This window comes from Bombina bombina, chromosome 11 (assembly GCF_027579735.1).
Source record: "Bombina bombina isolate aBomBom1 chromosome 11, aBomBom1.pri, whole genome shotgun sequence".
NCBI lineage: Eukaryota > Metazoa > Chordata > Amphibia > Anura > Bombinatoridae > Bombina > Bombina bombina.
This window is the reverse complement of record NC_069509.1, coordinates 65,946,589-66,018,677: the sequence shown is the minus strand read 5'-3', so window position 1 is coordinate 66,018,677 and position 72,089 is coordinate 65,946,589. Positions and strand designations below refer to the sequence as shown.

Genomic DNA, 72,089 nt, shown 5'->3' with positions numbered 1-72,089 from the left:
ATTCAGACCAGTTCTGGATCTGAAGTTTTTGAATTGTTTTGTAAGGGTCCCAACTTTCAAGATGGTGACTATAAGGACTATTCTGCCTTTTGTTCTGCAAGGTCATTACATGTCCACAATAGACTTACAGGACACATCTTCACTTTCCGATTTATCCAGATCACTATCGGTTTCTGAGATTCTCTTTTCTAGACAAGCATTACCAATTTGTCACTCTTCCGTTTGGCCTAGCGACAGCTCCAAGAATCTTTTCGAAGGTTCTCAGTGCCCTTCTATCTGTAATCAGAGAGCAGGGTATTGCGGTGTTTCCTTATTTGGACGATATCTTGGTACTGGCTCAATCTTTTCATTTAGCAGAATCTCACACAAATCAGCTAGTGTTGTTTCTTCAAAGACATGGTTGGAGGATCAATTTACCAAAGAGTTTCTTGATTCCTCAGATAAGGGTCACCTTTTTAGGTTTCCAGATAGATTCAGTGTCCATGACTCTGTCTTTAATAGACAAGGGATGAATGAAATTGGTTTCCGTCTGTCAAAACTTTCAGTCTCAATCGTTCTTTTCAGTGGCTATGTGCATGGAAGTTTTAGGTCTCATGACTGCAGCATCGGACGCGATCCCCTTTGCTCGTTTTCATGTGAGACCTCTGCAGCTTTGCATGCTGAATCAATGGCGCAGGGATTATACTCGGATATCACAAATGATATACTTAAATCCCAACATTCAACTCTCTCTATCCTGGTGGTTGGACCATCATTGGATTATTCAAGGGGCCTCTTTTTTTTCATCCTTCCTGGACTTTGATCAAAACAGATGCAAGTCTCACAGGTTGGGGAGCTGTCTGGGGGTCTCTGACAGCACAAGGGGTTTGGAAACCTCAAGAGGCGAGGTTACCAATCAATATTTTAGAACTCCATGCTATCTTCAGAGCTCTTGAGGCTTGGCCTCTATTAAAGAGAGAACTTTTCATTTGTTTTCAGAGAGACAACATCACAACTGTGGCATATGTCAATCATCAGGGAGGGACTCGCAGTCCTTTAGCAATGAAAGAAATATCATGGATACTTTCTTGGGCGGAATCCAACTCTTGTCTAATTTCTGCTATTCATATCCCAGGTGTAGACAATTGGGAAGCGGATTATCTCAGCCGACAGTCTTTGCATCCGGGGGAGTGGTCTCACCATCCAGATGTGTTTTTTCAGATTGTACAGATGTTGGGTCTGCCAGAAATAGATCTGATGGCTTCCCATCTAAACAGGAAACTTCCCAGATACTTTTCAAGGTCCAGGGATCCTCAGGCGGAGGTGGTGGATGCGTTAGCAGTTCCTTGGTCTTACCAACTTGCTTATATTTTCCATCTCTAGTTCTTCTTCCAAGGGTGATCTCTAAGATCATAGTGGAATAATCGCATGTGTTTCTGATAGCACCAGCATGGCCTCACAGGTTTTGGTATGCGGATCTTGTCCAGATGTCCAGTTGCCAACCTTGGTCACTTCCTTTAAGGCCAGACCTTCTTTCTCAACGGCCGTTTTTCCATCAGGATCTCAAATCGCTAAATTTGAAGGTATGGAAATTGAACATTTAGTGCTTACTCATAGAGATTTCTCTGACTCAGTGATTAATACTATGTTACAGGCTCGTAAGTCTGTTTCTAGGAAGATTTATTATCGGGTTTGGAAAATCTATATCTCATGGTGTTCTTTTCATAAATTCTCTTGGCATTCTTTTAGAATTCCTAGTTTCTTCAGGATGGTTTGGATTAAGGTTTGTCTGCAAGTACTTTGAAGGGACAAATCTCTGCTCTTTCTGTTTTATTTCATAGAAAGATTGCTAAACTTCCTGATATTCACTGTTTTGTTAAGGCTTTGGTCCGTATCAAGCCTGTTATTAAGTCTATTTCTCCTCCATGGAGTCTTAATTTGTTTTTAAAGGTTTTGCAGGCTCCTCCTTTTGAGCCTATGCATTCTTTGGATATTAAATTACTTTCTTGGAAAGTATTGTTCCTTTTGGCTATCTCTTCTGCTAGAAGAGTTTCTGAATTAACTCCTCTCTCTTGTGAATCTCCTTTTCTGATTTTCCATCAGGATAAAGCTGTTTTGCGGACTTTGTTTAAATTTCTTCCTAAGGTTGTGAATTCTAACAACATTAGTAGGGAAATTGTTGTTCCTTCCTTGTGTCCGAATCCTAAGAATTTGCTTGAAAGATCGTTACACTCTTTGGATGTGGTAAGGGCTTTAAAATACTATGTTGAGGCTACTAAGGATTTCAGGAAGACTTCTAGTCTATTTGTTGTCTTTTCTGGTTCTAGGAAAGGTCAGAAAGCTTCTGCCATTTCTTTGGCATCTTGGTTAAAGCTTTTGATTCGCAGGGCTTATTTGGAGGTGGGGCAGTCTCCGCCTCAGAGAATTACAGCTCATTCTACTAGATCAGTTGCCACTTCTTGGGCTTTTAAGAATGAAGCTTCAGTTGATCAGATTTGCAAAGCAGCAACCTGGTCTTTTTTGCATACATTTAGTAAATGTATGCAAAGAAGACCAAGAAAAGTTCTTCAAGCAGCTGTCTCAGTTTGATTCTTCTGTTTATAAGAACTTATTTTGTGGATTTAATTTCTCAGCGGAAATAGCTGTTTTTATTTTATCCCTCCCTCTCTAGTGATTCTTCTGTGGACTTCCACATCTTGGGTATTTTATCCCATACGTCACTAGTTCATGGACTCTTGCCATTTACATGAAAGAAAACATAATGTATGTAAGAACTTACCTGATAAATGAATTTCTTTCATAATGGCAAGAGTCCATGAGGCCCACCCTGTTTTTGGTGGTTATATTTTTTTGTATAAAAGCACAATATTTTTTTACAGTTCCTCTTTTTTGTAAGCTTTTTTACTCCTTTTTACACCTCACTACTTGGCTATATGTTAAACTAAAGTATGTGTGTGGTAGGAGGTGTATTTATAGGCATTTTGAGGTTTGGGAAACTTTTCCCCCTCCTGGTAGGAATGTATATCCCATACGTCACTAGCTCATGGACTCTTGCCATTATGAAAGAAATTAATTTATCAGGTAAGTTCTTACATAAATTATGTTTTTTATTTTTTACATACCCTTTAAAAAGTACAGAATTTAAAAATATAATGTACCTGACAAGCAGCCTGATAAGAGTTAACTTTATTTAAATGGACATTAAACCATAAATAAGTTTCAGGCATCTTCCCCTAATTATGGGTGCCGCCATTTTGGAACCTATGGTTCACTGCAATTATCTGAAGGAAAATTGTACATATGCAAGTACCTTAGCACTAGAATGCATTGAAAGCAGTATTTCAACATGGCAGCACCCACAACCAAAGGGAGATGGGGAATAGCCTGATTTGTCTAGCATTGTTTGTTTGCTTAAACATGCTAATAATTTTATCTGTGATGCTGTTTTTGATATCATCAAGATTAATGTTAAATCTATGTCTTTAGCTATTCTGGCTAGAAGAGTTTTATAGCTTAAATCATGGAATGCTGACATAGTGTCTAACTCTAGATTACTATCTCTATCTTGCCAGGGTAATAATTTATTTGGTTCTCAGTTGGACTCTATTATTTCCACTATCACTGGGGGGAAGGGAGTTTTTTTGCCCCAATATAAAAATCTAAGGGTAAATCTAAAGCTTCTAATCGGTTTCGTTGCTTTCGTCAGAATAGAGAACAGAAAACCACTCCTTCCCCTAAGGACTCTGGCTCCAATTGGAAGCCATCTTCAAGTTGGAATAAATCCAAGCATTATAAAAAACCAAAGCCAGCCACCAAGACTGCATGAAGGTGTGACCCTCAATCCAGTTCAACTGGTGGGGGGCAGATTGAAATTATTTCAAAACATTTGGGCAGATTCTGTTCAGAATCAGAGCATTGTTTCTCAAGGGTATCAAATAGGTTTCAGAGTAAGACCTCCTGTGAGGAGATTCTTTCTCTCTCACATTCCAGAAAATCCTGTGAAAGCTCAGGCTTTTCTGAAGTGTGTTTCAGATCTGGAGCTTTCAGGGGTGATTATACCAGTTCCACTTCAGGAACAGGGTCTGGGTTTTTATTCAAATCTATTCATTGTCCCAAAGAAAGAAAATTCATTCAGACCAGTTCTGGATCTGAAGTTTTTGAATTGTTTTGTAAGGGTCCCAACTTTCAAGATGGTGACTATAAGGACTATTCTGCCTTTTGTTCTGCAAGGTCATTACATGTCCACAATAGACTTACAGGACACATCTTCACTTTCCGATTTATCCAGATCACTATCGGTTTCTGAGATTCTCTTTTCTAGACAAGCATTACCAATTTGTCACTCTTCCGTTTGGCCTAGCGACAGCTCCAAGAATCTTTTCGAAGGTTCTCAGTGCCCTTCTATCTGTAATCAGAGAGCAGGGTATTGCGGTGTTTCCTTATTTGGACGATATCTTGGTACTGGCTCAATCTTTTCATTTAGCAGAATCTCACACAAATCAGCTAGTGTTGTTTCTTCAAAGACATGGTTGGAGGATCAATTTACCAAAGAGTTTCTTGATTCCTCAGATAAGGGTCACCTTTTTAGGTTTCCAGATAGATTCAGTGTCCATGACTCTGTCTTTAATAGACAAGGGATGAATGAAATTGGTTTCCGTCTGTCAAAACTTTCAGTCTCAATCGTTCTTTTCAGTGGCTATGTGCATGGAAGTTTTAGGTCTCATGACTGCAGCATCGGACGCGATCCCCTTTGCTCGTTTTCATGTGAGACCTCTGCAGCTTTGCATGCTGAATCAATGGCGCAGGGATTATACTCGGATATCACAAATGATATACTTAAATCCCAACATTCAACTCTCTCTATCCTGGTGGTTGGACCATCATTGGATTATTCAAGGGGCCTCTTTTTTTTCATCCTTCCTGGACTTTGATCAAAACAGATGCAAGTCTCACAGGTTGGGGAGCTGTCTGGGGGTCTCTGACAGCACAAGGGGTTTGGAAACCTCAAGAGGCGAGGTTACCAATCAATATTTTAGAACTCCATGCTATCTTCAGAGCTCTTGAGGCTTGGCCTCTATTAAAGAGAGAACTTTTCATTTGTTTTCAGAGAGACAACATCACAACTATGGCATATGTCAATCATCAGGGAGGGACTCGCAGTCCTTTAGCAATGAAAGAAATATCATGGATACTTTCTTGGGCGGAATCCAACTCTTGTCTAATTTCTGCTATTCATATCCCAGGTGTAGACAATTGGGAAGCGGATTATCTCAGCCGACAGTCTTTGCATCCGGGGGAGTGGTCTCACCATCCAGATGTGTTTTTTCAGATTGTACAGATGTTGGGTCTGCCAGAAATAGATCTGATGGCTTCCCATCTAAACAGGAAACTTCCCAGATACTTTTCAAGGTCCAGGGATCCTCAGGCGGAGGTGGTGGATGCGTTAGCAGTTCCTTGGTCTTACCAACTTGCTTATATTTTCCATCTCTAGTTCTTCTTCCAAGGGTGATCTCTAAGATCATAGTGGAATAATCGCATGTGTTTCTGATAGCACCAGCATGGCCTCACAGGTTTTGGTATGCGGATCTTGTCCAGATGTCCAGTTGCCAACCTTGGTCACTTCCTTTAAGGCCAGACCTTCTTTCTCAACGGCCGTTTTTCCATCAGGATCTCAAATCGCTAAATTTGAAGGTATGGAAATTGAACGTTTAGTGCTTACTCATAGAGATTTCTCTGACTCAGTGATTAATACTATGTTACAGGCTCGTAAGTCTGTTTCTAGGAAGATTTATTATCGGGTTTGGAAAATCTATATCTCATGGTGTTCTTTTCATAAATTCTCTTGGCATTCTTTTAGAATTCCTAGTTTCTTCAGGATGGTTTGGATTAAGGTTTGTCTGCAAGTACTTTGAAGGGACAAATCTCTGCTCTTTCTGTTTTATTTCATAGAAAGATTGCTAAACTTCCTGATATTCACTGTTTTGTTAAGGCTTTGGTCCGTATCAAGCCTGTTATTAAGTCTATTTCTCCTCCATGGAGTCTTAATTTGTTTTTAAAGGTTTTGCAGGCTCCTCCTTTTGAGCCTATGCATTCTTTGGATATTAAATTACTTTCTTGGAAAGTATTGTTCCTTTTGGCTATCTCTTCTGCTAGAAGAGTTTCTGAATTAACTGCTCTCTCTTGTGAATCTCCTTTTCTGATTTTCCATCAGGATAAAGCTGTTTTGCGGACTTTGTTTAAATTTCTTCCTAAGGTTGTGAATTCTAACAACATTAGTAGGGAAATTGTTGTTCCTTCCTTGTGTCCGAATCCTAAGAATTTGCTTGAAAGATCGTTACACTCTTTGGATGTGGTAAGGGCTTTAAAATACTATGTTGAGGCTACTAAGGATTTCAGGAAGACTTCTAGTCTATTTGTTGTCTTTTCTGGTTCTAGGAAAGGTCAGAAAGCTTCTGCCATTTCTTTGGCATCTTGGTTAAAGCTTTTGATTCGCAGGGCTTATTTGGAGGTGGGGCAGTCTCCGCCTCAGAGAATTACAGCTCATTCTACTAGATCAGTTGCCACTTCTTGGGCTTTTAAGAATGAAGCTTCAGTTGATCAGATTTGCAAAGCAGCAACCTGGTCTTTTTTGCATACATTGAGTAAATGTATGCAAAGAAGACCAAGAAAAGTTCTTCAAGCAGCTGTCTCAGTTTGATTCTTCTGTTTATAAGAACTTATTTTGTGGATTTAATTTCTCAGCGGAAATAGCTGTTTTTATTTTATCCCTCCCTCTCTAGTGATTCTTCTGTGGACTTCCACATCTTGGGTATTTTATCCCATACGTCACTAGTTCATGGACTCTTGCCATTTACATGAAAGAAAACATAATGTATGTAAGAACTTACCTGATAAATGAATTTCTTTCATAATGGCAAGAGTCCATGAGGCCCACCCTGTTTTTGGTGGTTATATTTTTTTGTATAAAAGCACAATATTTTTTTACAGTTCCTCTTTTTTGTAAGCTTTTTTACTCCTTTTTACACCTCACTACTTGGCTATATGTTAAACTAAAGTATGTGTGTGGTAGGAGGTGTATTTATAGGCATTTTGAGGTTTGGGAAACTTTTCCCCCTCCTGGTAGGAATGTATATCCCATACGTCACTAGCTCATGGACTCTTGCCATTATGAAAGAAATTAATTTATCAGGTAAGTTCTTACATAAATTATGTTTTTTATTTTTTACATACCCTTTAAAAAGTACAGAATTTAAAAATATAATGTACCTGACAAGCAGCCTGATAAGAGTTAACTTTATTTAAATGGACATTAAACCATAAATAAGTTTCAGGCATCTTCCCCTAATTATGGGTGCCGCCATTTTGGAACCTATGGTTCACTGCAATTATCTGAAGGAAAATTGTACATATGCAAGTACCTTAGCACTAGAATGCATTGAAAGCAGTATTTCAACATGGCAGCACCCCCAACCAAAGGGAGATGGGGAATAGCCTAAATATTATGCTTATGCAATGCTGCTTGGTAATGCAAGGCCTGTGGGGTTGGTTGATTGGTAATAACACATCTGCACACCTGTAATTTATTGTACCACATAAGGGATATGTTTTGTGAGGATGACCATTTTCACACTAATAATATAGGTGGTAAGCTTGGCCTCTATCTATTTTGGTTTAGACATTTATGTTAATGTTTACATTTAAATATGAGGACATACACTGCACTACTACCTAACAGTTTGATGCCATTTAGTATTTACTGTTTTAAATAAATACTGTTGTTGTCTACTGTGTTCAGACTTTGCTACATGCAGGAAGTGTCCTTTTTTTATAATAGCAGGTAAAATAAAAAAAAGGGAGTTCTTCTGATTGCTTGAATTTGTTGATGAAAACCATGGGCAGTAATCGTGATGCATCGTGGAATCGAATTCAATCGTTGACAGGATAATTATAATCTAATCATGAGACCAGTGAAGATGTGCACCCCTAATATATACACATATAAATACATTAATATATATGTACAGTACACATATATATAAACATATATATCCATACATACAAATACATTTTTAGCTATGTATCTGTATGTATCTCAATGTTAAAGCTCTTTGTAGCCTTTTTTTTTTCTAACAACCGAGCTCTCAAATCTTTGAGCCGTTATAATTTTTTTTGTGCAATATTTTTATAAAACATTTTTATCAAACAGTGTTATTATGAGTGTAACTGTACTTTGTGATGTATTTTTTAGGTGTTTTGTGCAATTTTTTTGTTTTGGAAAACAGTTAACCACAGCTCTGAGATCTCTGTAAGGATTGAAGCGTAAATGGCGATTGCGCAATAAAAATGGCTCGCAAAAACATGATTGCACTAGCACAAAACCGTTTGTGCCTCACTTGTAATCTAGCCCTTAGCCAGGAGGTGATTTGTTTATAGACAATCACTAATATAAAAATCAATATTTTAATAAAAGCATAGAGAAAGCAAAAAAAATAATTCTTACCATAAAGACAGAGAGTAAAGCACTCTTTTTAATAGTTTCAAAAATATTTATTGCAAAATAATAAATATATTAAAAAAAATATATCAGTATCCAATCCACAATAAGTCCAAATGTGCCCCCCCCCCCCCCCCCCACGAAAAGTGCAAAAAATTTTTTTGATTAGGAACCTATTAATATTGAGACATTTCAAATCCTAAAAAGCAGCAGCTATCAATTAAATATATTAACCCCACCAGATTACAAGTGGGTTAAGAGGCGTAACTAGAAACCACAGGGCCCAAAAGGTGAATTTGATACATATAATTTTATTTATTTATTTTGTAACATTTAACACAGAAAAAAAAATGTGAATCAGATTACATCTGCAAAAGGAGGTACCCTGTGCCCACAGTCTGTGAGATGGTCTGACCCCCTATTACTGTATATAGTGATACTGTTTAACCCACCAGCACTGTATATAGTGAGTTAGTGACACAGTCTGTAATCTGCCGGTGAGATGGCTGGCCTGACCCTACCCGTCCCAGTACTTTATAAAGTGACCACAGTAGTCTGTGACATGGTCCAGACCCCCTGTACTGTATAGTGACACTCTTTACCCCCCCCCCATGCTGTAGTAACAAGGTCTGTAATTTGCTGGTTCCACAAACATACACACACACACACGTACATAAATACACACACAGTCACATACATACATGCATAAATACACACACAGTCACATACCTACACACACACATACATGCATAAATACACACACAGTCACATACCTACACACACACACACAAATACACACACAGTCACATACATACACACACACACACACACACATGCATAAATACACACACAGTCACATACCTACACACTCACACACACATACATAAATACACACACAGTCACATATCTACACACACACATACATGCATAAATACACACACAGTTACATACCTACACACACACACACACATACAGTCACATACATTCAAACACACATAAACACACACACATACATAAATACACACACAGTCACATACATTCAAACACACATAAACACACACACATACATAAATACACACACAGTCACATACATTCATACACACATACATAAATACACACACAGTCACATACATACACACACACACACATACATAAATACACACACAGTCACATACATACACACACACACATACATAAATACACACACAGTCACATACATACACACACACACAGTCACATACCTACACACACACATACAGACACACATACATAAATACACACACAGTCACATAAACACCAATGGGTAAAACAGAAAAACTAACCCCGGTAGTCAGAGACAGAGACACTAGTGAAGCATCATGTCACACTCACATGATATCAGTGCAGACAGTGGCAGGTCAACGTTTTTTATTGAAAAAAAATGTTGGGTTTTTTTGGAAGCTGGGCCCCCACCCTTGGGGGCCCAGTGGCAGTTGCGGACTCTGCACCCCCTGTAGTTTCGCTCCTGAGGTGGGTATATGTCACCATGTTATTAATATCAGTATCTTGATTTGCTACTAACCATCTACACTTTGGTACTTTTTCTGAGCAGGACAAATGTTTAGTGCTTGGGATTAACTGGGATTTGTCTGCACTCTGCAACTGAATTGTCCTTTAGCTGCTTTTATGAACTTTGTGATATAACATGTCTGATTTTGTTTAATTATGTCATATAATGCACATGTCCATGATTAAAGGGACAGTCTAGTCAAGAATAAGCTTTCATGACTCAGATAGGGCATGCAATTTTAAACAACTTTCCAATTTACTTTTATCATCCAATTTGCTTTGTTCTCTTGGTGTTCATTGTTGATAACTAAACCTAGGTAGGCTCAAATGCTAATTTCTGTCATTGAAGGCCACCTCTTATCTCAGTGCATTTGAACAGTTTTTCACAGCTAGATAGTGTTAGTTCACTGTGCCATATAGATAACATTGTGCTCACTCCTGTGGATTTACCTAGCAGTCAGCACTGATTGGCTAAAATGCAAGTCTGTTAAAACACTTGAAGCAAGGGGGCAGTCTGCAGAGGCTTAGATACAAGGTAATCATAGGGGTCGATTTATCAAGCTGCAGCGGACAGGGGCGCAAATATGATGTATTTGAGAAATAGATTTTGAGATTCAGGGGTATGAACAGAAGCATTTTTTTAAAGTTTTTTCTTTTAATTGCATGCTCTGGGGTAAATGTATTAATGTGCGAGCAAACATGATACGATGTAGCGTATCATGTCCGCCGCACATCGATAAATACCGACAGCATACGCTGTCGGCATTTAACATTGCACAAGCAGTTCTTGTGAACTGATGGTGCAATGCTGCCTCCTGCAGATTCACGGCCAATCGGCTACTAGCAGGGGGTGTCAATCAACCCGATTGTATTCGATCAGGTTGATTTCTGTCCGCCTCCGCAGAGCAGGCGGACAAGTTATGTGAGCAGCGGTCTTTAGACGGAGCTTGATACGGAGCTTGATAAATGGCCCCCTCTATGTGAATCACAAAAGTTTCAATTTGACTTTACTGTACCTATAAGCACTTAATTGTAATGTTGGTGTATCTCCATTGCTTACAGAAATGTAGTAACAAGATACTCAGCTATCAAATTTGCCTTTAGAAAATCCTTTGTAAGATCTCATAGCACTGATGGATCGTTTTAGGGAATTTCACCTGATTGAAGAGAGTTAGAGATTCAGGCCCTACAATTGTGCACTTATTTCTTCAATATTTAAACAACTAATATAATTTTAAAAAGATATAATTTCAGCAGATTATTCTCAGGGCAGTCATTGCTTTGAATAGATCATTATATCTAGCATTGATTTAGTATTTAATATCCCGTTAAATAGGTTTTTGTTTACTAATAAAAGTGGTCTAACTAAAGGGACACTGAAACCAATTTTTTTCTTTTGTGATTCAGATAGAGCATTCAATTTTAAGCAACTTTCTAATTTACTCCTATTATCAATTTTTCTTCGTTCTCTTGCTATCTTTATTTGCATCTAAGTTATTTTTTGGTTCAGACACTGGATAACACTTGATTATTGGCCTCTGTTAAATTTATATCCTAATCAGCAAGAACAACCCAGGTTGTTCACCATAAATGGTCTGGCATCTAAACTTACATTCTTACTTTTCAAATAAAGATACCAAGAGAATGAAGAAAATTTGATAATAGGAGTAAATTAGAAAGTTGCTTAAAATTGCATGCTCTATCTGAATCACGAAAGAAAAAAATTGGGTCCATTGTCCCTTAATTCTTTTATATATATATATATATATATATATATATATATATATATATATATATATATATATACACATACATACACACATACATACAATATACTGTCATCATTTATTTTGTCCCCTTTTCCTGTAATTCAATTCTGAAGTTGTAAGCTTTTCAGTTAGAAGTGGAAGTGCAGAACACTGTTATATTCCTCACAGCCATCCATTGGCTGCACACTCTAGTGGCCTATTTATAACTGTCCCTAATTGGTCACAGCAGAGAAGGTAACCTAAGTTACAACATGGCAGCTCCCATTGTTTTATAGACACTAAAACTTTACACTTATTTTGTCAATATTTAAACAGCTAATGAAACTTTAAAAAATACATCTGCGTGGTATTGTCATACTAATCTTTTCTTTGAATGCATCATTTTATCAAAGCATTTATTTAGTGTTTAATGTCACTTTAATGAAATGGAATGGCTTAGAATTTAAAGCTGAAAATTACTCAAGATGCCTTATGAAAGATTATAATGGGTGCCAGATTCTTACAGTCAGTGGTAATTACAGTAATTACATTTGGGGGCAAGTGGCTACCTTGGGTGAGTCAGGGAGGCAAGTAAGTAGATTAACTGATGTCCAGAACTACCATTGGTGCAGCAGGTGCGGTAGCACCAGGGCCCAAGTGCTTGGGGGGCTCATAGCAGCCAGGCTATACAAAGGTATGTGCAGAATGTGTACAATCCTAATGCAGGTCTGTCTATCTATCTATCTTGCTATCATTTATCTAATCTGTCATCTATCTTTCTGTCATCTATATGGCAACTATCTGTCTATTTATATATCATTTATCTTTCCTAAAAATCATTATACAGGGCAGCATTTATATTATTACTATAGCCTACTACTGAGTTACCCTTGAGGGGGCCAGAAAATATTTTGCACCAGGGTCCTCTGTTGAGTAGGTCCACTACTGCTGGTGTCCTGTAGGTGGAGTCAGAGTGGATGGGTTGTTCCATTGTTATAGCTGAGTGGTTTGGGGGTGAGACTTACTTGTTCAGGGTGTGGCTAAGGTTATGGGGTGTCGCTAAGTAGGAAGGTAGAGAGGCAAGGAGGGGAAATGTTCTTCCTCCTTCTCAGCAGAATTGTGGTGTAGCTAATTTAATGGAGATCTTTTTCCATCCCCCATGCACCTCCATAAAACTGCTGCTGCCTATCATTAACAAGATTTCATTAAAGGGATAGGGAAGTAAAAAATAAACTTGCATGATTCAGATAGAGCATTTAATTTTTAAGACACTTTTAATTTCACTTCTATTTTCAAATGTGCTCTGTTCTTTTGGTATCCTTTGTTGAAAAAAAATATGCACATATCCTACACTAGTGGGAGCTAGCTGCTGATTGGTGCTGCACACATTTGTCTCTTGTGATTGGCTAACTAGATATGTTCAACTCGCTGCCAGTAGTGCAATGCTGTTCCTTCAGCAAAGGATAACAAGAGAATGAAGCAAATTTGATAATAGAAGTAAATTAGAAAGTTTTTTTAAAAATTGTATGTTTTATCCAAATCATGAAAGAACATTTTGGGATTTCCTGTCCCTTTAACAAGCTCTTTAATTTATTTTCTTGTTTCAGCTCCCTATGACAATAGCTTTGAGACCTTAATTTCCCATTTGCTGCTGGCCCCTTTAGCATTAGTGAGGTTAATGGAGACATTTAATTAGCTCATTCAAATTATAAGCGTCTCATTGTTTTTGGTCACTCACACACAGCATAAAAGGTGTTCCCTACTTCCCCAAAGTGGGAAAGTTTTCTGGAGAAAAATCAATGATGGCACATCACTTCTCCAATCTGGATAATAATTAGATTTCTTGAATGGGGAAGGGATATAGGAAAATAAAATGTGTTTATTTAATTAGCTGGTTTAAACCAGAAGTCCAGTGAGCATTCTAGTATTTAAAAAGCTTTTCATATATATATATATATATATATATATATATATATATATATATATATATATATATATAAAATGTATGTGTAGTCTATTGTAATAATTTTTAAAGGAACATAAAGGAGCAATAATAAAATGTATTAAACATGTATTGTTCGACTATTTCCTTTACAGAACTGCAGAGGAGTTAAACACATAGTTAAAGTCAGCTTCAAAGCAGCCATGCGTTGCTGAACCTGAGCTAAATAAATCTGGTGCACCACTGGGAGCTAGCTCCTGATTGATGGCTGTACCTATGTTTCTTGTCATTGGCTCATCAAATATGTTCCGATAGTTGCCAGTAGTGCATTGCTGCTCCTTCAACAAAGGATGCCAAAAGCATAAACATAAAGCAAATTTGATTATAGAAATACATTGGAAAGTTGTTTGCTCCATCTTAATCATAAAAGAAAACATTGGCTTAATGTCCCTTTAAATACTTTGTTTAATAGGTAGTTTAAAAACCCAAGGACTCCAAAAAACAATCAGGCATCCCATAACATGTCTCAAGTGCCCTGTACTTTCCCCTCACAGCCAAGTATGAAAGCAGCGTAAATCTGCTACCTAGTGCCCACAACTGTACAGTGTCTACCTTCTTGATTGTGCATCATATCCATAGCAATACATTATTTGGGGTAATATTTTTGTGGTCCCTAATAAAATATTATTAGCGCTCCCCTTAGTAATAAGTTAGTAAATCACAATGCGGACACCAGCTAGCATTCGCATTGCTAGGAAGCATTGTGCTTACAAGAGCGTACTTCCATAGGTTCCTGAGGGGCCTCGTTCTGACGCCATCAGAGACGGCATCAGAACCTCGCGCAACAAAGGGGGTAAGTGGCGCAGCATTTTTAAATATATATGTATTTAAGCATATATATATATATATATACAGTATATATATATATATATATATATATATATATATATTTACATTGAGGTCTATGAGAACACACAGTTCCCATAGACCGCAATGTAAAGGCACTTTTCAGTGCCGTATTTTTTCTAACACCCCACTCCCACCTACTTTAAAGCCCCAAAACTGCCTAGTGCAGTTTTTATTTATTTAAAAAAAAATACAAGATTTTTTTTTAATAAAAACTATAATGCCCTCAATTTTGAGGGCATTTGGGGCACTTTAGAAAATGAATCAGAGATTTTCTTGCAATGGCTGGTTAATTATCGTGCGCCCGCAAGCATGCAATAATTTTGCGCTCATCTTGTAATATAGCCCTATGGCTCCAGAAAACACCGTTTTTTAAAACAGTGGCTATTATATATTTTCCTCTGCCTTCTTGTTTTTCCATGAATCCATCCCCTGTGCTTTCAAATGGTACATTCCTTACACACAAACCTTCTGCATTCTATATCCAGAGCACGGCTCTTTTTCTTTCTTTTCTAGCATTTTTAAAATATTTGCTTCCTCCACTGAATTTTACCCTTTTTGAAGATGAGCTTGAAACAGCTGTTTTATATCCTGATAGAGCAAACTATAGAACAGCCTTAAACACAATGATATCCCTAAATTAGTCAGGGAATCTGCATTTAGATATCTCTCCAGGGTCACGTGTGCTACTCATTTGCACACCCTGAATGAGAGATAGTCAGACAGGATGTTATGATGTCACACAGCCCACTCATGTTGCCCACTCAGCTTTTATAGGAGCTCGAAGCTTGGCTGTTTCTCACGGCAGCAATTTCATTCATTACATCATTCAAGTGAGCTGGGGTTCTCTCTCCCTCCCTGACCTTCCGTTGCTATGCAGGTGTGGGGAATAAAGGCTTGTGAAGTATTCCCACACATCAAGGGACCACGGGCTACAGCTGAACCTTTAAAGATATATTGCCAAGAATTAACCCATTGACTTCCAGCAGTGTGTGCAGCCTTTACTGGCTTTTAAGGGGTTAAGCATTTATATGTGCACCTGAGGGTATTAATATATGTATGTATGTCCTTGCAAATATACACGTGGTGATGAGGGAACCATAATGTAGACAGATATTTTATTATCTGTTATAAACACTGTTGACGATTATAGGAATGATTTGTATTGTGTATATATCTCTTGGGTTAAATAAAATAGTTTTAACAAGTCTAGAAATATATGTTGATATCAAATTGTAATATTTTTATTGGTGGGAAAATCATTATGCATGACTTTCATGAACCATATCTGCTATTTCAATATGTAATGAAAAATTAGGGCTTTATGGATGCCCCGAAATATTTGTGGATATTGGGCCAGATTTAACAAAGTAATTCGGACAGGGGCAGACATCTTCACCCCTGTCCTCCCGGCTTGTGCCTAGTGTGCCGCAATACGCTGCCCGCGTTTATAATTGCACTCTACAGCTAGTCTGCAACGCCGCCCCCTGCTCGCGGGAGAGTCCAGGGGGTTAAAATATGCCACATAACAGGTGGCAAAGTGGGTTAAGAAGCAGCGGTCTGATGAATGCAGCTGAACCTTTGATAAATCTTGCCCTTTTAACTAGTCATTAAAGGGACATACAACACACATTAGAAGCTGCATTAAATAGTTCTTCAAATTTATGAAGCATTTTGCCTCACATACAGCTTTGTATTTGTTTTGAACTATATGGTTTCAATTTTTTTCCGTGGCAGATTTAATACACCTCAAACCTGAAGAGGCCTCTGCTATCCAAAGTGCACACATGGGGGCCGATTTAAGAAGCAGCGTATGCTGCTGTTTCTGTGTGAGCTCCTTAACTTGTCCGCTACCTCTGAGGCGGCGGACAGCAATCATCCCGATCAGATGCGATTGGTATCATTGACACCCCTGCTAGAGGCCGATTGTCCGCCCGACATCGATAAATGCCGACAGCATACGCTGTCGGCATTTAACTTTGCACAAGCATTTCTAGTGAAATGCTTGTGCAATGTCGCCCCCTGCACATTCGCGGCCAGTCGGCCACTAGCAGGGGGTGTCAATCATCCCGATCGTATCCGATCGGGATGATAGCTGTCTGCCGCCTCAGAGCTTCTTAACTCTTGTTTCCGGTGAGCCTGAAGGCTCGCACGGAAACTGCAGCATGTGCTGCATAGTAAATCGGCTCAATGGGGTTCGTTTCCAATGATACGGTAAAAATGGAGCTGTAAGCTACCGAAGCGGCCGACAGCTAAAAGTAGTTTACCAGGTTTCCATTAAAATATTTTGTGCAATGAGTGCACTTGCTCTTTTTATGTAGGTGTAAGTTAATATGTGGTTAAGTATTTCATTATTTCTAGCCTAAATCCTTCAAATCTTCCAACAGAACCTGCACAGTTATGAGATAGTGTTTGGGTATTTCCAGTCTAGTTAGGAATCACTTTTGTTTGACAAACAATTTTTTTTTTTAGTTTCTTTCCAAAAGTCCCACATATTTGTAAACTGCAATTTTTTTAGCACCCAGACTACTGTATACAAGTGTTTCTGCTGCTTTCCTTCCGTATTTGTTTATGAGTTAATTTACGGTGCTGGGTTGAAAGAAATACGTGTTTGCTTTACCCTTTGATGTTTCGACCAACACCTGACCAGAGATAAGTGATTGTGGGTAAAGATTTGGACATCATCAATAGAACCGGCTCAGATATGACAATAAAATATTAAAAAAAGTGATGAGGGTTACACTAGTACATATTAAAGGCAGAGTGGGCATTTTAATAGAAAAAAATGTTTAGTTATGTCTAGAAAAAACCCCAATTATTATTATTATTTATTTTGCCCCATTTTCATGTAATTTAGTTCTGAAAAGTGTGATTTTTTTCTAATTCTCAGAGCTCGAAATTCTTACTGCAGGCTTCTCAAGGCTAACTCTGCTACATATATTTCAGCAGATAACAGCTGCAAAACAATGCAGTGTTTACTAAAATTATGACCGTGGCTAGCTTTATTGTCCCTGGATTGGCTCTGCAAAATAAGACAAGTGGTGGGTGTAGTTTTTTGAAAAACAATTGCAAAAATATTTAGACTTAACTGATATGTTATTCTATTGCAAAATAACACAAATATCTTGTCTTTATTAGGTGATTAGTGTCCCTTTAAGGAGATATAAAACAAAATGCTATAATGTGCAAGACCAATTTTTATTCAACTATTCCTTGCAGAAAAAATTAACTTCTTTTATCACATTTGCTTCATTCTCTTTGTAACCTTTGTTGAAGGAGCAGCAAAATGGGAGCCAGCAGAACCATCGGGTGAGCCAATGACAAAAGGCATATATGGGCAGCCACCAATCAGCAGCTCCCAGGAGTGTCTTCTGCACCTGAGCCAGGTATGCTTTTTAACAAGAGAACAAAGTAAATGAGATAATATAAGTTATATAAAATGGTATGTCCCATCTAAATCATGAAAGAAAAATGCAACATAGAAATGTATTTGGGGACACTTTTGGTCAAGGGGTTCTCACATTGAAGCCATTTGTTAGGGATCAGGGGGTATTTGGATACATTTGATGTTCTACATTGTTTATAATAAGACTGTGGGTGTTTTTCATTAATTATTTCCAGACTCTGTTTGTGTTTTTTGTTTTTCTCATGTGAAGTGGGAGTCAATATTTAAGTGGAGGTTATGTCAGTAGGATGTGTTCTTTCCAATGCTTCAATTCGTTCCTGATGTTTTCACGTTTGTATCAACAAATAAAAAATACAGGACAAGCCTTAGCAGATAAAGTAATGCTGATATATATATATATATATATATATATATATATATATATATATATATATATATATATATATATACAGTATATATATCTACAGGAGCACCTTGGAGAAATTGCAGGTCCAGTTCCAGACCACCACAATAAAGCGAATATAGCCATTTTTTTTGTTTCCCTGTGCATATAAAAGTTATATTTACACTATACTGTAATCTATTAATTGTGCAATCAGGGCCGGCTCAACCAAGTGGGTCCAATGGACGCAGGCAGCACTTGACAAAGGGCAGCACATTAGTGACTGAGTCAGTCACTGTCAGACCCAGACCACTCCTGTCCTCTGTCTCCGTGGGGGAAGTGACAGGCTCCCAGCAGCAGAACCTCATCTTGAACAAAGAACAGGACAGGCCAGGGTCAACATTCAAGGTAGGACAAGTGCATCTCTTTCCTAACTTCCTTCCTACTTATTGCGCCATTATTCATAAGCATTAGTTGCATGCAGGTAGGCAGGCTTAGTAAGGTCAGAGCCCAAGCTAGTAGGTTGATATGATAATTAGTACTACTGGTGAGGGGGGTGTCATTTCATTCTCTGACCCAGGCAGCACTATATCTTGAGCTGGCCCTGTGTGCAATAGCATTATGTCTAAAAAAACAATGTACATACATCATTAAGAAATACTTTATTGCTAAAAAAATGCTAACCATCATCTGAGCCTTCAGTGAGGCATAGGCCTCTATTTAACAAAGTCTGCCGGACCTGATCCGACAGTGCGGATCAGGTCCGCCAGACCTCGCTGAATGCGGCGAGCAATACGCTCTCCGTATTCAGCATTGCACCAGCAGCTCACAAGTGCTGCTGGTGCAACGCCGCCCCCTACAGACTCGCGGCCAATGGGCCGCCAGCAGGATGGTGTCAATCAACCCGATCGTACTCGATCGGGTTGATTTCCGGCGATGTCTGTCCGCCTGCTTAGAGCAGGTGGACAGGTTATGGAGCAGCGGTCTTTGTGACCGCTGCTTGATAACTGCTGTTTCTGGCGAGTCTGAAGGCTCGCCAGAAACACGTGCCCAGAAACTCACTACGGAGCTTGTTAAATGGGCGCCATAATCTTTTTGCTGGTGGTGTGTATAAAGCAAAGCACAATAAAATGAGGTATGCTTATATATATATATAAACTATTTAAAAATGTACTCACACAAAGCATAGGCACTGGATGTAACTGTAACAAGAATAAAAAATACTTTATTTATCTAAATTATTTTTCATTGCCTTTCTCCTCCCTCTTCTTTTTTGAAGACAAGAGAGGGCACCTCTGTGCAGCACTTACCTTTCTGACTATTAGCGCCATCTGCAGTCGGAACTTGCTAGCGCTTAGTTATATTTGGGACTGGTTAATATTACCTCTCCAACCAATAAGAGTACAGTGCAGTCATGAGGGCAGAATCCTATGAAGATAAGTTAGCGTTCCCGTTTGCATGAGCCAAGAGGAACTTACCACATGTTCATTTTTTTTTTAATTTTTTTTTTTTTTTTGGGTTCAAAAGAGCTTTATTTAATTTTTAAAGACGGTACAGATAAAAAAGTAAACGTTCTTTGCACACACATATGAAGTACCACCATATAACAGGAATAGTAGTAATAAAAAGCAGTATACATATTCTATCATAAATGTACTTACTACATGTTAGTCCCCATTTTCCCTTTTCTAATTTATCTAGGTCACTCTTGGACCTTTGAGTTGTGTTCATTATGTTAAGTAAAGGGTTATTATATAACATAAGATAATAATAAGAAAAATAAACATAACAAAAATAACAAAAACACCGGATCCCACCACAATACTTGCAAAGTCCAAATGATCTAGTGATACCAAGTTTGTGAGATATGCTCCTTATCAGAATGATCAAGAAGAACTAAGGTATAAAACATTTATATAACTGTAACAAATATAAAGCTGTAATAAAAAAGAAAACAAGAAAAAAAACAGAAAACAAGAATCTGGCTTGGTACTTATAATAAGTTTAAACTCATTTTCATAGCACCAACAGATCTCTCTGTGTTGAGGTTATGTCTGCTGACTGCAGGAATGTTTGAAAGATTATGAGTTAATATGTTGTGTGGTTTTAGCTGATATGGCATGTAAAACAGCAGAGTGATAGGAGGATAAACCTTTTGGAGGTAGTGATCCGAGTACAGAGAGAGCGTGAGGGCAAAATGGCAGTCTGTGTTTATGTTATTATCCTATGCCCTCTCTGCCGATTGTCCGTGCGGTATAGCTTGTCAAAGTAGGGGCAAAAAGCAATGGTGTGTGGGGAGTGACAAGTGCCTCAATCTCTCTAAAGCTAAGTCCCGTAAGCAGATTGTCTATGTGACTGACATCGCTCTTGTGTGGCCCAATGTGTAATCTCACCGTGATGTCAGCTGCCGCACTCACTTGCTGAAAATGCCTTCCCCATACAGTTGTTGCGTTTTTGAAAGCTGTAAACAGTTCTGGTTCCAGTCGCCTCTCAGTGATGTATATGCCTCTTGATGGGGGAGCAGCAGTGACAGGAAAGTCCGGCTGGTATTGTGTAGTGTTCCCTTCTGGGAATATTTGGTTGTGTGCGTTAGTGAAGGGGTTCAAGGGTTCTTCTTGCACGGGGGTTGTCGGTAATCCTGGAGTACCCTTGGTAGCTTCGGGGTATGCTGTGTCAGTGAGGTAGTTAGGTACTAGCACAGCTATATCCTCTGATGTGTCGCTGCTTCCTCCCGATGTCACCCGCTTATCATTAGGTTGTGATATGGAGCTGAGCTGCTCTGCGACACCCAAAGGCAGGGGCCTCAAAGAGTCAGAGGAACAAACAGCCAGATCCTCTTGGGTGCTTGCAACATAGTCCCAGGCCTCCGGTTCAATAGGTGGTGTATATGGGGAAAGATGTGCTTTGCTTGAGGTAGGTTGCGCATTCTGGTTATTCACTTTTTGTTCGACCGGCTCAGTTTCCCCTTCAGGTATCTTTTGTAATAATAGTTCATCATTCTCCAGGAAGGCTCTAGGTAGAGATTTTTGATATATATTGTATAGTAGGCGCTCTATTTTAACAAAGCGCTGATCCAATGCCAGCAGTGAGTTTGTCTCCCTTGCGGTCGCCATGTTGATACCTTCCGACATTGAGAAAGTTAAGAATTTCTTGGTTGTTGTTCTGTGGACTTAACAATATTAGATTACTTTGTCCGGTGTTGTGGGTGAATCATTCAGTAAGGCAGACGTTATCTGCCAGCACGGGTAACCCGCAGAGGCCGGGGGGGGGGTTGTGGCTTAATAGTGGGCCGCCGCCCTAGGCCCTATATTTCCGATCTGCAGCTCCAAGTTCAAAAAAACAGTGGATCCAAGCTAATATATTACCATTGAAGGTATAGCAGACATATCCTGCAGTGTAGAGATAAATGGGTCTCTGTAAATTCTCCAAAATCGGCGGATTAATGAAGATTCTGTCAGAGCTCACAGAATGTGCGTCCTATCATGGACGCTGTACGGACACGCCCCCCCACATGTTCATTTTTTATTATTTAAGACTTTTTTTTTTTCTTTAGGTTTTGTGGATCTACTATGGGATTAAAATCACAAAAAAGGAGATGTTTAAAATGAAACAAATGCCCCTTTAACCACACCTTCTTACTAAACCAAATAGTACCGCACACAAACAAAGCATATCTGAGAAGCATAGTTTATGTAGCCGCTCTGCTCCATCCCTGGATAACGTTGCCCCTCAGGGACTGCAGTGTTGTTGGACGGATAATAAAATTGGGATGACATAATGATAGATTTGGATGAGCAGAAGAAGTCATGTATCAGGAAGCTGAGTATATGCAGCTGTCAGAATTTATGGCTTTCCCTTATCTCTGTTTCTCTCCCTTACTTCCAGTCTGCTTTCAATTACATGTTAGAAACTTGTTAAACCAGCACTATCACTAAGGCTTAATGGTTATGTATAGAGGAGGAATGAGTAACATAAATCATTCCCTTTCATTGCCTGTTTCTTAAAGGTTCCTAGATAATTTATAGGGACCATATCTTGTATTTTAAATGGGCACTAAACCCACTGAGATTGGTGATTTTCAGCTTATTTTTAACCATCACAGCTGTCCTCATCAGGAGAGATCAGATATAAAGAACAGGCTTTTTTTTAGGGACACTAAAGTCAAAATAAAACTTTAATGATTCAGATAGAGCAAACAGTTTTAAGAGAATTTCCAAATTTACTTTACCAAATTGTGCACAGTTTTTTTGTTTGCTTTTTGAGGTAACAGCTGATACTGAGCATGTGTAAGAGTTCACAGTATACTACACGAGTCTTTGATTGGCTGATGGCTGTCACATGATACAGAAGCAGCAAATTGACGGAAATTTTGAGATTTGTCAGAAAACAAAATCTACTTCTAATTTGAAATTCAGAGTGTTATTGTCAGGTCAGGTAAAGTCCAGAAGAAGACCCAAATGCTAGGGCGAACTAAAACAACACCCTTGCACTCTGAGTTTAATCCAGGACATGACCCAACAACAACTTCTATAAGACAAGGTACTCACAATATGGAGCAGTGTTGGTCTGAGTCCTCTGGGAAGATTAAAGGAAATCTTGATAGCAGCAGGATAAACTTCAGAATAGGAACTATAATCAGGCAGTTCAGAAATAGTCCTCCACAGTACCCAGGTTGCAGAGTAAGACAACTTAATCTCAGACAGAAGGAGGGTTAAACAATAAACAGTTATAATGCAGGAGTAGGTAACTTAAAATCCAGCAGTTTGAGGGTTAAACACAGCGTAGACAGTAATGCAGAGTTTGGCAATAGGTAATCAGGCAGTTTGAGGGTTAAGCACAAGTGTGGTCAATAATGCAGAGTTTGGCAATATGTAATCAGGCAGTATGAGGGTTAAGCACAGCGTAGTCAGTAATGCAGAGTTTGGCAATAGGTAATCAGGCAGTTTGAGGGTTAAGCACAAGTGTGGTCAATAATGCAGAGTTTGGCAACTTGTTATCAGACAGTTTGAGGGTTAAACACAGCGTAGACAGTAATGCAGAGTTTGGCAACAGGTAATCAGGCAGTTTGAGGGTTAAGCACAAGTGTGGTCAATAATGCAGAGTTTGGCAACTTGTTATCAGACAGTTTGAGGGTTAAACACAGCGTAGTCAGTAATGCAGAGTTTGGCAACAGGTAATCAGGCAGTTTGAGGGTTAAGCACAAGTGTGGTCAATAATGCAGAGTTTGGCAACTTGTTATCAGACAGTTTGAGGGTTAAGCACAAGAGAGGTCGTCCAGGCAAAGGTTCAGGAACAAAAATGTACACTTTCAAAGATACTGAGTACTCACAACAGCCACGAAGATTAAACAAACAAACAGGCACCGGAGGATCAGGATGACCGGAATAAGAAGCCTAACCTGACGTCAGCTGAAGGGGACGGCTCAGGAAGAACGAGACGTTGCCAGGCAACCAGGCACGCTAGGTGAACCGCCGGAACTCCCGGCCGAAAAGCGTGACAGTTATTGCATTATGTTTTAATTATGCACTTGTTAGTTATGCAATTCTACTGAATCTAATGGTTCCAGGTTTTCTGTAATTTTGTTTAAATTTAAATCATTTAACATGGTTGAAACTTAGATCTATTTCACAAGAGCAGGTTCAAGAGCGTGTGGTTTCCTGCTTAACAGCTGCATACTTGAAGCTCTCGAGCAGATTATAGGGGTCAATTCGAATCATTCTGATATTATTTTACAATGGGCTAGATTACAAATGTTGCGCTAACTCTTGTGCAAGAGCAATATTGGCTTTTTGCACGTCAGAAACAGTGCGCGTATTTCAAGTTGAAAGTAAATGTGATTGCGAGAGCACAATTGCATTTTGTGTTGATCTGGTTAGCGCAACTGAAACCCTCATGTAAAGGGTAGTTTGTTTTAAAAATGCTATAATCACAACATAAATACATTAAAAATTACAGTTACACTCAAATAAACACTATTTGATAAAAATATTTTAAAAAATACATTTATAAGGGTTAAAATGTATATGGTATATGACAATGTGTTTGACTGCAAAGGGCTATAATGTATATATATACATATATATATATATATATATATATATATATATATACATGTCTAAATATGTGTATCTATGTATATTTGTGTGTACCTATGTATTTAAGTATTTATGTGTTTTACTAGGGCTCAAAATTCGACAAGCCCACTAGCCATTGACGAGTAGAAATTTAACAGTGACGTGTGAGTGTCTACAAATATTATCTAAAGGTATATTATATATCCACGAAAGGGCAAATATATGTTATTCCTCTAGGGATCTAGGGACCCCATTAGTGCTTAGACTGTTACTTCTGTGAGGGTAAATAGGGGCAGAGAGAGATTGGAGAGGAAAAGTGAAAGTGGAGAAAGATAGCGTTAAGAAAGAGTGGGGGGGGGAGAGTGAAGAGATTTGAGAGAGAAGAGAGATTGTAAAGAAAAGATATGGCCTGAGAGAGAAGGGAGGGGGTAAAAAGAGAGATTAAAGAGAGGAGGGAGTGGAGAAAGATAGATGAGGGATGATAATTATAAGACAATTTTTCCAGGTCTGCCATTAATGTCAACACTCTCTGCTGTCTTTCAGTTCAACAACCTCCTTTTTCTGTCCAGATGTTGGAGTAGGTTTAAAGGGACATTCCAGTCAAATATAAATGCACATAGATTTATTACATCTTTGAATAGAAACATATTTGCAATATATTTGTATTGGCAAAAATGCTTCTATTAAGAGTTATCACTGTTTTAGGGTTAACATTATTCTCTGCACGTGCATGTGAAGCATAGTTAGATATTTTCACTGCACCCACATTTTAAAAAATGCAGCTGCTCAGCTCATCAGTGGGGCTTGTATCATGTCAGCAATTAACAAATTGAGTAATTACCAGATCGTACAAGCACCTTAGGCTCTCCTAACAAGTGTTGTGTTTAAAATGCTGGTGCACTGTGCATTCTTAAATACTCTTTTATTAGAAGAATTTTTGCTAATGCAAGTATATTACAAAATTGCTTCTGTTCAATACCGAAATGCACCCATGTGGTTTCCAATTTTGGCTGGAATATCCCTTTAACAACAGTCGATGTTGCTAACTTGCTATGCACTTATTTGTGTTAATTTATTACTGAATGTAGCATTATTTACGTTATGGTATAAAAAAAAACAATATTAAAAAATGACTGCACAATAAGATGTTTCACATTAGCTAAACATATGCAAAGAGGGGGGTAGTGGGTGTGGTGTAAGTGGGATCAAAAGTGTTGAGTAACATTTTGGGCAAGCTAGTAGCGTAGTGCTTAAAATTTTGATCCCTGGTTTACTGTATATTTACTGTACATATTTCACATTCCAATGTTCTTCACTTACAGGATAATGTAATTTTTATTGTAAATACAGATGGCCCTCGGTTTATGCCGGTTCAATTTGCGCCGTTTCAGAATAACAACCTTTTTTTCAGTCATGTGACTGCTATTGAAATGCTTTGAAAAGCAGTGCACTAATTAAAATAGCCAGTAGGTGGAGCTGTCTGCTTGTGTTGCAGCAAAGTTAAGCAAGCTTAACAGCCTGAAATTAATCTGTGTACACAGATCAGACCAGAGCTATCGAGCAACAAGATCTAGCAGCCACTTCCCTATTATCTTCCTGTCCAGCTGCTTGAGGTGAGGGTGCCTAACTGCTTATTGATCACTGCAGATTGAAATGCATAGAATAGGTGCAGACCCAATATTATCTAACATGCTAACAATGCAGAGAACTGTTTGCATAAAATGCAAGTAAAAAAACGTTTTTGTTCATTAAACTTAGTTTGATTATATTTTCTGTGTTGTGTGATTATTTTATTAGGTTATAATACTTTTTTTTAGCAAATGTTTTTGTTCATTTAACTTAGTTTAATTATATATTCTGTGTTGTATGATTATTTGATACTATTTATAATGCTGTTTAGCATGTAAAGTCTTCATTTCAAAGCTTTAAAAATAACGTATTAGATGTTACTTATGTCAATTTTGAGAGCGGCCTGGAACCTAACTCCCTTACTTCCCTTTGACTTACATTATAAACTGGGTTTGAATTTACAACGGTTTCGATTTACAACCATTCCTTCTGGAACCTAACCCTGCTGTAAACTGAGGGCTACCTGTACATATTTATATACACTGTGTGCAGAATTATTAGGCAAATGAGTATTTTGACCACATCATCCTCTTTATGCATGTTGTCTTACTCCAAGCTGTATAGGCTCGAAAGCCTGCTACCAATTAAGCATATTAGGTGATGTGCATCTCTGTAATGAGAAGGGGTGTGGTCTAATGACATCAACACCCTATATCAGGTGTGCATAATTATTAGGCAACTTCCTTTCCTTTGGCAAAATGGGTCAAAAGAAGGACATGACAGGCTCAGAAAAGTCAAAAATAGTGAGATATCTTGCAGAGGGATGCAGCACTCTTAAAATTGCAAAGCTTCTGAAGCGTGATCATCGAACAATCAAGCGTTTCATTCAAAATAGTCAACAGGGTCGCAAGAAGCGTGTGGAAAAACCAAGGCGCAAAATAACTGCCCATGAACTGAGAAAAGTCAAGCATGCAGCTGCCAAGATGCCACTTGCCACCAGTTTGGCCATATTTCAGAGCTGCAACATCACTGGAGTGCCCAAAAGCACAAGGTGTGCAATACTCAGAGACATGGCCAAGGTAAGAAAGGCTGAAAGACGACCACCACTGAACAAGACACACAAGCTGAAACGTCAAGACTGGGCCAAGAAATATCTCAAGACTGATTTTTCTAAGGTTTTATGGACTGATGAAATGAGAGTGAGTCTTGATGGGCCAGATGGATGGGCCCGTGGCTGGATTGGTAAAGGGCAGAGAGCTCCAGTCCGACTCAGATGCCAGCAAGGTGGAGGTGGAGTATTGGTTTGGGCTGGTATCATCAAAGATGAGCTTGTGGGGCCTTTTCGGGTTGAGGATGGAGTAAAGCTCAACTCCCAGTCCTACTGCCAGTTTCTGGAAGACACCTTCTTCAAGCAGTGGTACAGGAAGAAGTCTGCATCCTTCAAGAAAAACATGATTTTCATGCAGGACAATGCTCCATCACACACGTCCAAGTACTCCACAGCGTGGCTGGCAAGAAAGGGTATAAAAGAATAAAATCTAATGACATGGCCTCCTTGTTCACCTGATCTGAACCCCATTGAGAACCTGTGGTCCATCATCAAATGTGAGATTTACAAGGAGGGAAAACAGTACACCTCTCTGAACAGTGTCTGGGAGGCTGTGGTTGCTGCTGCACGCAATGTTGATGGTGAACAGATCAAAACACTGACAGAATCCATGGATGGCAGGCTTTTGAGTGTCCTTGCAAAGAAAGGTGGCTATATTGTCACTGATTTGTTTTTGTTTTGTTTTTGAATGTCAGAAATGTATATTTGTGAATGTTGAGATGTTATATTGGTTTCACTGGTAAAAATAAATAATTGAAATGGGTATATATTTGTTTTTTGTTAAGTTGCCTAATAATTATGCACAGTAATAGTCACCTGCACACACAGATATCCCCCTAAAATATCTATAACTAAAAACAAACTAAAAACTACTTCCAAAACTATTCAGCTTTGATATTAATGAGTTTTTTGGGTTCATTGAGAACATGGTTGTTGTTCAATAATAAAATTAATCCTCAAAAATACAACTTGCCTAATAATTCTGCACTCCCTGTATATATATATATATATATATATATATATACACCTATACCTGCATATCTATTCCTATAGATATACAGGTATAGATATATATTTTACTTTAACATTATCAGATATATATAGAAATATATATTTAATAATAAAAATTACATAATGTAAAATATGCCTAACACACATCAGGGTTCAAGATTTAGGTCTAACGCGGTGTCGGATGTTGCGCATCAGGGATCAAGATTTAGGTCTAATGCAGAGTCAAATGTTGCACATCAGGGATCTAGATTTAGGTCTAACACGGAGTCGGCACATGAAGAATTGCTAACCTGAATGCGCGTTATTCAAATATTACATATAAAACATAAAAAATATTAATAATTATTAAAAATTATTATTCACTCTGTAAAAAATATAGGTATATTCTATGGATTATTTAGAATAATTTACATTATGTATTATATTTTTTTTATAATTTTTTTAATATTTTATATTTATTATTTCAATAACACGCATTGAAGTTAGCAATTCTTCATCTGCGCTAACCTAATACCGCGTTAGACCTAAATCACAAACCCGATGCGTGTTAAGCATATTTTCCATTACATATTATTAAATATATATATATATGTTTGTGTGTAACTATTTATACATATATATTTATAGAAATAGATATACAGGTATAGGTATATACAAATATATTTTTAGAAATATGTATTTACAATCAAAATTACATTTTTTGTATGTGAAGAACATTGGAATGTTAAATATGAATAACGCCTGTCGAGCAAGCTATAGGTGCTAGGTTTTTTATTCTGCGCTCTCGAACACGTTAACGCGGTTGCCATATTTAGTGCGTTCAACGTGTAATACGCATGCAACCCGATGCGCGCAAAAAGATTACTTCTAGCGAAGTTTACAATCGAGCAAAAGCGCTAAATAATTCACCACTTGTAATCTGGCCCAATATCGGAAAAATTGGATTGGCGATTATTTTATTTTTTCATCAAAGAGATCACAATCTTTCAGAATCAAACACAGCTGGTGCCATTTACCCACAACGGAACTGTTAATGATGATAATTGCTGTCAATCACAAAAACATAAAAACAAATGAGTTTGCAGTGTTAAGATAGTTCATCTGTGTAGAAATTGGATAGCTGGGTGTTTGTTTGTTTTTTAAATAAATAATGTTTTAATGTAATTTACTAATAGGTATACATTGGTATTGATAGTTGTTTAGATTTTGCAATGGTTGACATTTAGGGCTCAATTTATCAAAGGCTTTGCAAGCCTTTCGACCCCCTACCATTGCAGGTGCTCAGAAGAGAACCTGCAGTCCGTATTTAACAGTCCGACCGGGGAGATTGACAGCTCCTGCCCGCGCACAGCCAATCACGCAAAATAGCGCTTGTGTGCAATGCTAAATCCCGTCAGGGGTATTCAACCCGCCAGAGGCGAGATGCTGAGGACAGGGGTGTGTATATGCACCCCTGTCCGCCGCAGCTTGATACATTGACCCCATAGTATATAGTATGTTTTTTATTTGTTTTTACATTAAATTGATAAAGATGACCTATTTTAGTAAATGTTTATTTTTTATTTGGGGCCAATAAATCATCAGGGCTGTCCTTGTTTTTGGCATGGGCAGCGCCATCTTGTTTTACAGAGCATGCAGGTATTGAGCATTTATCAAGTGCATTTGGCTCTTCAATTCAATATATCTATTTTGTTACAATATTTAGTCAGAAACTTGTGCATATAAGGGATTGTGATCACCAAAGTTAGTGTGATCCCTGCATCATATGGGTGAGATTTCCAATTCTACCTTTTCGTCTTAAAAAATAGTGTTATCATTAAGATTATCAGGAGCCGAAAAACAGACAATAAACACATTCAACAAGATTGGAATCAACTCCATAATATCTTTTTTGGGTTAAACACATAGGGACAGATTACAAAAACACCTCAATCGATAATGACCAATATGTTATTTTGTACTTGGCCACACTCAAATAATAATGCTAAATCAGTTTATATATTTAGCCAAAACAAAACAAATTCAGCATACCATATATACACACATACATACACACATACATAAATATATATATATTTAAAACAGTACTTGGTTAGAAAAAGTACTTCTTGTGAAAGGCAAGTGGGGATACTTGCCTAGATTTGCTAATTTTCTATACAATAATTATATGTCTCATATATAGATACTGTATATAGTTATATATGTATACATATTCATAAATTAGTATGTACATACATATATACACACACATACATACATCCATATATACATACACATACATATATATATACATATATACAATCACACATATATACATACATGCATTACATACAGGGAGTGCAGAATTATTAGGCAAATTAGTATTTTGACCACATCATCCTCTTTATGCATGTTGTCTTACTCCAAGCTGTATAGGCTCGAAAGCCTACTACCAATTAAGTATATTAGGTGATGTGCATCTCTGTAATGAGAAGGGGTGTGGTCTAATGACATCAACACCCTATATCAGGTGTGCATAATTATTAGGCAACTTCCTTTCCTTTGGCAAAATGGGTCAAAAGAAGGACTTGACAGGCTCAGAAAAGTCAAAATAGTGAGATATCTTGCAGAGGGATGCAGCACTCTTAAAATTGCAAAGCTTCTGAAGCGTGATCATCGAACAATCAAGCGTTTCATTCAAAATAGTCAACAGGGTCGCAAGAAGCGTGTGGAAAAACCAAGGCGCAAAATAACTGCCCATGAACTGAGAAAAGTCAAGCATGCAGCTGCCAAGATGCCACTTGCCACCAGTTTGGCCATATTTCAGAGCTGCAACATCACTGGAGTGCCCAAAAGCACAAGGTGTGCAATACTCAGAGACATGGCCAAGGTAAGAAAGGCTGAAAGACGACCACCACTGAACAAGACGCACAAGCTGAAACGTCAAGACTGGGCCAAGAAATATCTCAAGACTGATTTTTCTAAGGTTTTATGGACTGATGAAATGAGAGTGAGTCTTGATGGGCCAGATGGATGGGCCCGTGGCTGGATTGGTAAAGGGCAGAGAGCTCCAGTCCGACTCAGACGCCAGCAAGGTGGAGGTGGAGTACTGGTTTGGGCTGGTATCATCAAAGATGAGCTTGTGGGGCCTTTTCGGGTTGAGGATGGAGTAAAGCTCAACTCCCAGTCCTACTGCCAGTTTCTGGAAGACACCTTCTTCAAGCAGTGGTACAGGAAGAAGTCTGCATCCTTCAAGAAAAACATGATTTTCATGCAGGACAATGCTCCATCACACGCGTCCAAGTACTCCACAGCGTGGCTGGCAAGAAAGGGTATAAAAGAAGAAAATCTAATGACATGGCCTCCTTGTTCACCTGATCTGCTCTCTCTTTCTCCACTCTCTTGCGCTCCCTCTCCCCTCTCTTTTACTCTCTCTCCCCCCTCTCTTTTGCTCTCTCTCTCCCCCTCTCTTTTGCTCTCTCTCTCCCCCCTCTCTTTCGCTCTCTCCCCCCTCTCATTTGCTCTCTCTCTCTCCCCCCTCTCTTTTGCTCTCTCTCCCCCTCTTTTGCTGTCTCTCTCCCTCTCTTTTGCTCTCTCTCTTCCCCCTCTCATTTGCTCTCTCTCCTCTCATTTGCTCTCTCTCCTCTCTTTTGCTGTCTCTCTCCCTCTCTTTTGCTCTCTCTCCCCCTCTCTTTTGCGCTCTCTCCCCCCAATCTTTTGCACACTCTCCCCCTCTCTTTTGCGCACTCTCACCCCTCTCTTTTGCTGTCTCTCTCCCCCCTCTCTTTTGTGCTCTCTCCCCCTCTCTTTTGCTGTCTCTCTCGCCCCTCTCTTTTGCTGTCCCTCTCCCCCCTCTCTTTTGCTGTCTCTCTCCCCCCTCTCTTTTGCTGTCTCTCTCCCCCCTCTCTTTTGCTGTCTCTCTCCCCTCTCTCTTTTGTTGTCTCCCCCTCTCTTTTGCTCTCCCCCCTCTCTTTTGCTCTCTCTTCCCCCTCTCTTTTGCTCTCTCGCCCCCCTCTCTTTTGCTCTCTCTTCTCCTCTTTTGCTGTCTCTCTCCCTCTCTTTTGCTCTCTCTCCCTCTCTTTTGCTCTCTCTCTTCCCCCTCTCGTTTGCTCTCTCTCTTCTCGTTTGCTCTCTCCTCTTGTTTGCTCTCTCTCTCCTCTCGTTTGCTGTCTCTCTCCCTCTCTTTTGCTCTCTCTTCCCGTCTCTTTTGCGTTCTCTCCCCCTCTCTTTTGTGCTCTCTCCCCCTCTCTTTTGTACTCTCTCCCCCTCTCTTTTGCGCTCTCTCCCCCCTCTCTTTTGCGCTCTATCCCCCCTCTCTTTTGTGCTCTCTCCCCCCCTCTCTTTTGTGCTCTCTCCCCCTTCTCTTTTGCGCTCTCTACCCCCCTCTCTTTTGTGCTCTCTCCCCCCCTCTCTTTTGTGCTCTCTCCGCCCCTCTCTTTTGTGCTCTCTCCCCCCACTCTTTTGCACTCTCTACCCCCTCTCTTTTGTGCTCTCTCCCCCTCTCTTTTGTGCTCTCTCCCCTCTCTTTTGCGCTCTCTCTCTCCCCCTGTTTTGCTGTCTCTCTCCCTCTCTTTTGCTCTCTCTCCCCCTCTCTTTTGCTCTCTCTCTCCCCCCGCTCTTTTGCTCTCTCTCTTCCCCCTCTCGTTTGCTCTCTCTCTCCTCTCGTTTGCTCTCTCTCTCCTCTCGTTTGCTGTCTCTCTCCCTCTCTTTTGCTCTCTCTTGCCCTCTCTTTTGCGCTCTCTCCCCCTCTCTTTTGTGCTCTCTCCCCCTCTCTTTTGTGCTTTCTCCCCCTCTCTTTTGCGCTCTCTCCCACCTCTCTTTTGCGCTCTCTCCCACCTCTCTTTTGCGCTCTCTCCCCCCTTTCTTTTTGCTCTCTCCCCCCCTCTCTTTGTGCTCTCTCCCCCCTCTCTTTTGTGCTCTTTCCCCCGTCTCTTTTGCGCTCTCTCCCCCCTCTCTTTTGTGCTCTCTCACCCCCCTCTCTTTTGTGCTCTCTCCCCCCCCTCTCTTTTGCGCTCTCTCTCCCTCTCTTTTGCACTCTCTCCCCCCACTCTTTTGCGCTCTCTACCCCCTCTCTTTTGTGCTCTCTCACTCCCCCTCTTTTGCTGTCTCTCTCCCTCTCTTTTGCTCTCTCTCTTCCCACTCTCTGTCTCCTCTCTTTTGCTGTCTCTCTCCCTCTCTTTTGCTCTCTCTCCCCCTCTCTTTTGCGCTCTCTCCCCCTCTCTTTTGCTCTCTCTCTCCTCTCGTTTGCTGTCTCTCTCCCTCTCTTTTGCTCTCTCTTCCCCTCTCTTTTGCGTTCTCTCCCCCTCTCTTTTGTGCTCTCTCCCCCTCTCTTTTGTGCTCTCTCCCCCTCTCTTTTGTGCTCTCTCCCCCTCTCTTTGCGCTCTCTCCCCCCTCTCTTTTGCGCTCTATCCCCCCTCTCTTTTGTGCTCTCTCCCCCCCTCTCTTTTGTGCTCTCTCCCCCTTCTCTTTTGCGCTCTCTACCCCCCTCTCTTTTGTGCTCTCTCCCCCCTCTCTTTTGTGCTCTCTCCGCCCCTCTCTTTTGTGCTCTCTCCCCCCACTCTTTTGCGCTCTCTACCCCCTCTCTTTTGTGCTCTCTCCCCCTCTCTTTTGCGCTCTCTCCCCCCTCTCTTTTGCGCTCTCTCCCCCTCTCTTTTGCGCTCTCTCCCCCTCTCTTTTGCGCTCTCTCCCCCTCTCTTTTGCGCTCTCTCCCCCCTCTGTTTTGCGCTCTCTCCCCCTCTGTTTTGCGCTCTCTCCCCCTCTCTTTTGTGCTCTCTCCCCCCCTCTCTTTTGTGCTCTCTCCCCCTTCTCTTTTGCGCTCTCTACCCCCCTCTCTTTTGTGCTCTCTCCCCCCTCTCTTTTGTGCTCTCTCCGCCCCTCTCTTTTGTGCTCTCTCCCCCCACTCTTTTGCGCTCTCTACCCCCTCTCTTTTGTGCTCTCTCCCCCTCTCTTTTGTGCTCTCTCCCCCTCTTTTTTGCGCTCTCTCTCTCCCCCTGTTTTGCTGTCTCTCTCCCTCTCTTTTGCTCTCTCTCCCCCTCTCTTTTGCTCTCTCTCTCCCCCTCTCTTTTGCTCTCTCTCTTCCCCCTCTCGTTTGCTCTCTCTCTCCTCTCGTTTGCTCTCTCTCTCCTCTCGTTTGCTGTCTCTCTCCCTCTCTTTTGCTCTCTCTTGCCCTCTCTTTTGCGCTCTCTCCCCCTCTCTTTTGTGCTCTCTCCCCCTCTCTTTTGTGCTTTCTCCCCCTCTCTTTTGCGCTCTCTCCCACCTCTCTTTTGCGCTCTCTCCCACCTCTCTTTTGCGCTCTCTCCCCCCTTTCTTTTTGCTCTCTCCCCCCCTCTCTTTGTGCTCTCTCCCCCCTCTCTTTTGTGCTCTTTCCCCCGTCTCTTTTGCGCTCTCTCCCCCCTCTCTTTTGTGCTCTCTCACCCCCCTCTCTTTTGTGCTCTCTCCCCCCCTCTCTTTTGCGCTCTCTCTCCCTCTCTTTTGCACTCTCTCCCCCCACTCTTTTGCACTCTCTACCCCCTCTCTTTTGTGCTCTCTCACTCCCCCTCTTTTGCTGTCTCTCTCCCTCTCTTTTGCTCTCTCTCTTCCCACTCTCTGTCTCCTCTCTTTTGCTGTCTCTCTCCCTCTCTTTTGCTCTCTCTCCCCCTCTCTTTTGCGCTCTCTCCCCCTCTCTTTTGCGCTCTATCCCCTCTCTTTTGCGCTCTCACCCCCTCTCTTTTGCGTTCACTCCCCCCTCTCTTTTGCGCTCTCTCCCCCCTCTCTTTTGCGCTCTCTCCCCCCACTCTTTTGTGCTCTCTCCCCCTCTCTTTTGCGCTCTCTCCCCCCCACTATTTTGCGCTCTCTCCCCCCACTCTTTTGCGCTCTCTCCCCCCTCTCTTTTGCGCTCTCTCCCCCTCTCTTTTGCGCTCTCTCCCCCTCTCTTTTGCGCTCTCTCCCCCTCTCTTTTGCGCTCTCTCCCCCCTCTGTTTTGCGCTCTCTCCCCCTCTCTTTTGCGCACTCTCCCCCCTCTCTTTTGCGCACTCTCCCCTCTCTTTTGCTGTCTCTCTCCCCCCTCTCTTTTGTGCTCTCTCCCCCCTCTCTTTTGCTGTCTCTCTCCCCCCTCTCTTTTGCTGTCTCTCTCACCCCACTCTTTTGCTGTCTCTCTCCCCCTCTCTTTTGCTGTCTCTCTCCCTCCTCTCTTTTGCTGTCTCTCTCCCCCCTCTCTTTTGCTGTCTCTCTCCCCCCTCTCTTTTGCTGTCTCTCTCCCCCCTCTCTTTTGCTGTCTCTCTCCCCCCTCTCTTTTGCTGTCTCTCTCCCCTCTCTCTTTTGCTGTCTCTCTCTCCCTCTCTCTATCCCCCCTCTTTAGAGCACTTTGACAGTCTCTCACGGCAGTCCGGTCGGCCCCGCCATCTGGCCCCGCCTGCGTCACGCCCGGCCCGCGTCACGCCCGGCTCCGTCCGCGTCACGCCCGGCTCCTCTCACATCACGTCTGGTCACGCCCACGTCACGTCTGGTCACGCCCACACTGCACCCGCCCAGCCACGCCCACTACGCCCACGCCCGGTCACGCCCACTACACCACACAACGCCAGGTCAGTTGGATGGCCAGGTGTGTTTGTCCTCACGCACAGTCTCTACTGCGCATGACAGCTTCGGACAAACACACTTAGCCTTTTATTATATAGGATAGATAGATAGATAGATAGATAGATAGATAGATAAATAGATAGATAGATAGATAGATAGATACATACATTTATATATACATATATAGATACAATACATACATTTATACATATATATATATATATATATACATACATTTATTCATACATACATATATACATTTATACATACAGATATACATTCATACATGCATATATACATTTATACAAACATACATTTATACATACACATATACATATTTACATACACATATACATATTTACATACACATATACATACATACATATATATATACATACATATATACATACACACATGCACACATATATACATTTACACACACATATATACATACATATATACATATATACATTCATACATATCTAAATACATACATATATATTGTACATTTATACATACACACATATATACATACTTATATACATACACACACATACATAAATACATTAATACATACATACATATATACTGTACATTTATACATACACTCATATATACATACTTATATACATACACATACATGTATACATTAATACATACATATATACTGTACATTTATACATACACACATATATACATACACACACACAGACATATATACATTAATAAATACATACATATAGGGGCCTATCTATCTATCTCCTTATGGAGCTTGAGGGCCCGTGTTTCTGGCGAGCTTTCAGACTCTTCAGTCTAAAGACCGCTGCTCCATAACCTGTCCGCCTGCTCTGTTGAGTTGGACAGACATATACGATTGGGTTGATTGACACCCCTGCTAGCGGCAGGGGGCGGCGTTGTACCAGCAGTTCACAAGAACTGCTGGTGCAATGCTGAATGCGGAGAGCGTATTGCTCTTCGCATTCAGCGAGGTCTGTCGGATCATGTCCAACAGGCCTTTCATAAATAGGCCCCCTATACTGTACATTTATACATACACACATATATACATACTTATATACATACACACACACATACATATATACATTAATTAAAGGGCCAGTAAACCCACAAAATAATGTTATATAATTCTGCACATAGTGCAGAATTATATAACATCAGCTTAGCGCCATCTTTCTACCTTAAAGGATTTCAGTGAAAAATTGCTACGAAAGTTACTTTTACAGTACGCCGCTCCTGGCTCTATTGAGCGGGTCTGTTTGTTTTCCCTAAGCGCATCGGGCATGCTGTCTATTCACAGCCGGCCCAATCACGACATTAAACTCAATGTAACTCGCTCCCGCTCTGGTCTGGTAGCAGGAGCGAGCTACATTGAGTTTAATGGAGCGATCGGGCCGTCTGTGAATAGACAGCATGCCTGATGCGCTTAGGGAAAACAAACAGACCCGCTCAGTAGAGAAGCGGCGTACTGTAGAAGTAACTTTCGGAGCAATTTTTCACTGAAATCCTTTAAGGTAGAAAGATGGCGCTAAGTTGATGTTTTTTTATAATTCTGTACTATGTGCGGTATTATATAACATTATTTTGTGGGTTTACAGGCCTTTCAATACATACATACATATATACTTTACATTTATACATACACACGTGTACATATATACATTAATACATACATATATACTGTACACTTATACATACACATATATATATACATACTTATATACATACACACACACATACATAAATACATTAATGCATAAATACATATATACTGTACATTTATACATACATACATACATAAATACATACATACATACATACATACATATATACTGTACATTTATACATACATACATACATAAATACATACATACATACATACATACATATATACATGCAGTTTCAAAAAGGAAAAAAAATAGAAAGGTAGTTTTAAAAAAAATTACCATTATTTCTCAGATACATCAGGGTCCAAAGAAAATAAGCAATGCTCAGCACAGTCATGATATCCATTTAAAGTATAAGGTGTACTAAAAATTCTCTAGTAATTCTTCTGTACCACAGATTTGTAACATCAGATGCCGCGCTAATCCTAGCTTGGTCCAGAAATATTGATAGTGCACCCTGCCTAGGCCTCAGATTATAGCTTTTATGTCACTTTAAATGCTTTTTTAAATGTATCTTTCCCCAGTATAAAAAAAGACTCCATAACATTATTTCTCGTTAACCAGCCCCCCCACACACACACACACACAGACACACACCCACTTGTTTAAGAATTTCTATTGACCTGTTTTATTGAAGTCAGAAAGGGGATTTCATTAATTGCCTGTATATTAACTGTGTTTTGTATAAAATGCACAATTGGTAAACTTTCCCCGGAAAACTTCCTCTTGTAATCAGTCACTGATTAATTACTTTGTCGGAATTAAAATTAATTTAGATATTTATCACAGTGGAGACAAGAGTAGTATGTTGGCAACATCGATAAATCAGTAAACAACTATTAAGTGGCTTATTAAAGGGACAGTCTACACCAGAATTGTTATTGTTTTAAAAGATAGATAATCCCTTTATTACCCATTCCCCAGTTTTGCATAACCAACACAGTTATATTAATATACTTTTAACCTATGTGATTATCTTGTATCTAAGCCTCTGCAAACTGCCCCTTTATTTCAGTTCTTTTGACAGACTTGCAGTTTAGCCAATCAGTGCCTGCTCCCAGATAACTTCACGTGCACGAGCAGAGTGTTATCTATATGAAATACATGAATTAACACCCTCTAGTGGTGAAAAACTGTTAAAATGCATTCTGAAAAGAGGTGGCCTTCAAGGTCTAAGAACTTAGCATATGAACCTTCTAGGTTAAGCTTTCAACTAAGAATACCAAGAGAACAAAGCAAAATTGGTGACAAAAGTAAATTGGAAAATTGTTTAAAATTACATGCCCTATCTGAATCATGAAAGTTTATTTTGGCCTAGAATGTCCCTTTAATAAATTTCATGAACTGCAACACACTGCAATAAAAGTCTATTGCATAAATATCATGTGACCTATTCTTGCTGCTAATTGTTACTTGAATCAGTACTAAACACATTGGTGGTGTGACTAGGCATATTTCTGTAGACCTACATGTTGCTGGACTGATGCATTTAAAGGGATATATTTTTTTTTCTTTCATGATTCAGATAGAGAATGCAATTTTAAACGACTTTCTAATTTACTTCTATTATCAATTTGTATTCATTCTCTTGATATCTTTTGTTGAAAAGCAGGGACTTATGCTTAGAAGCCAGCCCATTTTTTGAGCACTATATGGCAGCAGTTTTGCAAGAATGTTGCATTTGCAAGAGCACTACAGGGCAGCACTATTTCCTGCCATGTAGTGCTCCAGATGCCTACCTAGGTATCTCTTCAACACAGAATATCTTGGGAACTAAGCAAATTTGATAATGGAAGTATAAAGGAAACTTTTTTTTAAATGGTATCCTCTGTCTGAATCCCAAAAGAAAGAAATCCCAAGAAAAAGTGCAGGGCAACTAGCCTGGAAAGAAACTAAGGGATAAGGCCTGGTTGAGTGAGTGCTGAGTATGTATGTTGTGTTACAATGTTGCATTGTATAGGGGTGGGATTTACTCATGCTATATATGTGCTGTGCTGGGAATCCACTTCCTCTTTGCTGCTGTGGATTCCTGGAAGCTTTTCACCATGTATCGAGCTAAGAGAGTTTATGTTCCTCCTCAAAGGTTCAGAGATGAAGAAGCTGAACTTGCAGAGTTGGAAGAGATGGACATTGAGGACATGGACTGGATCGCATCTTCCCCCTTGGTGGCTCTTACGGTGGGTCTGGGCTATGTCTCTGGTCTCTCCCTTCCCTCTTCCCCTTCTGGGGGTGAGGGAGACGGGAGTCCGGTTATGTTTTTTTCCTCTCCTGAACGGGAGGGGGTGGAGAAGGAAGGGGACATAGTGGAGCGAGAACTTGGTTGGTCTTCGGATCATATTCGAACCAGGCTGCTGCAGCTCCAATACTAGGCATACCAGGCAGTAACTTGGTATTTTTTTGATGGTTTGTGATGGTTTATAACGTTGTGGGAGTGTTGTATTGTTCTGTTTTGTTTTGATGTCAGGACCATTATGGCCAGACACTAACCGCTCTTTCTTTTTCAGGAACACGACCAGGTCGTGGGCCATTTGTACGTGCACTGGGCTTCCATTTGTTTACTGGCCGTGCCTGGAGGACGACAACTGGGATTCTCCTCGGCTACAGTCATATTAAGATGGTTGGGACTAGGGATGGGCAAATGTGTTTATATTCAAATTCGAATGTTAGAAGGAATGTTATTGTAGAAATTCGATTTACATAATAGAATGTTGATAAGAACGAATATTCTTAAAAATTCTATTTTCGAATGTCACTTTTGAATTCGAATATTACATTTATAAAACACAATTGTAGACTAGAAACACTAGTTCGAATTTGAATGTCACATTCGAATCGAATATCACATTCGAATTTGAATATTACATTTATAAAACACAGAATATTAGACTAGAAATACTATTTTGAATTTGAATGTCACATTCAAATCGAATATCACATTCAAATCGAATATCACATTTATTAAACACAGTTGTAAACTAGAAATACTATTTCGAATTCAAATGGCACATTCAAATTCGAATGTCACATTCGAATTCGAATATTACATTTAAAAAACACAGTATTAGACTAGAAATACTATTTCGAATTCGAATGTGACATTCGAATTTGAATGTCACATTTGAATTTGAATATTACATTTAAAACACAGTATTATTGTTTCATATGTAATGACGTCTATTATTTGTAAACCTTGAACTGAACCTCAATAAAAATCTTATTTAAAAAAAAACAAAAAAAAAAAAAAAAAAACACAGTATTAGACTAGAAATACTATTTCATATTCGAATGTGACATTCGAATGTAGCATTCAAATTTGAATATTACATTTATTAAACACAGTTGTAGACTAGAAATACTATTTCGAATTTGAATGTCACATTCGAATTTGAATATTACATTTCGAAATTGAATGAATACATAGCTAAACATTCTATTATTCTAACGAATATTTTGGAATTTTTGAAAAATTCTAAAACGAAAATTAAAAAATAGAATGTTATATAAACATTCGAAATTCGATTCGAAAGAACGAATGTATAAAAATTTGTTTTAAATTTCGAATTTTTAGAAACATTTGCCCATCCCTATTTGGGACGTAGGGGCTCATGCTGGGCAGATCTGCCTGCATTGCTGCAGGATGCTGCTAGGAGGTGGGAAAAATCACACATCCTTATTATACATGCAGGTAGCAATGACGTGGGGACTCTCCCCACTTTGGATCTAATCCGAGAACTGCAGTCTGACCTGCAAAAGTTTAAGCTATGGTTTCCTGGTGTGCAAATCAGGTGGTCGAAAGTGATCCCTAGACTGAGGTGGAGGCACATGGGGTGCCATAAAGAAGTTTTTCAGGTCAGGAAAAAGATCAACAGGTTCATGTTTGGTTGTGTGGGTGGTGGGTTTTACTGTTCGGGGGTTGTTTGTATTTTTTTTTACAGCTAAAAGAGCTGATTTCTATGGGGAAATGCCCCGCATGTATTTATTTTAACTAGGTAGTTAGTAAATAGTTAATAACTATTTACTAACTAGTCTACATAGTTAAAATAAATGCAAACTTACCTTTGAAATAAAAATAAAACCTAAGATAGCTACAATATAACTAGTTATATTGTAGCTAGCTTAGGTTATATTTCACAGGTAAGTATTTAGTTTTAAATAGGAATTATTTAGGTAATAATTGTACGTTTTATTTAGATTTATTTTAATTATATTTAAGTTAGGGGGTGTTAGGGTTAGGGTTACGTTAGGGTTAGGGTTAGATTTAGGAGTTAATATATTTATGTAGTGTTAGTGATGTTGGAGGCCAGAGGTTTAGGGGTTAATAACTTTAGTATAGTGGCGGGGACATTGGGGGCTGCAGATTAGGGGCTAATAAGTGTAGGTAGGTGGCGGCAATGTAAGGGGCAGCAATTAAGGGGTTAATAACTGTAATGTAGGTGGCGGCGATGTTGGGGCGGCAGATTAGGGGTTAATAACTGTAATGTAGGTGGCGGCGATGTTAGGGGCTGCATATTAGGGGTTAATAACTATAATGTAGGTGGCGGCGATGTTGGGGGCGGCAGATTAGGGGTTAATAACTGTAATGTAGGTGGTGGCGATGTTAAGGACAGCATATTAGGGGTTAATAACTGTAATATAGGTGGTGGCGATGTTGGGGGCGGCAGATTAGGGGTTAATAACTATAATGTAGGTGGCGGCGATGTTGGGGGCGGCAGATTAGGGGTTAATAACTGTAATGTAGGTGGTGGCGATGTTAAGGACAGCATATTAGGGGTTAATAACTGTAATATAGGTGGTGGCGATGTTGGGGGCGGCAGATTAGGGGTTAATTACTGTAATGTAGGTGGCGGCGATGTTGGGGGAGGCAGATTACAATTACACACTGCTCACGTATCCAGGCTAACCCTGCTACATATATTTCCCTTACCGGTTTTAACAGATAAGAACAGCAAAACCATGCAAGTTATACTAAGTTCTGACCATGACTAGCCATGTTGTCTTCAGACTCAAACCCAAACTGACTCCTTCAAATGATGCAAAGAGTAGTTGGAGTTTGGCTATTGAAAAGTAATTGCAACAAACACAATGTTAATTTGTTTCAAAAAAATAATTCTGCTGATATGTTATTCTATTGCAAGACAATAGAAATGAGTTGTAATTACATGTTGTCTACTATCCCTTTAACTTTTTAATAAACATTTTTTTAATATATTTGTCATAATTAAGTGCTAGGGCAGGACTGGGGGTGACAATGCCCATGTGACTTCCTCATTGGGACTTGGTTTACAGACTTATTGGTACTGGAGTAATGAAGTCATTTTTCCTGTCATAGGGCGGGGATCAGACTTACTTGATTTGCAGCCATTCAGACAACATTCTAAGGACCATTCTTGGATTCCAATATCAGACCCTAAATCCTGGTTTTACTGCTTTGGTTTAATACCAAAGGTTGGGATTTCTGCTATTACAGCATTACAGAGAAATGCCCTAAAACCGCCTTCACTCCCATCACATCTCAACAGCTCCTACTGCTTACTCTTGGGAAGATTTCATTCTGTTCTCTCCTGGCTAAACTCCATGCCTAATCCTATTTTCACCAGATTCAATCCAATTTAATACAGCTTCTGTAAGTCAAAATTAATTACCAATTGTGAGTCTCTTGAGTCAGAGGGAAAGATGAAAGATCAGCAATTGGATTTTTAAGTGGATTCTGTCTTTAATCAGTTGGTGATCCTTGTCTGGGCATTGACTGTTTAACTCTTGCATTGCTATAAAGGGTGAAGTAGAAAGAAATCTTAGGAAGCCAAACTTTGTTTTTCTCTTTGTTTTTACATTTATTTTATTGTTTCTGCCCACCCTAATTTATGTCATATGTACATAGCAATCAAGATAAATCATTTATCCTGGACTTATGAATGAGAAATAATTGCATTTTTAATATGATTAAAATGTCTATATTTAAAGACTATCTTTACGTTTTTATAGAGTTGTTTTTTTTATACATTCTTACAATTTTCATTGTGGTTTAAACTATTGTCCAGCATGGTTCAAAGGTACCACTAGGGCTCACTGCAAATACCAAGGGGCTTACTTTACTCTTACACTAATTTAAAAAGTTTGGCTAGGGGAGTTAGAAATCTCCAGATATTTTCTCCCTGAATATGGAAATTTAGATGTATAAATAGATAGAAAGACACACAGATATATAGATAAATAGATAGACGGACATGTGGACAGAGGGATGGACAGACAGGTAGATAGATAGATAGATAGATAGATAGGTGGATAGATAGGTGGATAGATAGATAGATAGATAGATAGATAGATGATAGATAGATAGATAGATTGATAGATAGATAGATAGATAGATAGTAGGTAGGTAGATAGGTATGTAGATAGATGGATAGATAGATAGATAGATAGATCGATAGATAGATAGATAAAAGATAGATATATAGATACATAGATAGATAGATAGAAGATAGGTAGATAGATAGATGGATAGGTAGATGATAGATAGAAGATAGATAGATAGATAGATAGATAGATAGATAGATAGATAGAAAGATAGATAGATAGATAGATAGATAGATAGATAGATAGATAGATGGATGGATGATAGTAATATCAAAAGGACAAAAGATTGGGAAGGCACCATAATGCAATACTGATACAAATAGTGGAATAAGGATATAAACAGAGAAAATGGTAAAAATCTCAGAAATAAGGGCATAATGAGAAGAAGAGGAGAAAATAATGTTAAGGGGACAGCATGATCTACACTAACAGAAACTGACAAGAGACATGAGATTTTTCTTAAAAGGCAGTGTTTTTATGCTCATTGGGGCCTATCTATCAAGCTCGGAATGGAGCTTGATGCCCCGTGTTTCTGGCGAGCCTGCAGGCTCACCAGAAACAGCAGTTATGGAGCAGCGGTCACAAAGACGGACAGGAATCGCCGGAATTCAACCCGATCGAGTACGATCGGGTTGATTGACACCCGCCTGCTGGTGGCCCATTGGCTGCGAGTCTGCAGGGGGCGGTGTTGCACCAGCAGCTCTTGTGAGCTGCTGATGCAATGCTGAATACAGCGAGCGTATTGCTCTCCGTATTCAGCGAGGTCTGGCGGACCTGATCCGCACTGTCGGATCAGGTCCACCAGACTTTGTTAAATAGAAGCCATTGTCACAACCATTATCTGTGTGTTTGTGTCACATCAATAGTTTGTTTACTAACAAACACCTAGATTACAAGTTTTGCTTTACAATTTTAACGCTGGAAAAAATGTCAATTTCAGCGTAAAAACAGTAACGCAGCCATTACGAATCTTGTCGGTATAGCTATGCCGCAAGCATTTTAGCCTGTAATGCAACGTCAATACCGCACTCAAAAAAATTACTTTTTTATGTGGGATTTCCAAAGCGCCAGTATTTAAAACTTATTAAGTTTGTTATTTTTCGTAATTTTGTATTTATTTTTTTTTGTAATTTTAGACAAGTTTTTTTAGTAGTGTTAGGTTTTTTTAATGTGTAATTTAGTATTTTTAATTGGTAGTTATTTTAATTTTAGTATAATAGTTATGTTAGGTTAATTTATAGTTTAAACTTAGTTTTTTTTTTATTTCAGAGGTAAGTTTTTATTTATTTTAAGATAGGGATATTGCAATTTTAATATAAAGTTAGGGGGTTGTTAGGTTTAGGGTTTAATAGTATAATTAAGTTTTTTGCGATGTGGGGGGCTGGCAGTTTAGGGGTTAATAGTTTTATTTAGTGGTGGTGATGTGGGAGGCCAGAGGTTTAGGGGTTAATAAATTTATTATAGTGATGGCGTTGTCGGAGAGACGTGGAATAGGGGTTAATAACTTTTATTAGTGGCGGCGATGTCGGGAGCGGCAGATTAGGGATTAATAACTTTATTTAGGTGTCGTGATGTCGGGGGTGGCGGATTAGGGGTGTTTAGACTTGGAGTTTATGTTAGGGTGTTAGGTTTAAACACAATTTTTTTTTCCCCATAGACATCAATGGGGTTGCGTTACAACTAAGGGCCAGATTACAAGCGGAGCACTATTTAACGCTCCCCCTCGAGCATTTACTGTTCTAGAGTAAGCTTCTTGCGTGTGTTGGGTTGCACTTGTATTTTGAGTTTAAAGTAAACTGTTTTCACTCTCGCTCTAACCCGAGCGTAAAAAGCCGAACTAAATAACCTATTCCCCCATAGTAGTAAATGGAGAAAAAAAAACACCCAACTCGCACCCAACCCTATTCTCATTTGCACTTACCTGACAGGAAAATGTAAAAATTTCAAATTCCAATGTTCTGCACATAGAAGAGTATGCTCTATTTATTCATAAATACATATTTCTATATATATATGATGGTATTTTGGTACAATATATATCAATACCTATATATATATATATATATATATATATATATACACATTATCTATTTAGACATATATAGCACATATTCATTGGAATGTGAAATATTTACAGTAAATATATAGTTTAAATCTTTATTATAAATGAATATTGCATGCCATATTTCAGCTACTTAATTGCAAAGGGTTCCAATGCACATATATATATATATATATGTCTATATGTGTGTATATATGTATTTATGTGTTTATATGTCTGTAAATACATATATAAACATAAATACATATGTACACATATATAAACACACACACACACATATACAGTATATATATATATATATATATATATATATATATATATATATATAAGTGGATATTGTAAGTGTAATTTCAATATGAATAGGGTATGATAGCAACAGATTAATTTTCTAATAATGCTGTTATTCAGTGTTCGGTTTCCGCATACAGTTACGTCCACCTTGCTGTGTGTCACGCACTATGCTGGATTCAGTTTATTTACAGACGTGCTAGGTTCTACATAAAGCATCTCAATTATGGAGCGATCTTCACTGATGTGTGCTTTGAGTCTGCAGTGATCCTTTTCTGTGAAATGTTCCAGTCACTGAAACTCAGAAAAAAACACCATACATGTAATAATACAAGGTTTCTATCTTGGTGTCTCACAGTGGTGGATCCGGAAACCATTGTTGAAAAATAAAGCTTTATTTAGTTGTCGCTCAGAAACAAAAAGTACAGTATATACAAGATGTCAATGTGTTACTCGTAGCTAAGCATCAGGGTTTCTATAGCACTTATGCTGCTGGGATAAAAATGACCAATGTGATTCTCTACATAGACATGTGACGTCTTTTTCTTCCCTCCTTGAAGACAGAAAATTGAACAACACATAAAGAAAAGACATTCAAGAATCACCAGTTGCATCGGAAGTTACAGTGTTAAATGATGACATTTTTTTATTTATTTTTTTACATTTGGGCCTTTTGCTTTACATGAGCCGTACAGATCTTAACATTTTTTGGATGGGTTACATCAAGAGTTTCAAGCTGATTAATTGAGAAAAAATTTTTTGGAATTTACTAAACATGTCTATATCTAGTTATAATATTTATCTTTTAGATCAGGAACATCATTTAAAACATTTCAATTTTGGTCATTCAGTGTTCACTGAAGCAGATGATACTGAGAAGATTTTAGGTTGAAGGTATCTGAGAACTTATCATCAATGAAGAAAATGTTAGAGAAAGACAGAGATGTGTTTGTATGTGTGTGTATATACATTGTTGTCTGGTCCTAAGGCTACATATTTTGCCTTTTTGGGCTGAATCATTCCTACTTCTCTCTTTATAATAAAATGAGGGGCCCATTTATCAAGCTCCGGATGGAGCTTGAGGGCCCGTGTTTCTGGCGAGCCTGCAGGCTCGCCAGAAACACCAGTTATAAAGCATCAGTCTAAAAAACGCTGCTCCATAACCTGTCCGCCTGCTCTGAGCAGGCGGACAGACATCGCTGCAATTCAACCCGATTGAGTACGATCGGGTTGATTGATACCTCCCTGCTGGCAGCCGATTGGTCGTGAATCTGCAGGGGGCGGCGTTGCGCCAGCAGCTCACAAGAGCTGCTGGTGCAATGCTGAATACGGAGAGTGTATTGCTCTTCACATTCAGCGAGGTCTGTCGGACCTGATCCTCACTGTCGGATCAGGTCCAACAGACCTTTGTTAAGTAGGGACCTGAGACTCCCTGGTTTTATATACAACTTCAATACACTGTCATGAATACACCTGAGTTTTGGTGGGGTGCTTTAACCAATGGAAGATTGTCAGTCTCCCTTTTATAAAGGCAGAGTATGTAGGCTTAGGTCCAAGTCAACATTGGAACACCAGAGCAGGAGGAGGCCAGAATCGTCTGCAGCTACTGTATTGGTACCTGCTGTGAAATCCTGTCTGCTAAATCCTACCTCTTCCAGGGGTCATGCAAAGTGTTCCATCCATAACCAGCATCTCAAGTTTTACTTCTATAAGGATGCTGTGTGTATCTGTATGACCTGCCTTCTGGCTGGAGAGCATACAGAGCACAAGGTGGAACTACTGAATGTCACCCCTGAGAAGATCAAACTAAAACATATTCTACAAAAGTTGTCCTCAAAGAGACAGCAGTTTGGGAGCATTCACCAGAGATCACCAAAACAATGGAGAGAACTGCATGCAAAAGCAGTTGCTGTAAGTGAGCAAGTCAATGTCCTGTTTGAAGACATTCAAGAACAGATGAACATCCTTAAGAACAGCGCCTAAAGAACATATCTACAGAGAATAAACATAATGAAGATGAGTGTTTGTCAGAAATGGTATACAGAGGTGTGTCTAATATTTTGACAGAGTCGATTGTAAAAGAGAGGTTTCTATGTTAAGGACACATCAGGAATATCACGAGAGACCCTAAGCCTAAGTTCCTCTCTCAGACCTTCCACCTCTACTGACCATTGTTTTTTAGATCCAGAAAACCAATCTAAGAAATCCGAGACAAAAGGGAACAATATAATCTCCAGCAAAACCCCCCAAAAAGATGGAGTCCAGTGAAAAAAGATGAGGAAGGCAGGTCAGGTCATTGTGTAAAGAAACAGAGGAAATGATACAGGAAGCATCATTAGAATCATTTCAGCATTGTCAGGACATCAGTAGCAGGAACTTTTTATCATACAAGACTTCTAGAAAGGAGAGACCACAGAATGCTGGAGTTTAGAATGGGATACGCCAGTACAGAAAGGGGACATCAGATCCAGGCAGGAACAACCAGTACTGGTGATTGCTGAGCCATAACAAGTTATAAAGTTTTATTTACTTCTAAGGGACCCTGATTAGCCCACCAATGTTCCTGCCAAATAATTGGAATGTTCTTGGACTATAAGGCAAAACATTGTTCATTTTGGGACCTTTATGAACTAAGCAGGCATTTATATACATTTATTTTCTCCTTCAGTGAGCATGGTAATGCTGTATTAAGGTTGCTTGGGTCTATGTTATGATGATGTCATAAATATGAGGATTATGGGCAAGACAATGCTGTTTTGTTTTCCAATCCTCACAATTTTAATAAACATTTTAATGGATATCACATTTAAACTGTTAACTTAGTACTAGATTTTACCATAATTTTATGTTTTATTTAGTGAATCAAACCATTTGTTCATTTCACATGTCCATATATATATGTCTTTAAAAACATAACAAGAACATGTAAGATAAACATATCAGCAATAAACATGGATCATGAAGTACCATATTGGCAGCATACCCAGCTTGACTCTTTACTGCAGACAGTTCTAGCTTCTGTGTTTAAAGAGGCATTACACACCTTGTTATCACAAAATATTTCTGTTGTCTTGCTATAGAATTACATATCAGCCAAGTTTAAACATTTTGTAAAACATGTATGCGCTGCTGATTGGGTAAAAAGCTTCTGTGTGCTAAACCCCTTTGTGTGAGTTAAATGCAATGTAGTACTAGTACAGGGTCAATAGTATTAAAATCACATGCTCTAACAAATTAGAGCATATAATATTTTGACTTTTATGACTGTTAAACTGAAATTATGAAGGTGAAATTATGGTAGCAGCCCTGGTACTGTTCAGACTAGGGGAACCTTCATTGTCACCACACTCATTCCTCCACCATGCCAAGCATGGACAGCAAAAGCAACATTTCCATCTACACCTTTAGGTAATTGTCTATCACATCTTACAACAATCCTCCACATGCATTCTACTTACTGGTAGCTATGAGAATTGTTCTTATCAATCACTTAACAAATATCCTCGCAGGCTGAGTAATTTCAGGTCAATCAATTAATGGGTTTCCGGGTGAGATGTTAACTCCAGGTTAAAGGGACAGTGTACACCAATGTAATAGACCCTACTATAAAGAAGAATATGCACAGATAATGATCTAAAATCAAATATAAACCATTTAAAAACTTACTTAGAAGCTCACAGTTTAGAACTGTTGTTGAGTTTAGGCTGGGACATCCAATGAAAGGGGCTAGGAAATCAGGAAGAGCAGACACTCCCACCCTCCTCCCTTCCCTGCATATGAAAAGACCCTTTACACAAACCGGAGAAAGCAACTTGGGTCTACATCTGATACTTTGGGGCTTGGTTAGGAGTCTGAAAATCAGCACAATGTTATTAAAAATAAGCAAAACTATATATTATCACAAAAAACACTCCCAGATGGGCTGTATAAATGGATCATCTACAAAACATTTATGCAAAAAAATTTAGTGTACAATGTCCCTTTAAGCAAGATGGACAATTAATTCCTCATTTGAAATGGGATAAGCCCCTCTTTCATCTGAGGGGTGATTTCCCCCCCCCCCCAGGATGCTGGTGAGTACAGAAAACCATGTTGACCATGTGCTTCATTGGACACCAAGGAGATTTTCTAATAAGCGGAGAGTTATTGCAGATCCATTACTTAAAAAAGAAAATATCTTCTTTAAATAAGGGGCATACCATATCTAATGGTCAGGTTATCACCATGGTAATGGTTATCTCCTGTCCCAGTTGGAACCTAGGGTCAGGAGCAAGAAGGGACATAAGACTATTTCAGAGCAACAAGGGACATAAGACAATGATTTAGTAGAGAGGAACTCTCCCTAAAGACACCATGTACTACACTCACAAAATAAGTCTCATACAAATGGAGGTGTTATCCTCTTTTTAAAGATGAGTGTTATGCCCTTCAAGCTACCAAGTGAAACCAGAACGTAAATTGGACATGAGCAAAAGGGTATCTGGAACACGGTCAGACTGCTGGTCTGTGCAACATAACAAATGTATATAACCTGCTTCCTAGAGCAGTGTTTTTCAACCAGTGTGCCGTGGCACACTAGTGTGCCATGAGAGATCCTCAGGTGTGCCACGGCAGACTGACAACAGTGTGACATATTTTTTAAACTTTGCTTGTTTTTTACTCCCAGTGCTGGGGTAGTTTGTAGGAGGCATGGCATAACAACACAATACATACAGTATGTGTGTGTTGGTGTGTATGTATATATATATGCTGTATTAGGCTACAATGTGTGATTTTTTTTTACATTTTGAGATGGTGGTGTGCCACAGGATTTTTTAATGTAAAAAAGTGTGCCACAGCAAAAAAAAAGGTTAAAAATCACTGTCCTAGAGGACCTGGAGTGCAGTAGCAGCGGCGGATCAGGCCACAATCATCCAAGAAAGGGCACACGAAGGAGCAGGCACTACTCAGTTGGTATAAAGATAAAAAATACAATTTATTGAAAAATCATTAAAAAATGCACAAGTCCCAGACTGGGGTATAGACACACAGAACAAGTCTTACGCGTTTTGCGCCCCCTGGTGGCGCTTTATCATAGACTGATTAGGACCAGCCTTGGAGACCCATTTATACACAAGGCACAAATTGGTTAACCCCTGCTGAGCCAGGGCCCAAAGTTAAAAAACACATACATAGTGAAAATTAAAAAGCAAATAAATTGCAAAAAAAATAACAAAAGAGTGGTGACCCAATACTAATACAGAATAAGAACATAGTAGTAGAAAAAATGGTAAATACATATATGGAAATATGTGAATAACCATTCATATATTCTATTGAATTTGCTAGGTTATATTATAACAAGTAAGGATGTACATAGAATCTAATATCAGGAATTTTGACTAATAGCTATAATTATTTAAATCACATAAGGTAAAAGGCATATGTGTGTTTTTAACATTTTTGACAATATGTTAAGAACAGAATAACTTAATTGTCTATAAAGTAATGTGATGTCACATTCCCTATTCATGCCCAATGGCATTCTAGTCTTTAATTTTAGAATCCAGAACAACTCTTTTTTTATCCAATATTATACCTCTGTTCCCTCCCCTCGTGGGAACCTTAGCAAGATCTATAACCTGAGCGGATATGTCAGCTTTCTCTGTGAAGTGTGTGCCATTGAAATGGCTTGCTATTGCTGAATCCTTTACATCATTTTTGGTATCTCTAAAACAAAAGAAGAAAAAGGGGCACTAATTATTAATGGAAACTGTACTCAATCAGAGGGTTTCAGTATTGTCAATTTGTCAAAATATATCTTAACAGATTATGAAAAATCTGTATTGTCTAAAGGTTTGGGGTTTGCTCCTATGAACAAATTCTCTAGCTTCAACACTTTACTGGATGTTAACAAGTTTGTCACAAAATTAGCATTGAAAAGGTTTTTCACTTTAACTAAAGAAAACGATGACGAACTGGAACACACAGAAAGTGTTGAACCCCAAGACCTCTCCACTACTCCACATTTACCTTTTGTAGATGATTGTACTTTAACAACATTAAATGAATTGTATAGTGGCTATACTCTAAATGTCACCCCTAAAAAAATACTAAAACCTCAAAAAACGAAATCAGATTTGTATCCTATACAACACCGAGGTGCTATGCTAAATGCCTTTCAAAGAGCTGTCCAAGATGACATTTTAGCCGTAGAGGCAGATACCATTGGCAATGCTCAACCCTTTAACCTGAAATATAAGGAATATTTAGCAATAAAGTCCTTACAAGACAATCATGACATTGTCATAAAAAACTCGGATAAGGGTGGTAGCATTGCCATTATGGGTGATGGATGATAAGGAAAAAATCGTTAATTGTTATAATATAACCTAGCAAATTCAATAGAATATATCAATGGTTATTCACATATTACTATATATGTATTTACCATTTTTTCTACCACTATGTTCTTATTCTGTATTAGTATTGGGTCACCACTCTTCTGTTATTATTTTTTTGCAATTTATTTGCTTTTTAATTTTCACTATGTATGTATGTGTTTTTTAACTTTGGATCCTGGCTCAGCAGGGGTTAACCAATTTCTGCCTTGTGTATAAATGGGTCTCCCAGTCTGGTCCTAATCAGTCTATGATTAAGCGCCACGAGGGGGCGCGAAACGCGTAAGACTTGTTCTGTGTGTCTATACCCCAGTCTGGGGCTTGTCCCTTTTTTTAATGATTTTTCAATAAATTGTATTTTTTATCTTTATACTAACGTAAATTGGACAGCTTAACTAATTTAAACAGGGGATATTAAATTGGTTTGGAATGATTTAGGAAATAAATCTAAACTTTACCTTAGACACATTAAAATATTTTCACCTAGCAAACATTTATGGACTGGAATAAGGCCAATATTTATTTCCAGGGCTGGGAATTTCCACTAGTCCATTAGCCCTGGATGAGAATTTGGCTTCTTTTCCCTATATTAAATATTGAGTGAACTAATCTTTTTTTTTCCTCTGGACTAGTAACTTTTCTCATCTGACTTGTAAGATATAGTGATATTTCTTTCCATTCCTGTATTATAATAATAATAATAATAATAATAATAATAATAATAAATAGGAGTTCTTAGGTGAAGTCCAAATTTCTCACATGATATTTTCTTCTTGTCTTCCATTGGTGTCTTGATATTTCAAACCTTGCTTTTTACTTGTTTATATTTTTCAAGAATTGTTTTTAAGTTTTCTTTTATGCAGAATATTTTTTTATTTGTTTAGTAATGTTTTAAGTTATTTTTGTGAAGCTGGTTTTATTCACATTCAGCTAGATTACGAGTTACAAAAAAGTTACGGTATTTAATTTCCTATAGCACTGCTATTACAAGTTCTCAAACATACGCCTTTTGCAAGCGATATTTTTGCGTTGAGCTCCATACCGCACACAATCAGAGCGCTGCTGAGACGTGCTCGTGAACGATTTCCCCATAGACATCAATGGGGAGAGCCGTCAAAAAAAACACCTGCGATCGCGGAAACAAAAGTTCTGTAACGCAGTCCTATTGATGTCTATGGGGAAATAAAAATACTGTTTAAACCTAACACCCTAACATAAACCCCTAATCTGCTGCCCCTGACATTGCAGACGCCTGCCTACAGTTATTAACCCCTAATTTGCCGCTCCCGAAATCGCCGCTACCTAAATAAAAATATTAACCCCTAATCTGCTGCTCCCGATATCGCTGCCACTATACTACATTTATTAACCCCTAAACCTCCAGCCCCCCACATCGCAACAAGCTAAATTAAACTATATTAACCCCTAAACCTAACCCTAACATAAACTTAACCCTAACTTAACCCTAACACCCTCTAACTTTTAACATAATAAAAATATAGCTAAATTAAAGGTACAATTATTAACTAAATAATACCTATTTAAAACTAAATACTTACCTGTGAAATATAACCTAAGCTAGCTACAATATAACTAATAGTTATATTGGAGCTATCTTAGGTTTTATTTTTATTTCACAGGTAAGTTTGTATTTATTTTAACTAGGTAGACTAGTTAGTAAATAGTTATTAACTATTTACTAACTACCTAGTTAAAATAAATACAAACTTACCTGTGAAATAAAACCTAACCTGCCTTAGACTAAAACCTAACATTACAAAAATAAAAAACCTACTATTACAAAAAAAATCCAAAAAAAATAAGATTAATCTTATTCTAATACTCTTAAAAAAAAAACGCCCCAAAATAAAAAACCCTACTCTAGAAAAAAACTACCAAGGGCCCTTAAAAGGGCCTTTTGGGGGGCATTAAAAGGGCCTTTTGTAGGGCATTGCCCTGAGATAAACAGCTCTTTTACTTTAAAAAGAATACAAACACCCCCTAACACTATACAAACCCCCACCCCCCAAACTACCAAGGGCCCTTTAAAGGGCCTTTTGTAGGGCATTGCCCTGAGATAAACAGCTCTTTTACTTTAAAAAGAATACAAACACCCCCTAACAGTATACACCCCCCCCAAACTACCAAGGGCCCTTAAAATTGCCTTTTTGGGGGCCCTTAAAAGGGCCTTTTGTAGGCATTGCCCTGAAATAAACAGCTCTTTTACTTTAAAAAAAAACACCCCCTTAAAATATACATTAGACAAAATAACAAACAAATTATCAAAAATAAAAAAGAATTACACCTAATCTAATAGCCCTATCAAAATAAAAAAGCCCACCCAAAATAAAAAAACCTAGCCTACAATAAACTACCAATGGCCCTTAAAGGGGCCTTTTGTGGGGCATTGCCCCAAAGAAATCTTTTACCTGTAAAAAAAAATACAACCACCACCAACAGTAAAACCCACCACCCAACCAACCAACCCCTCGAAATCTAAAATAACCTAAGCTCCCCATTGCCCTGAAAAGGGCATTTGTATAGGCATTGCTCTTAAAAGGGCATTTAGCTCTTTTACTGCCCAGACCCTAAACTAAAAAAAAAAAAACACCCAAAAAACCCTTAAAAAACCTAACACTAACCCCAAGACGATTCACTTACAGTTGTTGAAGTCCCGCTTGAAGGATCCATCCAGCCAGCGAAGTCCTCATCCATGTGGCAAGAAGTCTTCATCCAGACGGCCTCTTCGATCTTCATCAAGCCGGCGCGGAGCGGGTCCATCCTGAAGACATCCAACGTGGAGCTTCAATTCTTACGGTCGCTGCCATAAACTGAAGCTTCAATGCAAGGGACGCGATTCAAGATGGCGTCCCTTGTATTCCTATTGACTGAAAAATTTGAATCACCAAAAGGAATTAGGGCTGCTAAAATCCTATTGGCTATTCAAATCAGCCGATAGGATTTAAGTAGCTCTCATTCTATTGGCTAATTCGAGTAGTGTTAGGATTTTTTTATTGGTAGTTTAGTTCTATTTAATTGGTAGTTAGTTTAATTTTAGTTTAATAATTATAATAGTTTAATTGTTAGTTTAAAATTAGTTTTTTTAATTTGACAGGTAAGTTTTAGTTTAATTTAAGCTAGGGAAATTCTAATTTTAATATAAAGTTAGGGGGTCGTTAGGTTTAGGGGTTACTAGTTTAAATTAGTTTATTTAGTTGTGGGGGCTTTCGGTTTAGGGGTTAATAGTTTATTTTAGTATATTTCATTGTGGGGGGCTTGCGTTTAGGGGTTAAAAGGTTTATTATAGCAGCGGTGTGGGCGGACGGCAGATTTGGGGTTAATAATATTTAAATAGTGTTTGCGATGCGGGAGGGCGGTGGTTTAGGGGTTAATAACTTTAGTATAGTGGTGATGATGTCGGGGAGTGGCTGAATAGGGGTTAATAACAAAATTAGTGTCTGCGATATTGGGAGCGGCAAATTAGGGGTTAATACATTTATTGTAGTGTTTGCGATGCGGAGGGCCTTGGTTTAGGGGTTAATAGGTAGTTTATGGGTGTTAGTGTACTTTGTAACACTTTAGTTTTGAGTTTTATGCTACAGCTTTGTAACGTTAAATGCATAATTACTGACTTTAGATAGCGGTACAGATCTTGTCATTTTAGGATGTAACGCTTGCTTTTTAGCCTCACCGTAAAACTCGTAATACCAGCACTATGGGAATCCCATGAAAAAACGTAATTTTTACGTGTGCGGGACTGACGTTGCTTTACAGGCTAAAAGGTGTGCAGTACAGCTATACCGACAACACTTGTGATAGCTGCGGTGCTGTTTTAACGCTGAAAATGTCATATTTTCAGCGTGACAAGCCGCAACGCAAAACTTGTAATCTAGCTGACTGAAACTAATTCTACACTTCCAGAAGTTAAAAAAAATGGGTCTTCTTTAAATATAATGGAGCAGGACCCACTGAGATAGGAGGAGGTTACATTTTTTTTTAATTTCACAATTTTCAAGTGGTAAAATTCCAGTGAGTTTGTTTAGCGAGATATTAATTTCCTGAATTTCCTGAATTTTGTGACATGATAAAATACACATGGGTTAGATTACAAGTGGAGTGCTAATAAATGGGGGCACGATAAATAACCAGCATTTACAAGTGGCTGCTGATACTGCAAGCTCATGGTAGCTTAGGGCTCCGAAAATAACCATAGACCAGATCTCTAGTTAATTTTCTAAATGTGCCCCAATTGCCCCTAAAATAAAAACAATTGTAGAATCTTTATTTTAAAAAAACAAAACAAAACTGCATTAAGCAGTTTTTAGGAGTTTAAAGTTGTGGGTGTGGGGTGTTAGAAGAAAACAGCACTGAACATTGCCTTTACATTGCATTTACATTACATTTGTTAATATGTGTATATAGACATATTAACGCATAACTATATAGGTCTATAATCATATAAATATATATTTCAATTTGCTGCCCATCGCTGCACTACTTAAAGGGACAGTTCACCCAAAAATTGTCTCCCCTTTAAATTATTCCCAATGATCCTTTTAACCTGCTAGAGTGTATTAATTTGGTTGCAAGTAGCTCCTTTACTCCTATTTCAGCATTTGAAATAGCTGATTTAGCCTGTGGTATCGCCACCTATACTGAACAAATTAATACTGGAGTATAGGCTATTGAATAGCCTAAGTATACACAGCCAGCAGAAGAGATTACACTCTCAGTGGGATGCAGGATAGTTAAGTAATAAAATGATCATTTTCTGTTGTTCTCTCTATGTATTGAGCTTTGGTGTTCCAGTCAAATTAAAGATAAGGAAGCAAGTCTGTTTACACAAACTTAGAACATAATGAGATCTGATATCACATTTAAGTTCAACCCATTGTAATAGGCTGTGGTTTCAAAGCACAAAATCAGCTACTTTATATACACAAATAAGCATGAAAATGGAATTTCTCAAATATTTTATACTCTGCAGTTGGTATAACAAGTTATTTAAAATACATTAATGGAAAAACAATTTTACAGTGTACTGTCCCTTTAACCCCTTTGCTGCGCTAGATTCTCATGCCGTGTCTCACAGCGTAAGAACGAGGCTTCCATTGGAGCTTATGGACGCACACTCATGTTCGGCTAACTTGTAATACCAGCGCACATTTGCGTGTGCTGGTATTTCTAAGTGTGAATGTTATAGAGCTGAGGAACCCTATGGAGGTGCGCTTGTACGTTATGAAAGCAAAAAACATAAGGTCAGAATCCAGAAGGGACGGCAGCACTCCCAAATAGGTAAGTCACTGCAAAGTCCTGTTGTATTTGAAAACGGGTACAATTACTTAGTTAATCTTATGGCATTAATAAACATACAGTGTAAAAGTAAATCTAAAACAGCAATTGGATAAACAATGATCACCTTTAATAGCTGATATAAAAGTCACAAAAGTGTACTAAAAAATAAAAAATAATAATAATAAATAAATAAAATGAAAAAACAAATAGACCTTATTGCCACAATATTGTTAAGAACCTTATTATTAATTATTAATTATTATTTATTATTTTTTATTTTTAAGTACACTTCCGTGACTTTTATATCAGCTATTAAGGGTGATCGTACCCGTTTTCAAATTACTTTCTAATAGAGGGGTGTGAGTATTTACCGCCTACTGATTGGCTGGAGGGCCCTTTAGGTAGAGCAAGGAGTTTTAAGTTAGTTACAGCCTGATGAAATGGCATTATATGGCCGAGAAACGCGTTGCTGTTTATGTGTTTTTAATAAAATTGACACCTTTTAATTATTCTTGCTCTGCAAAGTATTATTTATTTATTATTATTTATTTATAAAATATTTTAGCGGGAAGGATACATTGAGATTTCTCTCGTTTTCAAGTATGTCCTGGGTCCACAAAACATTGCATTGATACAATAGGGTACAATAAAATACTATAACTATATTAATACATAATATATGCAAAATTTTAACATAGAACAGGTAGGAAATATATAATCATCTGTGACAGGTGCATTTTGTTTTGAGATATGTAGAGTGGGATCTCTTAAAGGATTTTAGGCTTGGGGAAAGTGTGCGGGAGGTTGTTCCATAATTGTGGTGCTCTGTAGGAAAAGGAGGATCGAGCTGCTTTCTTTTTGTATTGAGGCAAACTAAATAATGTGCTGGTACTGGATCAGAGGTTATAGAAGGTGGGAACAGCCTGGGAGAGAATTCTGCTCATGTAGGGTGGTAGCTTTCCAGAAAGGCTCTTAAACACAAGGCTGGAAAGATGGAGGGTGCGTCTGGATTCCAGCGATAGCCAGTTTAGTTCTTTTAGCATGTCACAATGGTGGGTCCTGTAGTTACATTGTAGCACAAAGCGGCAGAACGAGTTATACAATGTATTAAGTTTATTAAGGTGAGTTAGCGGTGCAGGTGCATATACTACGTCCCCGTAATCCATGATCGCCATCAGCATTTGCTGTACAATCTTTCCCTTTACTGTAGGGCTGAGGCAGGATTTGTTTCTGTACAGGGCACCTAGTTTTTGATAGAGTTTAGATGCAAGTTTTTCTATGCAGAGGCCAAAAGATAGATTGGGGTCTAACAACATACCCAAGTATTTGAAAGAGTGGACTGCGGTCAGTGTGCAATTTGATTTTGTTTTGATGCGTAAATGGGAATTTTGTAATTTGTGTAATTTAGGTACCGTTCCAACGATCAATTGTAACAGTTTTGTCAGTGTTTAGGAAGAGTTTGTTTTTTGAGATCCACTTTTCTACCTCTGTGAACTGGTCTTGGAGCCTTACATCTAGCTGCGGCAGATCGGATTTGCTTGTATAGATTACTGAGTCATCTGCATACATGTGTATAGTTGAGGATTTGCAGACATTTGGCAGATCATTTATAAATAATGTGAATATTAGGGGGCCGAGAATGGAACCTTGGGGAACACCACACGTGACTGAGAGAGGGAGGGAGTCACTGTCAGAAATGGAGACATATTGTGATCGCTCCGATACATATGATCGAAACCAGGTTAGTGGACGATCACCAATACCTGAGTTTTTTAGTTTGAGCAGTAGTATGTATTCCTTCCTTTGGTTGTGGGTATTGCTATTGGTTCACTGAAGGCGAGCCCCCCCTGTTCCATACACCTTTAACCGCCTTTGTGGACTGCTGACTGGTGTAGGTATCGAGGACGTTCTTGCAACTTACTCCACTGAATGGTGAAACACCACCACGTGATCTGCCTCGGAAACAGGAAGTGAGTCTGTCGGGCGACTTTTTGAGGTCCCGGCCTGCTGTGTTTGGCACCGCTTTGTGCCTACTCCTATGTGAGTAGCCATCTGCCTGGGGTTTTTTTTGGTTTTCTGTGTATCCTGTGCAGACGATACTGTTCTATGTGGTGCCTCTCTTTCTATTTCTACAGGACTTTACCGCTATTTCTAAGTGGAGCATAAATACAGTTTTCAGGGGGGGGGGGGGTAATCATTTTTTTAGGAAGCATACTCATATTAAAGGGACACAGCACCCCACATTTTTCTTTCATGGATTGAAATATAGTATGCAATTTTAAACAACTTTCCAATGTATTTCTATTATATAATTTGCTTTCTTCTTGGTATCCTTTTTAGAAAAGCATACCTAGGTAGGCTTAGGAGCAGCAATCCACTACTGGGAGTTAGCTGCTGATTGGTGGATAAACATATATACCTCTTGTCATTGGATAAACCATTGTGTTTATTTTAGTTCCCAGTAGTGCGTTGCTGCTCTTCAACAAATGATGTCAAAAGAATGAAGCACATTTGATAATAGAAGTAAATTGGAAAATGATTTAAAATAGTATGAGCTATCTGAGTCATGAAAGAAAAAAGTGATATTCAAATGCAAAAATTAAATGAAACCATTGCCAGTCCTGACTGCAAACCCAACAATGAAAACTATCATGTAAAACTTAAGCTGCCATAAAGATAATTGTATTTATTTGTTTATTGCTTTGGTACTTCATCAGCAGTAAACAGCTGGTTAAAAGAAAATGAGGTCTAAATAAAATGATAAATAATAAACCAGGACTGTACAGGTCAATTTATCTTGTAAGGCCTCGTGCATTAAAGGGGCATTCTAAATAAATATTGAAATTCATTAGTGCATTTTATTACTGCAATAATGCTCATTAGAAACTATTAAGTAATTCTAACCCAAACCCAAATGATTAAACACATATTTAAACTCTGCAACCAGGACACAGCTGGTGGGCCATTTAGGGCAGCATATGCATATATCCACCAATCACCAGCCATGTCCTGCTAAGGACTGGCAAGAGGGAGCTCCTAGTATGTAAATTAAACTATGTGTTTAACCTCTTGGCGGAGGTTAAACAGTTTGTTTCCAATGAGCATTTATTTTATAAAATGCTTTAACATATTAGAGCGTTGTACAACTGCAGTGGAATTTCAGTTTAACAATATAATTGTAAGCATTTGATCCACTGTATTAAGCATTGAACTATACAAATACACACTGGAAACTAGCCCAAAATATGAAACTGATCTTTAAAGAGAAAGTGTACTGTCATTTTTCCATTAATGTGTTTTCAATTACTTGTTATACCAGCTGCAGAGTATGAGAAATTGCTTATTTCTGTTTATTTTTGTTATGAAATAGCTGGTATTGTTCTTTTAAATCACAACCCATTAAAATAGGTTGAGCTTGCAGGAAAATCAGATCTCCTTATTTATTCACTTTCTGTATCCACACACATGCTTCTTTATACGATCTCTGTTGAAAATTAACATTTTATTACATATTTCTCCTACCTTCCACTGGGAGTGTAATATCATCTGTTGGCTAACAGAAGGTAGGCTCAAAAGAGCTCAGGAGAGTGCACGTGTCTTTAGTACTCTGTGACAACAGTGTTTTGCAACATTGTATAAAAAAAGCTACGAATAATTTTGCAAAACACTTCTGCCATAGAGTATTAAAGACACGTGCACACTCCTGAGCTGTTATGAGCCTACCTAGTTTTACTCTTCAATTAAAGTTACCAAGAGAACAAATCAAATTTGATTACAGAAGTAAATTAGAAAGTTATTTAAAACTGTATGCTCTATCTGAATCATGAAAATTTAATTTTGACTTTACTGTCCTTTTAAAGGGACAGTATACCCCAATTGTCATATATCTGCATGTAATAGACACTACTATACAGAATAAGATGCACAGATAATGATCTAATAATCCAGTATAAAACCTTTTAAAAACTTACTTAGAAGCTCACAGTTTAGCACTGTTAATAAGGTTAGGCTGGGACAACCATTGATAGGAGCTAAGGAAACATGCAGAGCAGACTCTCCACCCCACCTTCCATGCATATGAAAAGACCTATTACACAAAAAGAAGCAGCAGCAATCTGTTGTCTTCAGTCTATATCTGATAGTTTGGGGCTTGGTTAGGAGTCAGCACAATGTTATTAAAAAAATAAGCAAAACACTCCCAGATGGGCTATATAAATGGATCATCTGCAAAATATTTATTCAAAGAAAATCTAGTGTACAATGTCCCTTTAAGAATAGAAAGATTTCAGCATATGTAGGGATACCACAGGGAAACACAGCTATTTCAAATACCAATATAAAAGGAGCTATTTGTAAACAATTTAATACACTCCAGCAGGTAAAATGCATCATTGAGATCAAATTAAATAGGAGAAATATTTTGGATACACTGTCCCTTTAAATTCATACTCTTAAACCAGGACACAGCTTGTGGACCTATCAGAGCAGCATACACACATATCAACCAATCACCAGCCATGTCCTGCTAAAGACTGGGAAGTAGTAGTGCCTGGTGTGTATATTTAACTATGTGTTAAACCTCTTTCCAATAGGCATTTCTCTTTTACAGCGTCTGTAGAATGTCTATTTAATAATATAATTGTAAGCTCTTTGAATCAGTGTAGCAAGCACTGAACTATACAAATACTCTCATGCATTAAGCAGGTACAAAACACAGACGCTATGCAAGTCACAAAAAATTCTGGCTGGAATATGATGCATGCGTAGAAACTCAATTCTTACGCGTTCCTCAGGGGGCAAAAACACTTCTTTATTTCCTTTTCAAAGAAAAAACAGACATAATGGCTTAACAAGGACTATAAACGGGCAGTCCACAGAGTCTAGAATTCCTTCATGGTCTTGAGCAGACTCTCTCCCAAATGCTGTAATTGCTATTACAAAAGCAAGTCAGGGCAGTGACTCCCAGCCAGGGGAAAAAAAGGACTCTGTAAGCAAGTAGCACTGACGCTGGATACAGATTGTCTGACAAACTCTTATTATATCCAGGTCTTTATGGTCCAGAGACACAAAAGGATGGATTCAGTCCAACCTCACAGATGAAATATCACTCAGCAGGTTCATAGAAGGAACCTGGTGTTCCAGGGGAGTGGTACTGGGATATACAGTGTCACACCTGCTGCTAAGTCACTGGGGACCCTGGTGAAAGCACTTGCAAATCACAATCCCACTGAGAGAGAAAATCAGAGATTGAGGTCATTTTGGATATTAACCGACAACTTGGTCCAATAGAAAATGTCCTTGGAGAGAGAGAGAGATCAGGAAATAAATATTCTTTCATTTATTTTTGTATCAGAAAATGTGAGTTGTTATAACTTTTACTTGAAACAGCTCAATCAGTGTATGTGTAATATAGGTCACAGATGTTATTGAAAATGGTGACACCATAATAAATGAGTGCAATTCTCACAAGGCTGGGATGTTATTAATGGGGCTTATAGGGGCTAAAACCCCAAGTGTATTCTTGTCAAGACCCAAATCTCATCAGCATTTAAACCAGCACAGAAATGGATTTCTCTTTTCCATGGAAGCAGAGATTGTTGTCTGTGTAAATATGTAGGGAGAGAGACATAGGTGCATTCTTGTGGTTGCATGAGTAAATGATGTGTGTTTAACAGATACAGTTGTGTATGTGTAGGCATTAGAGAGGAGCAGTTATCACTTATTAGACATTTTTTTCTGGGCCACAGCCCAAAATCTATTAGAACACTTGCAGTTTAATTTTTTTTTCAAAGCCAGTTCTATTGTAACTTGTGTGTGTGTATGTACGTGTTTGTGCATGTGTTCGTTTGTGTCTCTGTGTGTATGTGTGTGTTAGTGCGTGTGTGCGTGCATGTGTTTGTGTGTGTCTCTGTGTATGTGTGTGTTTATATGTGTTTGTGTGTGTGTATGTGTGTGTGCGTGTGTGTGTGTGTTTGTCCATGTGTTTTTGTGTGTCTGTGTATGTGTGTGTGTGAATGTGTTTGGGCGTGTGTGTATGTGTGTGTGTTTGTGCGTGTGTATGTGTGTATTTGTGCGTGTATGTGTTTGTGCATGTGTTCGTGTGTGTCTCTGTGTATGTGTGTGTATGTATGTGTCTGTGCGTGTTTGTGTGTGTCTCTATGTTTGTGTGTATGTATGTTTTTGTGCGTGTATGTATGTGTTTGTGCATGTGTGGATGTATGTGTTTGTGCTTGTGTGTGTATGTATGTGTTTGTGCGTATGTATGTGTTTGTGCATTTGTGTGTATGTATGTGTTTGTGCGTATGTATGTGTTTGTGCATATGTATGTGTTTGTGTATGTATGTGTTTGTGCGTGTGTTTGTGCGTATGTATGTGTTTGTGTGTGTGTTTGTGCATATGTATGTGTTTGTGCGTGTGTGTATGTATGTGTTTGTGCGTGTGTTTGTGCGTATGTATGTGTTTGTGTGTGTGTGTATGTATGTGTTTGTGCATGTGTTTGTGTGTATGTATGTGTATGTATGTGTTTGTGCGTATGTATGTGTTTGTGCGTTTGTGTGTATATATGTGTTTGTGCATATGTATGTGTTTGTGTGTGTGTGTATGTATGTGTTTGTGCGTGTGTTTGTGCGTATGTATGTGTTTGTGTGTGTGTGTATGTATGTGTTTGTGCATGTGTTTGTGCGTATGTATGTGTTTGTGCGTGTGTGTATGTATGTGTTTGTGCGTGTGTTTGTGCGTATGTATGTGTTTGTGTGTGTGTGTATGTATGTGTTTGTGCATGTGTTTGTGCGTATGTATGTGTTTGTGCGTGTGTGTGTATGTATGTGTTTGTGCGTATGTATGTGTTTGTGCGTTTGTGTGTATGTATGTGTTTGTGCGTATGTATGTGTTTGTGTGTGTATGTGTTTGTGCGTGTGTTTGTGCGTATGTATGTGTTTGTGCGTGTGTGTGTCTCTGTATGTATGTGTTTGTGCATGTGTGCAATGGTTCATGTATATGTACGTGTGATTTTAGAGTTATGCATCTATGTATACCTGTCTGTCTGAAAAGAAAAAAAATACTATTCAATATCCCTGTCGAGGCAAAATGCTACAAAATAAGTGAACATGAATTAAAGGTTCACTCAAATCAAAATTAAAAATGTTCTTCTATTATTTAATTGTGTGCATTATTTCTATAAGCACACATGTGAGCATGGGCTAAAGTTCACAGTGTACGCATATATGAGTCTGTGATTGGCTGATGACTGACACATGATACTGGAGGCAGGGAAATGGAAGGAAATTGTGAAAATTGTTAGACAAAAATCTACTCCTCATTAGAAATTCAGAGTAAAATGCTGTTGCGTTGTCGTTTTATTGTGCAATTGTGGACTATGCAATGCTACTGTATGTATTGGTTATTTAAAGAGAAATTAAAGGAACAGTAAAGTCATAATTAGACATTCATGTGTCAGACAAAGCATGCAATGTTAAACAACTTTCCAATTTACTTCTATTATTTAATTTTCTTCCTTCTATTGTTATCCTTTGCTGAAAGTTTTATCTCAGTAAGCTCAGGAGCAGCAAAGAACCTAGGTTCTAGTTGTTGATTGGTGGGTGCATATATATATATATATATACTGATTGTTATTGGCTCACATATGTGTTCAGTTAGAAACCAGTAGTGCATTGCTGCTCCTTCAACAAATGATACCAAGAGAATGAAACAAATTTGATAATAGTTTAATGTCCCTTTAAAGAAAATAAAAACAAGACAACCTTAGCAGCTTTGAAACAGCAAGACTTGACCCTGAGACAAGATACATGTACATAGTCTAGGTGAAAACTTCTGATCACGCCTATAGAATACCCACAACTAGACCCTTGTTCATGTCTGTGACATTTCTGGGACACCTCTAATTCTATCCAATGAGTTCACTTAACCCTAAAAAAACAAACATGCAAATATTTGACCATCACATACATTTTATATAACCTGTTTAACAATCGTGTTATCAAATTATTGCAGTTATAATTATTGTTTTTCAAAGTTGCTTGCAGTTCACATTTCATCTGTGAGATATCCTGTATTTGGGGCACTTAAAGGGACATTATACACTAGATTTGTCTTTGCACAAATGTTTTGTAGATGATCCATTTATATAGCCCATCTGGGAGTGTTTTTGTAACAATGTATAGTTTGGGTTATTTTTTTAATAACATTGTGCTGATTTTTCAGATCAGATGAAGACCCAAGTCTACAGACTCCGGCTTGCTCCTGTTTGTGTAATGAGTCTTTTTATATGTAGAGGAGGTCTGAGTATCTGCTTTTCCTGCTTTTTCAGCTCTTTTCAGTGGATGCTCCAGCCTAACCTCATCAATAGTGCTAAATTGGAGCTTCTACAGATTTTATACTGGATTTTTAGATCAGTATCTGTGTATATTATTCTTTATAGTAGTGTCTATTACATGCAGTTATATGAAAATTGGTGTATCCTGTCCCTTTAAAGGGAAATTAAACCCCACATTTTTCTTTCATGAGTAAGATAGAGCATACAATTTTGAAACAACTTTCCAACTTATTTTAATGATCAATTTTGCTTCATTCACTTTATTGAAAAGAAAGAACAGCAGTGCATTACTGCGAGATAGATGACCACATTGGTAAGAAAATGATAAAAAGTATACATGTACAGCCACCAATCAGCAGTTAGATCCCAGGTATCAAAGGATACCAAGAGAACAAAGCAAGTTAGAAGTACATTTGACTTTTTTTTTTTTTAATTGTATGCTTTATCTGAATCCTAAAATAACTTTTTGGGGTTTCATGTCCCTTTAAAACAACTATATATGCCAATGTCAGAAAAGCCCACTAATGAGACACTTGAAAAAGGTAGGTAAAATGTGGTTCAATAAATTTCGAATATGACCTCGCCTTAACTTTGACCCACCTCTGCAATGTGTGTCTATGTAACTAACCAATTATAGTATTTGTATACACATAATGAAATAAAAATGAATAAATGTGCTTGATCGCAATGGGACCAAAATATAGAAACAAACGAACTACAAAAAAGAGGAAATATCACAGGTGTATGCAGCGCTCCATGATAAATATCAATCAGTCAAATCCAAAAACAAAAATCTTTATTAAGGGGCCATAAAAGGGTCATAATAGTAAAATAAAATGGCCTACAAAGGGGTTAAACACATAGTAGAAGTAGATAACACTGCTGCTGACCAAATCAGCAGTGCTATTTGAATGACCCTGCTGTGTAACTAGTGCTGTTGATTGAATCAGCAGCAGTTTCTGTTCGGGAGCAGTAGCGCATTCATACATGCTATAACGAAATACAGCATGACATTTTTGCAACTACAGTGGCCCTTTAAAGAAATTAATATGTAGGTCTTAAAGGGACAGTATACACCAATTTTCATATAACTGCATGTAATAGACACTACTATAAAGAATAAGATGCACAGATACTGATATAAAAAACCAGTATAAAACTGTTTAAAAACTTACTTAGAAGCTCTCAGTTTAGCTCTGTTGAAAAGGCAGCTGGAAAGCCCACTGCAAGTGGGAAATAAGACACTCCCCCCTCCCCCTTCTTTTGCATATGAAAAGACCCTTTACACAAACAGGAGCAAGCTGGAGAAGGTAACTGACAGTATTCTCCTAAAACTTTGGGGCTTGGTTAGGAGTCTGAAAATCAGAGCAATGTTATTTAAAAATAAGCAAAACTATACATTTAAAAAAAAAAACTTATTGGGCTATATAAATAGATCATCTGCAAAACATTTATGCAAAGAAAAAAAATGAGTGTATAATGTCCCTTTAATATAAAATAATCGCTACATCTAGGGTATGTTAAATGACTTATTAAAAGGGATATGAAACCCAAAATTATTCTTTCATGATTAAGATAGAGCATGCAATTTTAAACAACTTTCTAATTTACTCCTATTATCAATTTTTATTTGTTCCCTTGGTATCTTTTGTTTAAAAGCAGGGTACTAGATGTCAGCACTATTTCCTGCCAGGTAGTACTCCAGATGCCTACCTAGGTATCTCTTAAACACAGAATATCATGGGAAAGAAGCAAATTTGATAATAGACTTAAATTAGAAATTTTTTAAAATTGTATGTTCTGTCTGAATCCCAAAATAATTTGTTTGGGTATCGTATCCCTTTAAGTTTCACTTAGATAATAAACATTGCATAGTGGAAATCCAATGCACTGAGATTATGCTAAAATATCCATTCTCCCATCTTGTTTACAAATGCGCAAAACACTGCACAATTAGCCAGCATTTCATTGTATTATCAGAGTTCTTATGAATATGTAAGACTGGATAATGCAAAAATCACAGATTGCATTTGATTAACAGGGAGATTATAACGGTTTAATGTTAGGAACAATTTTTGCCTACAATTTCTGGGGTAAAGCCTACTAGGCATATTCTTACAGCATTACTAGAGAAACAAAAAAAAGGTCACAAACTGCTTTTTGTTTTAATTTCTATCAGGGTTAGGGTGACCATATTGCCGCTTTAAAAAGGGACACATATGAAAAATACATATGGCAGGGCTGTTTAAAGAAAGGTTTTTATATAAGAACCCTGACATATGTATTTTTCATATGCGTCCCTTTTTAAAGCGGCAATATGGTCACCCTAATCAGGGTTCTAATAGCAGAGCAGGTAAAGCTTGCACTTTAAAATGCATTGCTTTTAAAGGGACACTGAACCCAATTTGTTTCTTTCATGATTCAGAGCATGCAATTTTAAGCAACTTTCTAATTTACTCCTATTATCATTTTTTCTTCATTCTCTTGCTATCTTTATTTGAAAAAGAAGGCATCTAAGCTAAGGAGCCAGCACATTTTTGGTTCAGCACCATGGACAGCACTTGTTTATTGGTGCTGTCCAATCAGCAAGGACAACCCAGGTTGTTCACCAAAAATGGGCCGGCATTTAAATTACATTCTTGCTTTTCAAAAAAACATACCAAGCAAATGAAGAAAATTTAATAATAGTGGTAAAATAGAAAGTTGCTTAAAATTGCACGCTCTATCTGAAACACAAAAGAAAAAAATTGGGTTCAGTGTCCCTTTAAGTATGCTTGATAAAATGTACCAGAAATTGCATCAGGAACCAGGCAGATCATTTTGTTAAACCTAGCTATGCATTATTATTATTATTTTTTTTCAAAAGGAAAATGGCTTCCCCCCCCCCCCCCCCCCCCCCCACACACACACACACACACACATTTGGTACCATTCTACTAAACACACAGCAAAGTTTATTTTGTGTTAATGAGAGTGTCAAAATATGAGACACTTGGATTTAAAAGGACACTGAACCCAAATTTTTTATTTTGTGATTCAGATAGAGCATGCAATTTTAAGCATTTTTCTAATTTACTCCTATTATCACATTTTCTCGTTCTCTTGCTATCTTTATTTGAAAAAGAAGGCATCTAAGCTTTTTTTTTGGTTGAGAACTCTGGATAGCACTTTTTTATTGGTGGATGAATTTATCCACCAATCAGCAAGGACAAGCCAAGTTGTTCACCAAAAATGGGCCGGCATCTAAACTTACATTTTTGCATTTCAAATAAAGATACCAAGAGAATGAAGACAATTTGATAATAGGAGTAAATTAGAAAGTTGCTTAAAATTTCATACTCTATCTGAATCACAAAATATTTTTTTGGGGTTCAGTGTCCCTTTAACTTTACATGATTATATCATTTACAGCCTGTGCACCATTTTTAAGTTCCTTTAAGGGACGTCATTCAAGATCTGACCTTTTAATTTAGATGCAAACGAACAGTACTGAATTGAGCAGACACATATGTGCTCTCACTATACCAGTTTATCTCTAATACAGATTCATAAATTGTTAGATGACCTTAGGAGCCACCCATACATCATTTAACAATGATCTTTCCTACCTCAAAAATAAATTAATTTTAAGAATTTAAAAACCAAATCTACTATTCAATTTGAAATTTGCTATATATGTTATAGTCGCTTTAAAATTCAAGAGTGACCCAATATTATATTTCAGATGTAAAGGAGTTAACAGATCTTTCTTGGTGAACAGTCATCATATCTAAAGCGAAACCTCAAAAGCCACGAGTCCCCCTCTGTAAGAGAACAGCAGAATATCTGCTTGGCTCACGAAACGCTGCTTCTGGCACTAATTATTTTGTCTTGTTTCTGATGCAGTTATGAGAAAAATGCTTTGGAAATGTTCTGGCGGTTTCATTGACTTCAATTTGCCCTGGAGTGTCTGAAACCGAGACCACCAACTTGCTCTTAGAGAAAACCAAATGGTTGCATTTTCTTTACTGCCTTCCTTTTAAAATATCCTAAAAATAACTTAGAAATCCATTCCCTCCCTACAGGGTCTTTCAATTTAGGCAACATCAAATCCAAAAATAAATTATTTTGTGAAGGCTGACATTGAGCAAAAATGACAAAGTCAAGGACATTTTAGGCAAAACCTGACTGCAATCCCTCTCTTAGAGTGTCAGACACGTTCTACCCCAGAATAAGCCTATGACTGGCCACCAGCCACATAAGGAACTCTGCCAGCCACATGTAAAGTCACCCTGCTATCTTAATATCTATTTCTTAAAGGGACATTCCAGCCAAAATTGGAATCCACATGGGTGCATTTCAGTTTTAAATAGAAACATTTTTGTAATATACATTTATTAGCAAAAATGCTTCTAATAAAAGTTATAGCTGTCTCAAAAGTGTATTTTAATATGCTACGTGCACCAGCAATTTAAACCCAGCACTTGCATAGAGAGCCTAAAGTGCTTGTACCATCTGATAATGACTCAATTTGTTAATTGCTGACATGATACAAACCCCACTGGTGCTTTGAGCTGCTGCAGTATTTAAAATGCTGATGCACTGAGAAAATCTAGCTATGCTTCACATGCACGTGCATAGAAAAAATGCTAGCACTAAAATAGTGATAACTTTTACTAGAGACATTTTACTAATACATGTATATTGCAAATATGTTGCTTTTCAAACATGTTATTCATCTATGTGCATTTACATTTTGACCGTAATATCCTTTTAATTGTTGTGTGTATTGTGGGAAGAGACATCTTAGAAGATTTTCTTGGATATTACTTTTTTACTACCATACAAAGGCAATTAATCAGCATTAATATCCTTGAACCATATGTTTTAATCCTAGTGCATTTTGATTGGCAAAAAAAGAATTGCAGTTTACCTTTTGAAGAATTATTAAAAAAAACAAGTTAAAAAAATACTTAAAGGGATATTAAACCCAATTTTTTTTTTCTTTCATGATTCAGATAGAGCATTCAGATTTTAAAGTGAATGTAAATTTTGATGCTAAAGTGCCCGGTTTTTAAAACTTTGATTAAAAACAGGGGCACTTTAATTCATCAATATTTTCATTTCACTCCTGTTGTGAAAATAAACTTACTTTTTAATCTTCACAGCAGCTCCAGCTTCCTCCACCTGTTTCAAAGCCTCTTCCTGGGTCTAAAATGAGGTATCTGGCTTCCTCCAATCAGAGCAGTGAATCAGACACTGAATCCCCCGGGGGGGAATCTGTGATTGGAGGATGACCTATCAATCATTTCTGACATCAGAAATGGCTTGTGAGACCGGAGGAAGCAGCAGCTGCTGTGTAGTTTAAAAGGTAAGTTTTTTGTCACAACAGGAGTGAAATATAAATTTTGATGAATTAAAGTGCCCCTGTTTTTAATCAAAGTTTTAAAAACCGGGCACTTAAACATCAAAATTTACATTCACTTTAAGTAACTTTCTAATTTACTCCTACTACAACATTTTCTTCGTTCTCTTGGTATCTTTATTTGAATGTAAGCTTTGGAGCCGGCCCATTTTAGGTTCAGCACCTGGATAGTGCTTGCTGATTGGTGGCTACATTTGTTACACCAATCAGCAAGCACTACCCAAGTGCTGAACCTAAAATGGGACGGCTCCTAAGTGTAAATTCCTGCTTTTCAAATAAAGATACCAAAAGAACAAAGAACATTTGATAATAGGAGTAAATTAAAAAGTTGCTTAAAACTGCATGCTCTACCTGAAAGAAAATATTTGGGTTTATCCCTTTAATTAGATCACTTTTCCGTGGTCTTGCAATAATGAGCATGCCAATTTAATATGATAATTTTCTGAATTCATTAAAGGGACAGTAAAGTCAAAATTATATGTTCATGATTCAGATAGAGCACACCATTTTAAAAAATGCTTCCAATTTACTTCTATTATCAAATTTGCTTGGTTCTCTTTGTATCCTTTGTTAAAGATTAAACCTA

General features: G+C 38.2%; 1 long non-coding RNA gene across 1 annotated transcript; it reads left to right on the top strand.

Annotated features, from left to right (window-relative positions):
- Positions 1-24,589: 24,589 nt before the first annotated feature.
- LOC128642419 (uncharacterized) lies at positions 24,590-40,023 on the top strand. Its single transcript, XR_008399652.1, has 3 exons — positions 24,590-24,670; positions 39,472-39,565; positions 39,893-40,023. It is a non-coding gene; the product is annotated as an uncharacterized LOC128642419 (long non-coding RNA).
- The last annotated feature ends 32,066 nt before the right edge of the window (positions 40,024-72,089 follow it).